Source organism: Thermobia domestica, chromosome 15, assembly GCF_964235325.1.
Source record: "Thermobia domestica chromosome 15, izTheDome1.hap1.1, whole genome shotgun sequence".
Lineage (NCBI taxonomy): Eukaryota > Metazoa > Arthropoda > Insecta > Zygentoma > Lepismatidae > Thermobia > Thermobia domestica.
The window spans coordinates 40046825-40118913 of record NC_137468.1 but is presented as its reverse complement, the minus strand read 5'-3'; the positions used below and the strand labels follow the sequence as shown (position 1 = coordinate 40118913).

At 36.2% G+C, this 72089-nt stretch overlaps 1 long non-coding RNA gene across 1 annotated transcript; it reads left to right on the top strand.

Moving 5' to 3' along the window:
* The first annotated feature begins 34408 nt into the window (after positions 1 to 34408).
* Positions 34409 to 50212, top strand: LOC145670986 (uncharacterized). Its single transcript, XR_014128425.1, has 3 exons — positions 34409 to 34836; positions 43210 to 43309; positions 47861 to 50212. It is a non-coding gene; the product is annotated as an uncharacterized LOC145670986 (long non-coding RNA).
* The last annotated feature ends 21877 nt before the right edge of the window (positions 50213 to 72089 follow it).

The window sequence follows — 72089 nt, the reverse complement described above, 5'->3', positions numbered from 1 at the left end:
TCGTACTCTCAATTTATCTCCTATGTCGATGTTATTCAGCCAACACAAATCAACCTGTGAGGAAATTCGAAAGAGATTTTCTCAGGCTAATGCGCTTTCAAAATTTTACATTAATACTATTGTAAGTTTGTTAAAATTAATATGCTAATAGATGGAATTGAACATCTATACTGGCGGCTCTTGAAGGAAAGTAAATTGATAAATACAAATTAAGGGAAGAAAGCTTAATTAATGTATTAATTCTTGAATACGAAAGTTAGTACAGTCAGCGACAAAAGTTCTTAAGGTTTGATGAAATTAATATCGTAAATAATTTCGGAATGGAAGGACAATTTGACTACAGTTTCCAGTAAATTAAAAATATTATAATTTTTTGTACGTTCTAGCCATATCACCGTTATTCCAAAAATAAATTTTACCAAACGGAAATAACTTTTGTCGCTGACTGTACATTGGGTCAGCTTCCTTCCCTTAGATTGTAGTGGCAGAATTTAGATTTTTAACGATGCAACATCCCTCAAGAGCCGCCAAAACATATTTCTTTAGTGTAATTGACCATTTTATCGACATTTAGACAGATATATTTAAGGTGGATCACCACCCGGAAGTAATTACATATTTTAGCTCATTGCCTTAACTACTGCGCAATGAAACGTTACATATTATAAATATTGTACTATAAGATAGAGTAATGTTTCAACTACAGCACAAGACACTGATTCATTTGATTGTGTCCCCTGATATTGAAAAATGTAACAAATAAAAGAAAATATTTGATTCGTTTTACAATGAGCACACAAGATGGCACTTGCTGTAAGGTCTTACAAGAAGTGCTCAGTTTTACGAAATGTTTATTTGTATGTGTAAAGTATTTTAAAGTAACGATCTTATTGCGAAATAGATATATTGTTTGACCGTTTTCGTGTTAAGTTTCATATTTTATTTAAATGTTAATTTGCATTTAAGGAAATAGATTTTGAGAAGAAACTTGCGCAGAACGCGATAATGCATTGTTGCCAAATTTGTACGTTTATTGTAGTTGTCACAGTAAGAAAATTCCTGGATTCTAGCGTTGCAGTTCGAGAAGAGGAATTGCGGTGAGGGTCGAAAACTAATTTCTCTAGTAAGTATCCAAGCAGAGTTCCATGATTACTTCCTTTATTCTCTGGCATCAGTAAACACTCGACACTATCTGACAACGCCATATTATTTAAGCAGCGTTTAGCATAGCACTGGGAACACCTAATGATCCACCTTAAAGAAATGTCAATTTTTTACGACTAAACGAATAGAGAAGTTAAGGTTGTGTGCTTTGAACTTTTTATACCGTATTGTTTTAAATAGTTTCAAAAATACTGGATAATTTAAAAGATTTTCATATAATTTTACAATATATTTACAAACAGTAAAATATAACATTAACATTTTAACAACGTAACTGCGGACCATGCTAGATTTAGTGAAAATTTATACCCTGCATGAACAACATTAAAGTAAACAATGAAAAATAATTTTGAAAATCTTCAATGTAACTACAAATAATGAAATGTATCATATTTCTTATCCTGACTTAAACAATGAAAAATTCCATATTGAAATTTGACAAGTGCAATTTTTTTTTTTTTTTTTTTTTTTTTTTTTTTTTTTTTTGTAAATTTAGAACGTGGCTACACACAATATAAGATAACACCGAAGTTCTACAATGTAACTACTAATAATAAAAGGATATATATTAATATTTTACAATGTGATTATAAAAATTAAAATATTTATTTATTTGTTATCAACACAACAGGCATAAGCCCAATTATAGTGTTGGTATGTTACAAAATAAATTTACAATAGTTTTTCTAAACATAGAGGTTGTATTACATATATCAATTTCGTTGTGTTCGATACATATTTTGTTATAAGAAGAGCAGATTCTCCAGATTGGTGATCTCAATAATACGTTGGTCCTTTTTTTTTTTTTTTTTTAATAGAACATTCCAGATTTATCAGCACGAGTTTTGTGTCAGGATGTGAAAATTAATGTCGATATGAGATCCTCACAATTCAATTCGTTTTGTACTATTTTATGGAGAAAAATTATATCTATCACGTTTCGCCTTTGTTCAGTGAAGGGATACAGAAGTTGTCTGTTAATGTTGGATAGTTTTCATAAGATGGATATATTCCAGTTCTCTTATATGCCGAGTATTTGATAAATTTAGATTGGATTTTTTCCAGTTGCTGTCGATATTGCTTTTGCAATGAGTTCTTGATTACAGCAGCATATTCCAGTTCTGATCGGACATAGTAATAATACATTTGTGCAGTGGCGTCGCCTTGTACAGTTCGCAAGAGCACGTGAACCGCCAAATATCGTGGGCTGTTTGTTGCTAATTAAGATATTTAATAATATTTAGAATATTATCATATTGTTCTTTCGTTTCAATTCTTCGCTTGCTTTACCCCTTGCGTATACGCATTCCATCATCACACCACGTTCACAACAGAGCAGCGAGCGTGATAGGCTGTTCTGTGTGTAGTACGCAAGGGAAACGCGGGCAGCTGAGGGGAGGAACTGAGGTCTTCTGATGTTCAAATCAAGATTTGCACGAGCAGCGTGGCGCTTTAAACAGAATCAAAGAATGAACTTCTGCGTTGACAGCTGTTGTTGACCAATTTCCAGTAACGTGGCGCTTTAAACAGAATCAAACAATGAACTGCAACTTAAAATATATAAAAGAATATAGTAGTACTATATACCTTCTTTCAATCAGTTATCTACATTTCTTTTTATCTCAATTTCTCATAATGAAAATTAGAGATGCAAAAAAGCCGGCTTTTTTGAATCGATGGTTTTTTTCACATAAAAAGCCGGCTTTTTTGGAAAAAAAACGAGAATTTTGGAAATTTTGGCTTTTTTCAACTTCATGATTTTTCTATCTAAATACCTTTCTTATAGTATATTCTATAGTTAGATAAAAATTCCATGACCTGAATGTGATATTTCGCTCTGAAATTCACCATCAAGATGGATGGAGCACATGTTTTACGAATTAAAGCTAACATGAAGAATGTAGTATTTGAGGGTAATTTTAGAGGCTATTTAACTTTATTTTAACTTTTGAGTTATCGACATCTTTTTTCTTCTCTAGTTTGTCATCCGTGTTTCATTTCTAAGAGCTTTTAGTACTCTAGCTTCTAGCGCAAAAGTTAAACTTGCCCGTTTTTCTATTTATCCGTCAAAGCGTACGTTTTTCAATATATCCGTCAAACCGTACTTCCACATTTCTGTTATACTGTAGCTGTGAAGTGATTTAGCAATAATTTCCGGACACAACCTTGAATACCAATTTATACAAATAATCAGTAGCGGATTTAGAAAAGTACTTTAGGAGGGTTTTTTCTGATTGTTTCGTTTCCTAAAAAGTCCTAATTTTATTTGGGAAGTGCTTGAAGTTTATGAGTACAGGCATAACTAATATTTCGTTTCGTTTATATGTTTAGCAAAAATCTTCCGGATACAACTTTAAAAATCATTTTATACTGAGAATCAGTGGCGGATTTAGAAAAGTATTTTGGGAAGGGTTTCTTACTAATGTTTAGTTTTTTTAAACATTCGTAATTTTTATTTGACAGGAGCTTAAAGTTTATGAGTAAAGGCATAAATAATAGATATTTCGTTTGTTGCAGACATTCCGTAACTTTGGGGAACGGGCTTCAGTCCGAAAGACCGCCCCCCTAACCTTCGCAAAACCGTCACTGCTGGTAATTAGTAATAATAACGATTTAAAAGCAATAAAAAAGGAAGTCGCCCAACTCACAGTACACGCACTATTTCTACATTCACAGATGGAATGAAGAAAAGCTTTGTCAGAATGGTCGAATGCTGGTTGAATCCCGGACTTCCCGATAGAAGCGCAAAAGCTAATCACTCAGTCATGTTTGTTGTGCAGTTGTATTTAGCTTAACTTAAATATATTCCGTAGTCTTTTTTTGGGGGGGGGGGGAGTTCCGTAATGATATGTTGAATCCCTCTTGTTAAAAATTCAGAAAACTTGAGGATTGGGTAAACTGTGATGGTGGTTCTATAAAACTTAACTGTAGAATTTCAAGAATATACAGAACCAAAAGCTCTAGATGTGCAGCCTTTAAGTGTATCATATAAACCTAAGTATTTCCCTAAGTATAATAGTTTTATTTCCCTTTCACCTTTTAATCAAGGTGTCCCATGTTCAATTCTCGGTCGAACCACAATCCTTCTTTCATGCGTAACCCAAGTAGCGGTTCGGATGTCAGTTTAAGCGAAAGTCTTCTCCTTGATAACCTTGGTATTTCGTAAGGATGTTAAGCCTAAATATATGAAACAAACCAAATTGTATATTTCTACATGCCTAAATGCGTGTTGTTTTATAAAGAAGCCAATATTGCTTAAATATATTGATAGAAATTGGCAAAATTTATCGATTGCCTACGTAGCTTCCAACATTAGCTTGGATTGGACTTTCAATGATATCTACGTACCGGTACTAAATTTGTAATTTAATACCTCAGTTTTAGCGTACTGATTATGGTACGTTGACCTTTAAATTTTACTTGCAAAGCAATAACAGGATTTTCCCGTTATTGTCTTACATTTCAAGTAATGACGGGATTTTCCCAATGGCTAGGGCGGGAGATTCTCAACTTAAGAAATTTACTGACCGCACTTCTTTAAGCCTATGGGAGTTCTTCCGGCATAACCCCGCTGTTGCATAATAACATCAAGGCGAAACAAACTTATGCTATTTCTGTGAATATGTAATATAAATACATAAAGCAAAAAATCTAAGTCAAAAAAGCCTGGTTTAAACCAAAAAAGCCTGGTTTAAACATCCCCCAAAAAACGGGTTTTTGGCATTTTCAAAAACAACCACGGTTCTTGCCAACTCTGCTTACTTTTGTATATAGGAGGTTAAAAAATTCTTATTATATACATTGGTTAATCCTGTGGAATTCATAATGTAAATATGTTGAAGAAAAATTGTTTGAAATATTTTTTCGAAATTCATAGTTTATTTTCGATGTTTTATATTATTATCAGCATCAACCACTAATTAAATGATTTTTTGTGTTATAGAGAAGCGATACAAAGTCTGTTTTATCAATTTAAAGCAGTATTTTGAAAAAAGCCCAAAATCTCCGAAGCAAAAAAGCAAAGCAGAAAAAACAGAGTTTTTTTTCCAAAAAAGCCGGTTTTTTTCCGAGCCCTTGCATCTCTAATGAAAATACACTAATGGAACAAACAAAATCACGGCTTTCCGAGGTCGCACCAAGGGGAATGGGAAGTTTAAAACCCTTCTCCAGAGATTTTTAAGTTAATGCAGAATAAAATAAAATTTTAATTTATTTTCAAGACTTTTTTTTTTAAAAATATGTACAACCTCTGATTTTTCTTTAGGCTACGGTGTTTTCTCCCTAAATAAATTAAATGTTTGTAAGAAAAGCGAATAGCTTATCAAAACATGCGGTAATATTGCTACAATGGTAAAATCTTACCTTCGGCATTGTTGGAACCTGAAGGAAATTTTGGAATTGAATTTTTTCAACGTTCATCTTTAACACATACAAAATAGAAAAAGACGAGTATTGAGATTTGCAGTAACGTACGTTCAGCTGTAACCGGAAAGGTTTTTTCTTTGGAGGGAGGCGGAACAGTAATGAAGTGTCTTGAGAAACAATGCAAAAGTACACGGACAAAGCGTTCCTAATTAAAGGTGCCTCTAAAACTATCATAATAATTTGATACATTGCATGTTTCGTGTATACTGTTAACAGTTCACTAAAGAACATACATGGCAATTCAAATATATGAGTTGATTTGATTTTGAGTTTAACGTCCCTTTCAGCAGCGAGGCTATATGAGACGAGACCTACTGATTAATGTGGAATCCGAATCACATGAGCTCCCTCCGGGAATCGAATCCAGGTCTCCCATGCCAAAGACACTTACGCTAACCGCTTAGTCACGAAGGAGCTCTTCAAATATACGAGATAGCAGGCGTTTGCAGTCTTGATACTAATGGAAATTACATTTAGTATATTGTGAAATTGATGGTGAGTCTGTAGAAAGAGAATGGCATACAACAAAATTCGTGAAAATCATAATAATCCGAAGTTGATTTCAGAAACTGAAAGTTGTGTTACCATATTAAAGAATATGAAAGTATTTAAAAGAGTACCGTAGCTCAAAATAGTCTCAGTACATTAGCTATAGTATCAACAGAGAAAAATTTAAAAAAAACTAAACTTCAGAACAGTTATTGACAAGTTGATTGCCCAGAGGAACATGAAAAGTAATTTCATATACGAATGAAATTGAGAATTTGTTTATAAAATGTACTTTTCATTATCTGTAAATATATATATATATATATATATATATATATATATATATATATATATATATATATATGGTTACTTTCATTGAGTTTTTCTTATTTAGAATACTGAAGTAATTCTAGAATACAATTTTCTAACTACTGTGAACTACCAAAAAATTATGTCGCGAGACGCCACTGCATTTGTGTTAGTGTGTTAATATTGTTAATCTCCTTTCCAGTTCTAATTACGAACCTTAACATCTTGAGAGATTCATTAACTTTGTTCGCTATATGGTATTTAAATGTCAACTTCGTATCAAACTCCAAGATCTTTGAATTTAATCTATTTATAAGATCTGATTCATTGAATAATTAACATCTATTTGATTTTTGTTTCTAGTAAACGATAAAATGTTACATTGATTTGTGTTTACACTGTTTGTTAAGAGAACACAAGTTAGCAATATTTTCCATGTTCTGTTGTAAATTGAGACAGTCATGGATGGTCTTTATCCTACCGTTTATTTTGAGATCATCCGCAGAAAGCAATTTGTCACTTAATAATATATGATCAGGGAGATCGTTAATGACTAAAAGGAACAATAACAGACCTTGGTTGAAGCCCAGTGGAATTCCAGAATATGCACAGTTGATTTATACTCTTTGTAGGTAACAGTTTGTTTACAATTACTTAAATATGATGAGAAGAACTTGATCAAGGGAGAAAAGAAATTATATTTACCTAGCTTATGCAATAATACTTTGTGATTGACCCTGTCAAATGCCTTTTCAAAATCTATATAAATATTACATCAATTTGACATCCTACATCTAACGAATTTGCTATAAAGTCTGTGATAAGTGCAAGGTTTGTTGTTGATTTGTGGGGAATAAAGCCATGTTGATATGGTGAGATTATGGGTTGTATATAGTCAATTATCCGTCGGTATAGAATTTATTCAAATATCTTTGTGAAACTTGGTAAACTTGATACAGGCCGATAGTTATTTTACAGTGTAACCTCCAACACAGCAATCTTCATTACATATTGCTTGACATGTCTATTTTACGTACATTATATGCTTATGTGTAAGGTGTTTTTATAAAATCTTATTTCCGGGTGTGTTGGTAAAGATTTATGCCCGTTTGGCCTAAACCTGTTTCGCTTTATGCCCTCAAAACATATTTTGACAGACAACCGATAAGAATGTTATCTTAAGGCGGAAGGGAAATCCCGTTTGGCCTTTTTCCGTGTCACCTTATAACATACAAGGGAATTTTCACTCTATATCTATAACAAAGAGGGATTTATTTTATTCTCAACTGCAACCTCTTTTCTAGTTCAGAAAATATAAACTCAAATATCTTACAAGCCCCCGTTCAGAACAAGCCGCGATCTGCGATGTGATCGCAGAAAATTTGCCGGAGGAACAAAAATAGCCACTAGAAAAGTATAAAAACATGCCTACTATGTGTAATGTCTTAAATGCACGGACGACTCGCATGAATAATCTTATAGTTTGAACTGTTTCTTATGTCGCGTAAAGCTTATTTTAACAATCACAAGTGCTTCTTCAGCAGACATTTTTTGCAGAATTCCTGCAGAAAATTTTTGTCTTACAAAAGCTCATCGCAGAAAGACAAAGAAAGTTCTGCCATCGGGCTTACAAGAACATAAAATTTATTATCACACCCAAATATCAAGTTTCTATGTGGATATAATATGAAACAGCATTAATATATGAAATTACATAAATTTCACTGTTCTTAAGTCTAAAATAAGCAAGTATTAAGCATCCGGTGCTTCAGGTCCCTGGTTCGATCCCAACTCGCGCCATGTGGACTTTGTGGTGGATAAACACCGTGCTCGTGGGTTTTCTCGGGGTTGTCCCGTTTCCTCCCACTTTCTTCATTCCACCATTTCATTGATTTCTCATCATCACCGTCTCCTTTAGCCTAACCGGTATAACCGTGGGACGTAAAATTCAAAGATTTCATTCCATTTTTTCAAATATAATCCTCATCAGCATCGACAACCTTCTGTCAACGTTCTGGAAGGCTATGGATTCAATCGCGGTAGAACTTGATGAAGCGAAGAAGGTATCAAGTGCATTTTGCAACTCTACTAGGGATTTCAACTGGCGTCCTCTAATGTGATTGTCCAAGGAATGGAACAGATGATAATCGGACGGTGAAATGTCCGGGGAGTATGGCGGATGCAATAGTGTTTCCCATCCAGGGCATAGAATGGTGTCCCAGATCATCCTAGCCACGTAGGACTTAGCGTTGTCTTGTAACAGGAGGACTCCTTTGCGATTCAAAGTGCTGGCTCCGGAGTTTTGAGTTTTTCTTGGGCTCAACTGCTGACAGTACACATTTCAATTGATACTTTGACCAGCTGGTAGCAGTTCCCGATGCACGATGCCGCGAGCAGTCCACCAAACACACAGGAGGACCTTCATCTGGTGCTCTGCTAGTTTCGGCTATCTTGCAACCGGTTCATGGGATGCTAACCAATGATGACGGCGCCGTGGAGCTTCTTACAGGGCCCACTTCTCATCACATGTCAACACTCTGTCCAGAAATGATTACTTCCTCAGACAAGACAGTAAAGAAGCATAGGTGTCTGCTCGCGTTGCCTTCTGGCCCGGAGTCAAATCATGTGGGACACATCGACCCAGCTTGTAGTGTTTCCCGAGTTAATGGAGGTGCTGCCGAATGGTTTCCACTCACACTGAATTGTAATCCCAGTTCCTCACATGTCTGGCCACTGTTCGCTTCAATTGCTGCGTGAAGATCTTCATTTTGTACATGTATTGGTCTTCCGGCACGTGGTACGTCTTCGAGTGTTTCGTCACAGTCCTTAAATGTGGTAAACAACCGCTGCACTATCCGCGTAACCACAACACCCTTACCGAAGGCTTGGCATATCTTCCGGCCCGCTGCAGCGGCGTTTGGCCCCAGTTTGAACTCGTACAGCATACACCCCCTGATAACGCTCTGTGGAGGTTCCATTGTTCACTCTGTCCTTACGCAAGTTCAAGGTGTAACTGAACTGCCACAACGAGGTAGTATGTTGGATATATCCACACCAACAACTGACCTTCACCTTAACGCTATTCGCATTCAACGCACAGTGTGAGGGCCAATTGAACACAGACCTTCACAAAAAAGCGACAGAACTTTCTTGGTTACCTTTATACATGGCTGCAAGAGCAATTGTTTCAATGTGTAATATACAGCACGTTTATAGAAGACGCAGATAGTCCGTCGAAACAGTAATAGAATAATTATAGAGGATATTTATTCTTATATTTATTTCTGTGCATTTGTTCAGCTAACATTTTATTGAAAGTCTTTGCTAAACTATTGGCCAACATAGTCATAGCATAACCATACCTCTCACTCGCTTTGAATTAAGGTTTACTTAAACTTCTTTTAAACAGTGACGCAAATAATACATTACTCTGAATACTTACTTTGATTATACGATGTTTTATTCGTTCAAACGTGAATATTACTACCCTTACAAATGTTTTGCAAAATGACACTAAATTTCCTTATCAGAATCTGAAAATTTCCTTCTCTGGTGTAAGGCCAAACGGGAATTCCCGTTTCACCTTACAATCAAATTAACATACACTATCTTAGCATCATAGCCTGAAGTAACGAAAACTGGCATAAGGCAAAATGGGAAAAGGCCAAACGGGAAGACGCCGTTGCTAAAGCTTTTAGTAACTTAAATACAACTAAACTTTTTGTTACGTTGTTTGATAGTAAAGATTTTTTATAACGTGAATTAAACCATGATAAATTTAGGTCTGAATAAAACGGTATAGGCTGTAATGTGTAATTAATTTAATGATTTTGGTTATTTGTTGTGTAAGGCTTTTGTAAAACATGTATGTGTTGTGCATGCATGGCAGTTGACAGATTTTAATTAAGCACGTATTTGGTTATTTTTTATTGATGTGAATCTTTTTATAACTTGGTTACTTAGAGCATAATTTTAGCACAAGTATTTTATGTCATATTTTAGTTAAAGTCTACAAATACGGCTGCTGTTTGAAATTAATTGTTACTTTTCCAAATTTTATAACATATTTCTATATAAAGTCAAGTTATTGACGAAGATGTTTCAAATTTAAATTTTGTCTCAGAGAGACATAGAGACAATGTGAAATATGAAATTTAGTTATACACTATCTTATTTTCGAAGTATTTTAAGGTTTTATACTATTATTTCTGTTGAGGTTGTTATCTAAAGTGGTCGTGGTTATGACGTACAGCAACGTGCTCAAAAGACAGACTTAGAAAATTTATGTTTATGTACAAAATTGGCTGAGACTCAGACTATCTTCACGTAACAATTTCAAAGTGATGGACTGGCAGAAAAGAACCTGTATGCTAGGCAGCACGTTGACATGATTTTATGCACATGACCTTTCAGGGGCGGATCCAGGACGGACTTCTGGGGGGACAGTGGGTTGCAATACTGCTACTTAGAGCTTTCTTTTAAGAGCTCCAAACTCTGGGATGGGTTTTATTTGTATATAAAATAAGAAAGTTTCTTCTTCTGAGGGGGCGATCGCTCCGATCGCCTCTACCTGGATCCGCTCCTGTGACCTTTTGACTGTTTGTAAAGTGCGTTCATCTAACCAACTATCTAACATTTGCGATCTGCCAGAGTATATTGCAGATATCAGATTGCCTATAACCAATTTCAACATGGTAATTGTTACTATACAGTCTTTCGCCAAGCCCACCCATTAAAAAAATACAAGTGTATAAATAATTAAGGACTTGAATTGTAAAACATTCCAAATCCACTTTTTCGCATTTTCCCTTTCTTAAAAAATATTATTCGTCTGCATCTATGATGCAAGGGTCATTCACTTGAGCAATATTACATCTTACGTCTAAGTCAGTCAAAACTTCTTTTTAAAGGTCTTCAGTACAGCGAAATTAAACTACCGCTAATTTTAGATTTTTTTCTGTAATACCTTCAAAACAAATAAAAATCTTCGAAAAGCAGAAACGTAGTGAACTACACAATTCGATTTTGCATTTGGTACCTTTACCTCAATTCACCTGTCTGCTTTTGGTATGACGCTATTTACAGAACTCGCAAAAAATGCTGAATCTATCTACAGTTCCAAATCGAAAGCAGATAAAAACCGAAAAACATGTTTTTGTGCCCACCACTAGTTACGACAAATGAGGCACCCGCTAAATCCAACGTAGATTATGTCAACTTCAATGCATGAGAGCAAGGCGGACTCAATTGTACAAAGGCAGAGCTAAAAGCGTGGAAATGCTATGTCACGACCTCTTGAAAGTAAGGAAGATCATCTTCATGCAGCTGCTAGATCCTGATGTGACATTAGTGCTTAGTTATGAGTCACGTTACTCTATGAGTTGTCGCTGCTTTAGATGAGTGGCGGCGGCGTTTTACCCACACAACATCAGCGTAAACAAGAACGAGGCGGATGCACATGGTGTTGCTACATGTATGTGTTAAGAGAGAAGAAGTAGAATATACTAAGAAAAAACAACAATCGGGTAACGGCTTTTGCTGCAAAGAAGGGACGTCATCTTCCAGTTCAGGGCTATTGCGATATATTTAACTTTTGGTTGAACTGAAAATCATATTTTGTTTATGATATATGATTATGATATATGTTTATCATATATGATTCGAGACAGATGAATTATGTGGAGCGGGCAAAATTAGTCTGACAATTAGTACACGAGGCTATTATGGCCATATTGAAGGCTCTTTTAACGTCCAAAAAAGCCATCGTTTTCAATTTTACTGTGACTAGTTCCAAAATCCTCATTAGATGTACAGTTGTCCTATAACCAGCGGAAAACCCTATCTTGTGGGGAAGTTAAAATATGTACGCATCAATACACTGTTAGAGGAAATAAAGTATTTTTTCAATAGCGTTGCTGACATATTAAAGGATACTTATGGGATGGTAATCTTTCGGCGAGAAGGGAAATAACCAATGTTGAATGTAGCATTTAAAAGGTTGGTGAACATGATAGTAAATTGGGCGCCGATTTCTCTGTAAATTTGGGGGGGGGCATTCAGATCTAGAAGGTATATATATATATATATATATATATATATATATATATATATATATATATATATATATATATATATATATATAAGAAGATTTTAAGACAAATTGCACTCAGACTATGAAAAATATTGTGTACTCATAAATACAATAGAGGGGCCCACATGAGCTTTGGGGGGGCCCGGGCCCCCCAGGATCGGCACCCTTGGCTGGAACATTCTTAAGCAGTTTCATGACGCATATTACTTATTAGATTATGTAGAGATTTAGAGATTTAGAGAAAATAGAAAGACTTAGAGATTTGGTTTATTCTCAATATACAGTTTTAGAAATTTAATTTATCATTTGTATACGAGGGTTGTCCTAGACATAGAAGATCTGTCATTTTTCCACATAGTTCCCCTCACTGTAATGCACTTCTCCCACTTATGTTCTTGAGCACAAATATCGGTTTCAAAAAAAAAAAAAAAATCTTGATGGCTATACTAGAAGCAATTCTTCGACAGCCTGCATAATATGCTCATGGTTAGCAAACTTCGTCCCTCGCAGGTGCTGCTTAAACTTGAAGAACAAGTGAAAATCACTTGGGCCAAGATTGGAGAGTAAGGAGGGTGCTCAAGTATTTCAAACCCGGCATCAGCAATAACAGCGGCGGTAAGGTGATTTCTGTGAGCAGGAGCATTGCCCTGCAGCAGCAGCACTTTCCTGTGTAGCATCCTTCTGCATTTCTCCTTGATTGTCTCCCTAACTTTTGGAGTCAATTGTGAATAATAATCACCTGTAATTGTCTTTTGGCTCTGGAGATAATCAATAAACAGTACTCCCTTACTATCCCAAAAATCGGGACCATAAGCTTGCTAGCTGATGGCGTTGTCTTGAATTTCTTGGGGACCGGAGAACCATGATGCCCCTACTGCATACTCTGTTGCTTGGACTCTGGATCGTAATAATGTAATAAGATTCCATCTACGGTCACACATCTATCTGAAAGTTACTCGAGTGTATCTTAAACAAGGCTAAATTTGTCTCTGAACAACGGGCTCTTTCACGCTTTTAATCAATGGTTCACATCCGTGGTACCCATCGGGTTGATACCTTGTGCACCTCCAAGTGTTGGTTCTATTGAACCGAGTAACAAACTAGTAACCTCAGCTAAGCTCCACATGGTAAGTTCCTCTGTCATCCATTATCAGGTAGTGAACCATGTTAATGTTTTCTGGTGTGAACACTTGTGGGTGGCCCTATACCTGATACATGTTCACAGCTCTCCATGCCACACCGGAAGTCGCGTAACTAGTTCTTCATGATTTGTTATATAGGGGCGCCACCCTTTAATACATTCACCATGTCTATATGAATCTCTTTGGGTGTTAATCCGTTTCTCTGGAGGTACTCAATGATGGCTCTTTGTTCAGATGTGTCCATCTTCTCAATTATCGCTTACTTTGACCTGAAAAATAAAGTAGAACATTAACATTATACACCCGACATGCCTGAAACTTTGTCTAAACATTCAAAAAAAACATTATGTTGAATGTACAATTTCATCTATTTCGAATAATGCCTTATATATCAAAGACAATGACTGCTGAACACTTCTCCTAGAAGTTAACTTCATACTCAACAAAATGACTTAGGGAATAAACGATTGCTGGAAACAACACTTAGATCCTTTCAGCTCTTTATTGAATTGCATATTTCATATAGAAATGTTTACACTACAACTAGCCAAGTTTAGCCAGGAGGGAGCTCAGCAGACGTCTCGAGTCTAATGCAGATGCCATTGATGTATCATCGTGAAATTGATGAAGGATATAGAATTTTCCAGCACACAAATAACTCGTGAAAATCATAGTGAATATTGGTATGTCCATTTCAGAAACTTACAGTTACTTTATTATATTAAAGAATATAAAAGCATTTTACAAAAGGCCATAATTCAGAATCATCTCACCATCAGTGCATTAGCTATAGTATCAAAGAGAAAAATAGTAAAAACTAGAGTTATTGACGAGTTGGCTGTCCCGAGGAACAGTAGAATTGATTTAATATACAATTGAAATGGACCATTTGTTATGAATGGGTACTTTTTATTATGTTTAAGTATATTAGGTGACCTTAATTAAGTCTATCGTTTTGATTATTTAGAATACAGAAAGAATTATAGGATTAGCATTTTCTAACGGGTGTGAACTACCGAAAAATTATGTCACGAGACGCCACTGATGAACACCTAAATTTATCATTCGTAAATGGTATTTTGGGAGATAACACTAGTCGGCAAAATGAAACTTTTTTTCGCTCCCACGAACGAAAATAGGTGATTCCTATAGGTTTCGAGCTCCTGAGTTCTAATCCGCAACCCGTTTTTCTCCAGGACGTACCACTTTTCAGGGAGGAGGGGGGTGTTTCAATATCCGCCTAAAGATGCTATTCTGCACCCATAATAATTTGCACGTTATAATTTAAATATCAATATAAATTACCTCCGCGTACTTTCACAGGATGGTTGAAAGGTACACATAAATCGATGCCGTTCGCCGTACCTATGGTTTGGCACGAGCCCCGTGAACATGTTTCAGACTGTTACTTCTGCCTGACTAATATAAAAGGTTTCTCAAAAAACATGAAGCATAAAATACAGTATCCTAACTTGGATTCCGCGCGAAGACCTGTGAAACATGATGTTTGTCTGCCTGTACCCGTACCACCAGACTCGTACCCCCTGTGCAGGGTTTCATCCGATGAAGAACCTACTGCTTATGAGGATGTTGCACAATCTTCGAGTACACAGTCAGATCCCAATTACGCTCCAGTGCCTGACACTAATGAACCACATGTGATAAGTCAGGAAGAGCTGAATGATCTGATCAGAGACTTAAACCTTCCCAAGTCTAAGGCCCTGTTGCTTGCATCACGACTTCAACAATGGAATCTACTAAACTAAGATGTGAATATATCGATGTATAGGAAAAGAGAGGTGAGCCTAGTTCCTAATTTTACAAAGGATGGTGATTTTATGTATTGCAGTGACATTCCATCGCTTATGGGACAACTGAAGCTGAACTACAGCACTGAAGATTGGAGGCTATTCGTAGATTCCTCTAGGACAAGTCTCAAAGCAGTGTTAATACACAATGGCATTGAAAAGCCAACCATCCGTATTGCTCATGCTGCACATATGAAAGAAACATACGAGAACATGCGAAACCTATTGCAAAAAATAAAGTAAACAGATCCAGTGGTCTGTATGCGCTGACCTTAAGGTTATAGCCATCCTCACTGGTTTACAAGGAAGATACACAAAGCACTGCTGCTTCTTGTGTCATGGGATAGTCGAGCCAAATATCAGTACACTATCACCAAATGGCCCCCAAGGATGCAACTGGTCCCAGGGGAGATGAACGTGGCTAATGAACGTCTTGTGGATCCGGAAAAAACATTCTTGCCACCCCTTCATATCAAATTAGGGCTCATGAAAGTCTTCGTGAAGGCCCTGAACTGGGATGGTGAAGCATTTAATCATTTCAGAAAACTATTCCCAAAACTCAGCGAGGCCAAGGTGAAAGAAGGTGTTTTTACGGGACTTTAAATCAGAGACGTTTTTAAGGATACTACATTTTCTCCTAACCTTAATGAAGTAGAAAGTGAGGCTAGGGAGGCCTTTCGAAAAGTGTGCAGTAACTTTCTAGGGAATCATAAGTCACCTGATTACAAAGACATTGTGGGCAAGCTAATTACTTCATTTCGTAACATGGGATGTAATATGTCCCGAAAGTTACACTTCCTGCATTGCCACCTGGACTTCTTCCCTGAAATGTACAGCTTGGGGGAGATCTCTGACGAACACGGGGAAAGGTTTCACCAGCAAATAGCTACCATGGAGAGGCGATACAGTGGTAAATAGAGTGTGAATATGTTGGCAGACTTCTGTTGGAATGTGACACGTGAGACACCCTGTACTAATTACAAGAGGAGTAGGAAAACCAAGTGACAAGTAAGTGTTTAACTTTTTATGCAATTTTATCTGCATAATTTATATTGATATTTAAATTATAACGTACAAATTATTATGGGTGCAGAATAGCATCTTTAGGCGGATATTGAAACACCTCCCTCCTCCCTGAAAAGTGGTACGTCCTGGAGAAAAACGGGTTGCGGATTAGAACTCAGGAGCTCGAAACCTATAGGAATCACCTATTTTCGTTCGTGGGAGCGAAAAAAAGTTTCATTTTGCCGACTAGTGTTATCTCCCAAATTACCATTTACGAATGATAAATTTAGGTGTTCATCAGTGGCGCCTCGTGATATATTTTTTCGGTAGTTCACACCCGTTAGAAAATGCTAATCCTATAATTCTTTCTGTATTTTAAATAATCAAAACGATAGACTTAATTAAGGTAACCAAATGTACTTAAACATAATAAAAAGTACCCATTCATAACAAATGGTCCATTTCAATTGTATATTAAATCAATTCTACTGTTCCTCGGGACAGCCGATTCGTCAATAACTATAGTTTTTACTATTTTTCTCTTTGGTACTATAGCTAATGCACTGATGGTGAGATGATTCTGAATTATGGCCTTTTGTAAAATGCTTTTATATTCTTTAATATAATAAAGTATCTTTAAGTTTCTGAAATGGACATATCAATATTCACTATGATTTTCACGAGTTTTTTGTGTGCTGGAAAATTCTATGCCCTTCATCAATTTCACGATGATACATCAATGGCATCTGCATTAGACTCGAGACGTCTGCTGAGCTCCCTCCTGGCTAAACAGTTAGTGTTCGCGCATTTGGCGTGGGATACCCTGGTTCGATTCCCGGCAGGAGCTCATGGGGTTTGGATCTCACGTTAAGCTGTAGTTCCAAAGGAGCTGTATACCCTTGCTCCTGAAAGAGACGCTAAACTAAAAATTAAATCAAGACGTCTTCTGTCTCGTATACTTGAATTGTCAGGCACCAAATTATTATTACAGTTGCAGAGGTCAACTTAATTACGAACCTTTCGTCCATATGTTCTTGGATTGTTGTCTCAAAACATTTTACAACTGTTTATTTTGTATTTAATTTCTGTATCAGAAGTTAGGCTATAAAAGACGAGATTTACATTTTAAGAATGAGATTACTGTAATGTCTTTGATCCTGTCCCACCGCCAATTGAACCCGGGATTTGTGCAGCAATTTGACAAATAAAGAAGGCAGGGCATTTCATGAAGTCAACCGAACTACGGACAACATCAAAGTTATCAGAAACTTCGGGCTTGTAATGAAGACATGCAGCATGTTCAAACACACCCAAAATTTGATGTAATCAATCAAAAGTGAGCGAATGTGACTACTTTTTCCTCAAGATTATTATGAGTCTTACTCGTAAATATGATCATGCGAATGAGTTCTGATAGAATAGTTAGCGTGCTTAGCAGGCGCGCACCCACAAAATTTGTTGGGATGAGAACAAAGTTTGAAACACCAGGGTTGTACTGGCACTGTTGTGAACGTAGTGTAATGCTGGAATGCATAAACGCAAGGGGGAAGCAAGCGGCTGGAGTTACAGGAAAGAAAATAAAATAAAGAAACGACACGATAAAATAATATTCTGGATATTATTAGATATATTAAGGAACAATGAACAACAAATAATATTAGGTGATTCACGTGCTCTTATGAACTGCATAAAGCGACGCCGCTGGTGCCCATTTACTGTTCATCCCATTTGCATAACAGAACACCCATGAGAAAATACAGGGGGGCGCGGTAGCTCAGTGGCAGAGCGTTCACCTCCGGTGCTTGGGGTCCCTGGTTCGATCCCAGCTCGCTCCGTGTGGTTTTCTTGGGATTCTCCCGTTTCCTCCTACTTTCTTCATTCCACCATTTCATTCATTTCTCTTCATCTCCGTCTCCTTTAGCCTAACCGGCATAACCGTGGGACATAACCCTGAAAGATTTCATGAAAAAATACAGTCTAAATACGAACAAATAAATGGTAATCCCCTTTGAAAACAATATCTCCCACACGAGTATAAAGACCCTAATGATGGCTGCTTAAATTTGTTGTCGCATTTTAGATTTTATAAGGACAACAAAATGTGCTCACATATACTAAACAGGATAAATCTTATATGGAAGAGCCAACTACCCAGAATCTTTATAAACCAACATTGTAGGAGTTAAGTAAATAAACCACCCTTGGAAATGGAGGAAACTGTAACGTCAAAAATTTATGCTATAATAATAAAGGAAATCTTTGAACTTAAGATCATTGCCGAATTTCAAAAGCGAAGATTTTCTGAGACATCTATATATCAGAAAATATACAATAAATATTGACAACTGATATTCTTCAGTTACATAATATCTAAACGTTATGAGATAATTTCTGTGTTCTTAGGTTTTGCATAATTGTACATGGTAGAGCAAACGACAGGAGAAAACGAGATGAACGTAAAACATAAAAATCACATTGTAAAATTTACTTAGTGATAGAGCCTCTCTTTTGCAGGAATGTCATAGGGCTAATTTAAGACTCAATTAGGTTTACTAAAATAACTTCTATTATACACACCTTTAAAAAAATCTTGTACAATTCTCCAATTCACTGATGAATAGAACACTATAGCAACATCACCTGTTCTGCTACGTTGAACACTAGAATACGTATAGTTCAGGGACGTACGAAGGGGGGTCCTGGGGGTCCGGACCCCCCCGAAATTTCGACTTTTTTTAAAATTTAGCCTAATTTTAGTGGCAATTTTAGGAATTTTAATATAAAATACCTTCATATTTAGTTTGGACCCCCCCCGAAATAAATTCCTGGGTACGCTACTGGTATAGTTCATGTATTTCAACTCATTAACTGACAAACATATCACTTCCTTCTTCCTATAACGTCCAGTACAACAGAAAAGGGGACACCACGAAACTGAAATGAAGCACCACATTTTCAGGAGAACCAGATCCTAATTGTAGAAATTTCTCGAGATTTCATATTGATCTAAAATCTTCCTTGAGACAAAACTTAAATATTCCAAAAGAGTACCAATTTTTCTTCCCGAACTTAGCTTTCGATTATCTCGATGATTTCCATGCAGACTTTCGATTAGGTCCAAAATATAGCTCAATCGACCAAAAACAACTTATATCAGCCACTTCAACATGACGCTGAGTAATACATAAGGCGATGATGCAGAATTAAGCCTGCCATACGTCCGGTAAAAAACGGGACAGTCCCGATTTTGGATTCGAGTGTCCCGCTTCTTCATAAATTTAGTCGGGACAAGCCAATGTCCCGTATTTTAGTTCCATCCTATTTCTGTTGTCAATATCAGCTTATCGACTGGAAATCCTGTTATTAGTAAGTGAACAATAAGTTGTAACATGAAACAGCTTGGAGCAGATTATCACTACACCACTCTAACCGATTTCATAGCGAGCAAACCAATACACTAGACTCACAGCTAGTGATGTGAGGTGGAAAATTTTCCGCTATATTTTTCCGGAAAATTTTCCGTTCTACAAAAATATTAGTAATCAAGTAACTTTTCCTCGGCAATCATAAAATTGGTTGAATTCATGTATAGAAATGTTAAAAAGTGAAAGATCGTTAAAAGAATCTGAAAATTTTCATGGCGCATTCAATTTTCAGTACTATGTAGGAACAAATGAAACAATTTTTCATGAATCGAAATATTTTGTTTTATATGGAAAAATTGAAAAACGTTGGAAAATTTTCATCATTTTGAAGCAAAAAGTAAAACAACTTTTTGTGAATCGGAAAGTTTTATTGCTCTGTAGAAACAAGTGAAAGGAATTTCAATAGATCGGAAAATTTTCAACACGATGTAGAAACAAGTGAAAAAACTTTTCATAATTCGGAGAATTTTGGATATTATGTATAGTGATGTTAGGTGGAAAATTTTCCACTATATTTAACTGCACATAGAACTACAAAATTGAATTTCTGTAGAGGAAAGTTAGTCAGCAACAAATTATAGTTTTCAAATTAGCTTTCGGAAACCGGAAAATTTTCTAATATTTCAAGTTGGGAAGTAACATTTTACACAGTGTTTGTCTCTCTCTCTTCCTCTGTGAGCTCCTTCGTTGCTTAGCGGTTAGCATACGCGCCTATGGCATGTAAGACCCCAGCGGGAGCTCATGTAGTTCGGATTCCACGTTAATTACTTGGTACCGTCTTATATAGTCTCGTTGCTGAAAGGGACGTTAAAATCAACTCAATTCAACTCTCTCTCTCTCTCTGTGTGTGTGTGTGTGTGTGTGTGTGTATGCAAAGTGCAGAGAACATACATCGAGTTCGTAGAGTACAAATATCCCATTCTATTATTTAACATTTCAATTTATTAAAAGTCATGAATATTTTCCAATTCATAAAAACATACTCCATTTATTCCTACATCGTTGTTTAGCCGTAAAATTTATTGGTAATAAATATTGTCTTAGAAAGTTTCAAGAAGTAAAAATCTAACGATTCTTCATTTCAAGAATGTTTCAAAAATTTCAATGCGCTCTTCCCTCAGAATCCACCTTTGATCTTACAATATTACATTTCGTCAGTTTAATACGCATAAGACGGTTTTCTCATAGCTTTACTACTTTTATAGATTTACACACTGCATCATTTACAAATAAGTAGATATAATATAAAGTGCCTGCTGTAAATTTTTGACTACCCAAAATTTGAGTTTAAGTAACTCATGAAAGCAAATACTGACCATTTTCTGGAAATAAACATTTATTTATTCATATATTCATTCAGAAGAGAAAGTGAAATATAACTAATAAGGAAGCTGATTTGTCTAGTTGTTCTTTCAATAAAATAATAAAAGAAACATAAAAAGCTGCACTATCAGTGCTGCGTTCTAAAAGCAAAAAGTAATTTCATTTTAATTTACAAAATAAAAAAATCCATTTCTTTTATATATATATATATATATATATATATAATGTACTTGTTCTATCTATATGCATGTATATGTACTACTTTTTATACACCATAATAGTAGTTTTACAATACAAATACCTGCTCTAAGATGTTGATTATACAAAATTCCAATATTGAAATTATGATTTACGAGTTTTAAACACAATAAAATCATTTTTTTTTCTTATTTTCTGTTACAAAAGTCATCTTCATAAGGAACTTTTATGTAGTTATTTCATTATATAGGCAGGCCTACATGTGAAGAAATAGTGGAATTTTCTATTTCTGAAATTGATAAATTCACAAAGGTTTCTTTTCAATTTCTTGTTACATTTTAAATATTGTAATGGGATATTTGTTTTCTACGAACTCGATGTATGTTCCCTGAACTTTACACACACACACAGAGAGAGAGAGAGGGATAGAGAGAGATAAACACTGTATATTTTTACTTCCCAACTTGAAATAGAAAATTTTCTGGTTTCCGAAAGTAATTGGAAAATGATAATTTGTTGCTGTCTAACTTTCCTCTACAGGAATTGAATTTTATAGCTGAATGTGCTGTTAAATATAGTGGAATATTTTCCACCAAACATCACTATACATAATATCCAAAATTCTCCGGATTATGAAAAGATTTTTTCACTTGTTTCTACATCGTGATCAAAATTTTCCGATTCATGAAAATTCCTTTCACTTGTTTCTACAGAGCAACAAAACTTTCCGATTCACAAAAAGTTGTTTTACTTTTTGCTTCAAAATGATGAAAATTTTCCGACTCATAAAAAGTTCTTCAATTTTTCCAAACAAGACAGAAAATATTTCGATTCTTGAAAAATTGTTTCACTTGTTCCTACATAGTACGGAAAACTGTCTGAGCCATGAAATTTTTCAGATTCTTTTAACGATCTTTCACTTTTTAACATTTCTATACATGATTTCAACCAATTTTTTGAATACTGAGGAACTGTTACTTGATGGAATATTTAAGAACGGAAAATTTTCCGGAAAAATATAGAAGAAAATTTTCCACCTCACATCACGGCTAAACAACGATGTAGGAATAAGTGGAGTATGATTTTATGAATCGGAAAATTTTAATTTTCAAAATTTTCCGGAAAATTTTCATCACTGTACAGGATAGACAATTTTTCGATTCATGAAAAATTTTCACTGGTTCCTACATAGTATGGAAAGTTGAGCTATGAAAATTTTCAGATTCTTTAAACGAACATTTCTATAGATGAGTTCAATCAATTTTATGAATACTGAGGAATTGGTACTTGATCACTGATATTTAAGAACGGAAAATTTTCCGGAAAAATACAGAAGAAAATTTTCCACCTCATATCACGGCTAAACAACGATGGAGAAATAAGTGGAGTATGTTTTTATAAATCGGAAAATTTTCCGTTTCAAAATTTTCATCACTGTACAGAATAGACAATTTTTCGATTCATAATAAATTGTTTCACTTGTTCCTACATAGTACGGAAAATTGTCTGAACCATGAAAAGTTTTAGATTCTTTAAACGATCTTTCACTTTTTAACATTTCTATACATGAATTCAATCAATTTTATGAATACTGAGGAATTGTTACTTGATCACTGATATTTAAGAACGGAAAATTTTCAGGAAAAATACAGAAGAAAATTTTCCACCTCACATCACGGCTAAACAACGATGTAGGAATAAGTGGAGTATGTTTTTATGAATCGGAAAATTTTCCGTTTCAAAATTTTCCGGAAAATTTTCATCACTGCTCACAACGCAGAGTGTTGCAGTTGTTTGTTGGCAGTCAAGGGGATCTGAAATCTTTGTTTAAGTGCACGAGCTGAGCTGTTTTAGATAATACATCACAAGTGAAGTGTTCCAACTTTGCATCAACAAGAATGTCTAAAATGAAGGGAATTTTTCTTCCAATTTGAAGCTTATTCACAAGAAAACTTTCCCACGTAAATGCAAAACGCTCATAAGAATTCCCCAGAAGCATAATGTTTCCTAAGAACAGTTTGAACTGCAGATTGTCCGTTACTTTTTGTGTCCATTTCAGATAATGCTGTGAAAATGTTTCCCAAAAATTTACTGTGTTGGAATGTTTGTGGGGTCAGGGGAGGAAATCGAAGGTGTTCCGTATTCTCATGAAAAAAATACGGCAGGCTTAGCAGAATATAGTCAAATTTCTACTGTACCACTGAACTAGAATAACAAAATTCTAGCATATGTCGCTGTTGATACATTTACAGTCCTAATCCAACAATTTCCATTGTTGCAGACATATTCAAAATTATATTCTGTTCAAAATTCGCTGAACACCTAAAATGTAGGTAATAATCCTAAAACAACTTCTCACTAAGTGCGCCAGAAGCTGATGTGAATTCTCGAACCCAGATTGCTTTACCGAGGAATGTGGTTTAAACAGTTACACGCATACACAAGTTGCCCAGATCAATTTAGATTTTCATACGAAACCGAATGAGATTATAGAAACAAATTTGGATACCCAATGAAAATTCTATAACATGGATTGCACATTTAGCGGATAATTCCGAAAGTTGGAGGTGGTAAAACTAGCTGAAACACCTTTTAGGAGAGTTTGAAGTATTAGACAGTAAAATTATTATAAAAATATACTTCTTTATTCGAAAAAAACGAGCAAGAGCAAAAATATTTTGAAACTTATGAAATGTAAGACTTGTCTATGAACAAAACGAAGGGGAATTTTCTCGGTTATCTTTTGAAACAAGAAACAATGAAATAGTTTTGAACTGAGCCAAAAATTTCTTTAAGAAGCAAAATATGTGCTGATTAATTTTTTTAAAGTCATATTTGTCTCAAAATAATAGAAAATACTTTCTAATGACATAAAGAAATGTACTAACTTGAAATGACTAAGGTACATCCCCATTCATTAGAAAAGAAACGAATGTTCTACCTCTACATTCGGAAAACCTACGCCTCTTAGTCATCTGATAGATTTCATGGACTTCGAGACAAATGTTCTGTAACGGCCTTCAATATAAACTGAAAACAGGCAAGAAACAATTCAAAAAGTCGGTAAATTCCCATATTTTATGATTGGACCAATGTTTATTTATTTCTTTGTCACCAAAGATTATTTCGAAAGCTGCTAGATCCATATTTGGGCGATTCTCAGCGTTACGCACGGGACATTTGTACACAAAAACTGCTTTTTAAACCAAAAATGTATTTTCAAATAAAATAAAAAGTATGTCAAAATTAGGGAGGGGGGAATTATTAGTGCATACTTAAATAAAATGAAACACTCGAAACAATAGCAAATTTGAGTTATAAGCCAAAATTAAGCGTTACGCACTGGACTCAGACAAAATGCTCATTTCACAACTTCAATGTCATTGGGTATTCTCTGTGATTTATGGCAGCATTTTAATTTTATATACCATCACCAGTGGCGTATTTAGGGGGGCTTCCGGGCTTAAGCCCTCCCCGAAATCTGACTTACTATAGTCAAGTATATGAAATATCTTGCAGAATTTTCACATTTTCAGGCAAAGCCCCCCCGAAAGTTAGCAAAGCCCCTCCCGAAACAAAATCGTAAATACGCCACTGGCCATCACTTATGTTCTACATTCATTCTCCTTACTGTGTATTATAATTTTTAAACAGATCCATATTTGTTAAATCTAATGTTATTTAATTTAATCTCTACAAATGTTATGATTATTTTTGTTGCTGTCGGAAATTTTAAACTTGAAAAATCACAGTACATATCAGGGTTGCCAATTTTTCTTAAGAAAAAATCGGGACGGGACAATCGGTGTTGAAGTCCCCCACCCCCCGGAGAAGACTACACGTACGGTAAGTCGTTAAAACAATGTATATAATCAGCTTAATAATGACCTGAATGAATGCGGCATCTTATTCCTTTATTTTCCCACCCACTTCTCATCACTAGGTATAAGCAATATATGCAACAAATTCAAACCAAAACAACTGTAATTTATTTAATATAAATGAAGTTTAGAGAGAAAACTATATAGATTTTATTATCACAAATGAATGCGTAGCATTGTTAAGGAACTACTGACAAAAAGTATTATTAAAATCAAAATCTTATACTTTGGCTCTCATCATACAACAAATTCAAACCAAAGAACTTGAATTTATCTAATATAAACAAAACAAAAATGTGTTAAATTGATTCTATACATAAAACTGTGAGTGTAAAAGAATAATTATTCCTTTGTAGAAATGGTAGAGTAAAATATTAACTTTGAAAATTGATAAATCGGAACAATATGCGTGCGTCCCGACGAGTGTTCGGTCGGGACGCCGGAAAATGTCAGAAATCGGTACAGTCCCGACAGAATCGGGACGGTTGGCAACCGTGGTACATATACAGCTACGGTTTTCTTCTTGCTAGCGATACAGATTTACTGGTGTTGAAGGCCATATGATACAATGACATTTCCATAATAATCGAATGGCCATATCTAATGGAGAAACTCGTTTACGGTACATCAAAGGAACACAAAAACTGTTATAGCGGTAACCAAAATATTTATTTACTAAAGAAAGGCAGGAAAAATCTATTTATTTATCATTTTAGAGGGGAATTTGATTCTTTATGTTCTAAACTAGTTTCTCTATATTCCGTAGTACACTGGATGTTCCAACACGGATGATATTTTCCAAAATGGAGATAAATTATCCAGGGAATATTTTTAATTCATTTTAAAATTATGTAAGAAGTATATTTTCAGGTCAGGCGGGCCGAATGAAAGGGTTCAGTGGGCCAGGACTGGGCCGGGGGCTGGTTAATGCACATGGCTGGATTTGAGTATACTTGCGTATGATTTTCATCTTAATTAACATTTTCTTGTGTAGAATTAACATTTCTAGGTGTACCGAAAAAATAAACTGCGATTTTCTCAAAAACTACGCATGATCTTTTAGACTGATACGTATCATGTTGTTCAGCTTGATGAGATTTATCAAAAAGAATGTCTCGTCTTTGGACTTTTTTTTTTCGCTAATAGCTAATAATTTGCAACTATAAAGCATAAAAAGCACTGAAATCATAATGGAATTTTTCACCTATGGTTGGTACCATATTTTTGATTTTGACCACTTTATATATCCAAATTTGCTAATTTTATAAGCATAATTTACGGAAATAAAGCATAATGCTTAATGCTTTTTTATTCCAGAACCCTGCGTATGTGTGCAATAAAGAAAAATATGTTAATATATTCAAGGTGACCAGACGTCCCATTTTAGCCGGGACAATCCCTTATTTTTAACCGTTGTCCCGTTTTTTCTGGTTCTCAAACGGGACGCCTAAATGGCCCGTTTTTAAGCAACCATGACTCAGGTGTCCCGTAATTATTATCCAAAATATAAATGGTCAATGCTAATTCTACACTCTTCCGTACCAACACGCAATGGGAAGGTTCAGCCGTGCCTAGAACTTCTGAATATTCTTATGAACGTTGAGTGTTCTGTGGTTCAAGTGGGAATTGAGTGGGAATTCTGAGTGTTAAAGTAGTTAAAAAGTATTTTTGGGTAGTACTTAAGTTAGAAACACTGTATTATCATTCTTACTTGTGTATTTTGTAAATTGAAAACACTGCTGAATTCCAAAATGTAATGTGGAAGTTACCCCCCCCCCCCCCCCACGTCGCCGATTCGTATGCGTATCGTTTTTGAAAATAAAAGTTCTGGTCACCTTGAATATATTTTGCGCCAAAGGAAAAAATGATTAACAAAGGCTGTTATCAATGCCGCAAACAATGAAAATCAACTGCCAATTGCCTTTAAGCGTAACAATGGAAAGTTCGAATTCCTCCTCTCTCCGCATCTCCCGCTCAGAAGGATTTTTTTTCTTCACTCTAAAAGGCAGGCAAGATTGACTGTGCTTATTCCAAGACTCCAAAATCAAGAGTATATGCAATCTCAGGGAGTAAGAGAACTCCCAACTGATCATTTCAAAATAAAAGGTGGTAATCTATTTTGTACTCTTTGTTCTGAATTCATTAAATATGAGAAGTCTGCTGTGCAGCTAAATGTTTCTTCTTCGAAACAGCGCTTAAGCAAAACTGCACAAAATGTGGTAGTATGCTGTATTGATGCAATTTTTACTGGGAAAATGAAGTTTTATTAATGCATGTGTCATAAAAACGAGTAAAATAGACAAATATGTAATAGAAATGGGTCAAAATGAGTTAAAATTCAAAGAACATTATTAAGACATAATTTTGGCAAAAGCATAATGTAAGGAAAAATAAAGAATAATATACAGCTTATAAAGCATAAAGTTGGTTGTCCTCCTAATAATATTGTACATTTAATTAACACTGGCGTCAATGATCCACTTCCCTGGGCTAAAATAAGAAAATAGGTTATTTTCAATTATTTTTATATAATCTCTCTCCCTCCCCCTTCCCAGGGACGTACGGAGGAATTTATTTCGGGAGGGGTCCAAAGCTTTTCGGGGGGGGTCCAAACACAATTTCAGTCTAAATTATATTAAAAATTGTAAAATTGACCCTAAGTTTAGACTACATTTACAAAAAAGTCCGGATTTCAGCGGGGGGAGTCGGACCCTCAGAACCCACCCCCTGTGTACGTACCTGCCCCTTCCCCATGTTGCGGAGCTGAATTTAGATTTAAATGGCATCGAAAGTGTCACTGTTCATCTCTACGACCTCGGAAACTATGGATTCGACCTTAATATCGGTCATTTTCGATCATTTTTTATATATCTCCCTCTCTCCTAAGTTGCACCGTCAAAGTGAAATTTAAAAACCATCCCAGGCTCGAACCTCATCTATGTTGAAAATTTGATAGAGATCGGTCGGGTGGTTCAAGACTTATTAAGTCACAAACATAGTCACTTTCAATTTTTTTCTATAGATAGATACACTGAAATTTCCAACGAATTTTAACTTTTGATCATACAGTGTCTTTGTATAATATTTTCCAAGTATCCAATCATTAGAACTCACAACATCGGTGCACGTGCTCCCGGCTTCATTTCCCGGTTCGATACTGTTTGAAGTGTTATCAAGCGTTGAATTAACCTAAGGAACGTCTTGAATTAAGATATCGCGAGATCCGGTCTAGATAACCAGAAGTACTAGCAATGGTAGCCGGTGTAGTTATTCCACATGATCCGAATAGAAGTCGTTTGCTGGTTATTCCAGTAATGGCACAAGTCAACGGGTCACCCTGGTACATACAAAGGGGCTGGATCAGTCTGACCCAGACAGATTCGGTGGCCCGCACAGACCCAGAAGTATATCAGCTCTATACAGCATTAATATATAATTTTTTAGTCGGTTGATTATATCCAATGTTCCAGCTCAAATATTCAAGTATTTCTTTAATCGCGATACATTTTGCGTAGTTGTTTCGGAGTTGATTATCTTGCAGAACTGATTTCATTAAGATGAGAACTTGCAGCTTAATGTAGCATACTGTGGTGAAGGCGACAATATAGGTAAACTAAGAAAAGAGAGAGAGAAGAGAAAATGATAGATATGTTGAGAAAGAGAGAAGATGAGGAGATAAGGGGAGAAAGTGATAAATATAGTGAGAAAAGAGGGGTAAAGAAAATTATAATGCGGAATAAAAGAGAAAAGGAAATGTGCTTGTTAGAATTACGCTCTCCGTGTGTGTGACTAAGTTTTCTATAATTTTCGTTTCTGTGTGTGCTATGTGTGTGTGTTACGGATCATTTCATCACTGAACCCACTTTTCGTGGTACTCGTTCAACCGACTTGGATCATGGCGTTTCGAGTTCAACAGTATCAATCTTCCCCACCGCTACCCTCCTCGGCGACAGCAGCGCCAAAACAACGCTTTTCTTCTAGTTACAAATTCAAAGAAAAATCAGTAAGAACACAATAATTGTGGTACAAATTCTACCCCTGTATGTCACACTAAGATCCGCTTTATACGCATGCGTGTACTAGTGATAACGTAAGTGAAAAACCACGGTTACAAGTTCTTCCGTTGCTGACCAATGAGAACTGGCTAGATTCGCACGTGATTGAGGAATCTACCAGGGTTTCTTACTCATTGCGCGAAGGCAGTGCCTGTGAGGCGTCTCAGTGCTACTTAATTTGTTTCTTTTCTTTGCTTTCTTTTTTCTTACTTTCTTTTTTTTTATAAATTTTAGTGGAATGATTTAATAGCGTATTTGTAGTAGTGAGATGGAGATAATCGTATTACGAAAATTATAATACAAGAATTAATAATAGAATAAAGAAATAATAATGATTTTTAGGGTTTAATGTGAAACTTAAATTTACCTACCCGCTAGTCTAGTGTATAGCATGCTTCCATTTTCTTGCACGGGATTTCGGGTTATATTCCCGATGGGCAACTCTTGAAATTCAAACTTATTACGATGGTTCAGATTCCTTCTCAAACAGAAGATCCACGTGCCATAGAGCCTCGATTCTGAAAAGGGACTCTTAAATTTCAATCCAAGCAACTAGCCAATCAAAGCTAAGGGACTGTGGGAACTTATATTCACGTTTTCTTACTTCCTTTTTTCGTTGTATCTTTGATGATTTCTTTCTTTCTATGCAGCACTGAGGCTATGAGATGTACGTTTTTGAACTTAATGTGCAACCGCAGTCCAAACGAAAGTGCTTACCACGTAGCTACAAGTAGGATGACCTACAATTAGAGGTAAAAGTGAGAGGGAACGCGGAAAACACCGTTCTCCCATTTAATATATATATATATATATATATATATATATATATATATGGCGACCCCCCACTTCCAAAAATAATTCAATGGGCTAAGATAGCCACGGGAAAAAGCGTGACGTCATGCGTCCCCTTAGCTTTTCAGAACCACTTTTACCCCTGCCTACAATACGTTAGTTAAGGCTGTCTTGCCCCGACAAGATGACATGTTCTCGTCTCGGAAAGTATATATGTATTTATTGGAAACTGTCTATCTCAACATTGAAACTTCATCTAGTCTTGTCTCGTCTCCTGAGCCACAAGGGAGTTCAACTAGTTGATGACATACCGAATCCTTTACAAGAGATTGCACTTTTAATAATGATGTGAAAATTTACAATAAGGCGCTGTCAAATTTTTTGTCATCTGATAACTGTTAAATTATCAGAAATCAAAATGAGAATTTGTTTGTTACCTAAATTAACAGATGGTTGATCACAACTATATTCATTTTGTTAGAGGTTCAGTGCTACTTAAAATTTATATAATGCCTGAACATTTCCAAGTCTTGTAACATAATAAGTTGGATTAAATTTTAACGTCCCTTTCAGTACCGATGCTATATGCAAAGTAGATCTACAGCTTAACGTGAAATCCGAACCACACGAGCTACCACCGGGAATTGAACCCGGATCTCCCTCGCCACAGGCGAGTATTCTAACCACTTGGCTACAAGGGAGCTCTATTGAAGCCTAGTGGAGGAGCGTATTGGAACCTAATAAGGACTGCTTTGGATATTATAATAATATTACTAATGATAAAAAGGAAAACTGCATATTTATGATTTTAAACAAAATAAATACGATTATTGGCATGTCTTCAGTAACGGAGCGGTTCTAAAAGGTAAAAGCTGAGGGATTAGCCAGAGCCCAAACTATGATAGGTAGGGATGCACGCGAGACGAGACGAGACGAGAAATGCAAAAGTCTTGTCTCGTCTCGCACCCTCAAAAGTTGGTCTCGTCTCGCGTCTCGTCTCGTCTCGCAAATGTGAAGTCTCGTCTCGCGTCTCGCATAAAATTTTGAGTCCCATCTCGCGTCTCGCGCGAGACTTTCTCGCATGGTCTCGCAATCTCGCATATATTCTGGGTCAAAATTTTGCAATGTATTATTCTATGGCTGTTAATGAATGACGATGTGATATTCTGTCCGAAGGCAGATATTTGACCTAAAAGTCTCGTGGCAAGGTGAATCCATGGTGGTTTGCCATTGCTTTTCAGGGAATGAATGTTCATAACATCCTAAGGAGACGGAACCTAGAGTTCAACATGGTATCCACACATGTGTCCCCTCCGCTCCAAATTAAAAGAAAAGGTGTGCTGGAATTTGATTGCTGGACCATTAATTTTCGTCAAATTAATAGCATAATTTACAGCAAAACCAGCATAAATTGTTACTGGATCCAACATTGTTTTCTAGCTTACAGGTCTTCAGCAATATTTTCCAGTATGCCATGCGAGCACATTTTTGCCCCCCCCCCCCAAAAAAAAGTCGCCAATGTGATTAGGACATAAAGAATCTAACGTTTCCCTATATGTTTTTCTGAACTCATTGAACCAAACCCGGATCCTTTTACTATATCTATATGTAAATTGCTTCGTCTTTATTCAACCGGATTTCAACCTTGTCTTTGCCTCCTTCTAGTCCGAGGAATGCTCTAACGTCACAATATCCAAAATTGCCACGGATTGTTCCCTTAGAATAGGTTTGAACTTTCTTTTCAGAAAGTTTAAACTCTCTAGCATTAAATTTGTGGAAGAAGCAGAGAAAATATAAAAATACGTTACTTGTGTAGGAGAACAGTGCTGCCATCTATTGTTGCCTATCTCCCTTTACACCAACCACCAAGGAATAACATTACTTGTGTCAACGGACTTGTGGATAACGCAATGTGTTAACAATTGCGAGAAACCAAATATCCAGCAAACTATACTTGATACAAAAAAAGCTTTCTGGATCAATTTCCAGATCATACAGTTGAACTAACTGCAGTGTTGCCAGAATTCGCATTTTATCAACTTTCGCTTTCAACTTATATAATGTTGCCAGATCTATAAAATAAAATTACTGACAGATATAGGGCCATTTCTACCATCTCCCACCAAACCTATAGGGCCATCCTACCAAACCAGTGTTTGAATTAAACTTCCGAACTAGAGGGTGATGTTTTTGATAAATATATGGAAAGAATATGGAATAAATATACTTATTCCATGTTATTTCTGCGAGCCGGGCCGGGGATAACCTTTGACGAGAGGAGATTTCCCCGCCATCCCCCAACATTAATCGCTAGTAGTAATGTGAAAAAGACAGAAACAACAGAAATATCACATTTCGAATCAATAGGTGTTATTCGCTTCTCAGGCCAAAAACAGAAGTTCATGTATTTGTGCGCGCCCGAGTGTATGTGTTTGTGTCGCAAAATAAAGTCCTAAATCGATGCTGTAATAAATTTCCAATTTACAAAGTTTTTCTTTTTTAATGATTTTAAACAAAAGAAGGCTTTAATTCTGAAAATCAACATTGAATAATAATAAATCTCATAAAATGTCTATTGCCCAAATCACTTTTTTGTTCCTGGAGGCATTAACGCTCAACTTAGAAAACTCAATAAATGTAAAATCACTAAATATACAATTAAATGTAATTCATAAATGTTGCGAGGCTGCGAGAAGTCTCGCGAGACTTCTCGTGCGAGACTTAACCGAGTCTCGTCTAGCGTCTCGTCTCGCATGGTTTAGTCTCGTCTCACGTCTCGCATAAAATTTTCAGTCTCGTCTCGCATCTCGCGTGCATCCCTAATGATAGGTATATTATGAGTTTACTATAAACTTTCAAAAATATATAAATTATGCCTTAAATAATTGTAGATACCAAAAAATCTGGGGGAGGGGCTTTGCCCCTACCCCTGGCCCAAGGCTAGAACCGCCACTGCGTGTCTTCTTTGTAAAATTGCAATAGGATAAAATTTAAGTAGTCGTTACGATTGCAACATATTGTGTTACGACCCATAATAGGCCATGAGTGGTTGTTATTTATGCATGTGTTCAAGGAATTTTCTACCTGTTTCAAAACTCAATTGTTTTTGTTTAAAGAATTCAGATCAGTGGCGGATCTACCCCACGACAGAGGGACCGTAGCTTCCCCAGTTTTTTGAGTGATTAAAATAATTTAAGCTATTATTTATATATATATTTTGAAAATTTATAATAAACTCATGATATACCTCTCATACTCTAGGTTCTGGCTGCCCTCCCTAGTTTTTACTTTCTACATCCGCCACTGATACAGATGAGACACCAATCGTTAATACTATGTAATGTTATGATTTCAATTTGCGTTTGAGTGTATCCGAGTGGTTAGGTCGTAGTTCCGAGTTTGATTCCCAATATGAGCTCAGAATTTTCAGTGTTAGCCTCAGCATTCGAAGTAATTACAAACCTACTTAAATTAAAAAGAGAACGTACTGCAAGCAATCTACGAAGCAAGAAATACAAGTAACGGTGATAACGGTTAATATATTGACTAGACGTTCTCAATTAGAAGTTGCCTGGTTTGCCATAGTCAATGGTTGTAACGCGTGAGAGGGTAGTCTTTGAAGACAGAGTTATTGCACAAGCATACCAGTAATGATTACATGGAAGCTCCTTCGTGGCAAAGCGGTTAATGTACGTGCCTTCGGCGCGGGGGACCCGGGTTCGATTAACGATGGAGCTCATGTGGTTCGGATTCCACGTTAATCAGTAGATCTACGTCTCATATAGCCTCACTGCTGAAGGGGACATTAAACTTAAAAGCAACGCAACGCAAATAGGATTACATGGGATTTTCCGTAATTGTGGATTTTAAAATTATCCCTTATTGGTCTAACGGGGCAACACCAATCTTCCTTTTCATCCGTTCTGTCAACTAGGATGAAGTTAGAGAAGTTAAGTTTACGGTATAGTAGAAATTATACATAGATCAAGTCAAATCTCAAATACCGTTTACGTTTTTTATATTATGATATTGAAAAAGTTGGCAACCTTAGTAGTATATGTTTTCAGAATTTAAGGGCGGAGTTCTATTAGGGTTCACTCTTCAGTCCCCATCGTGTGGTAACGTTGTTAACACTTCTGGTTGTAACATTTGTCCTACGTACTTGAGCTAGGAGCATGTGCAATAATAAAATAGAATAATTTCTTATGATTTTTTCAAATGAAAAGAAATCCAACCCTGTATGAGATTTGAGGAAAAAGCTGCTAAGGTACGAAAATTCTGTCATTTAGTTGTTGGTGCTTGGAGCGGTAGGTCGTGTTTTCTCCTAAGCTTAGCAGTTAGTTGCTGGTGCGTGAGGCAGTCGGTTGCGTTTTATTTCATCCGGGATCGAAGCTTACCTGAGATTTAGGTTGTGTTATTTGAGACCACTGGAACAATGTCACCCAATTTCATTCGCGTGATAGATGAATTTCATCCTTACATCACCATGCACATATTCAGTGTAGATGGAATTACGATTTCTTTGAAAACAAAATCTAATATGACGCTGCAGAAGCTGAAGGAGTTCTACGCAACCAGGAAGAATTTACCCGTAAATAATGTGCGTTTCCGTCAGTACGGCGAAATGCTTGAAGACAACGTCACTCTGGAGTCTCTTGGACTCGTTGTGGGTGACGAAATCGATATCTTAGTGCTACCTTAGGGTGCTATACACATGCCGGAGAAAAATGTAAGTACATGTTGCTTAAAATATTTCTTAAATAATATTGCTTAATATACTACGTATATTTTTTTTAAATACGTTACTACTTGACGATGATTTCCTAGTGATAGAGGAGAAGCCGTTTACACAGTTGAATTTTAGTATATTCCCGTTTGTAACCATTCCATTTTGCGACCAATTCAGTTATTGTTCATTTTGCGATCAACTATAATTGACAAGTAGTAGCGTTCCAGTTTGCGACCGCATGATGACCTGATTCTTTGAACGAGACTTTTGGCAAGCAGAAATCATTGAATGGGATGTCAGGTTCAATGATGTTTAACTGTTAATGGCAATAAACTAAGCATCGTGCTAAATATAGGTAAACACAAATTTTATATTTTAAAAATATTATTATTATTATTTTAGTTATGAGCAATTGAATGACATTTAGAGGCTAGTAAAGTTCTTGGTCGTTCTTTTCAGTGTTAGTTATAATTACACACAACAATGCAAAAGAAAACAGAATTCCCACAACTGATCCACTGATACTCTTTTCCAAAAGTTTCTTTCAAATGAACTGGCTGTAACTGGTAGATAACAGACCGAATTTTCTCTTCTTTTTACATAGCTCATAACTGTTATCATCCTGTCAATCAAAGTTAGTCACTATACGAGTTATAATGGCAAAATGGAATGATCGAAAGACGTATTTTATTCCTCCAAAAACTTGGACAGGATTTACGAGGGAGAATCAAAACCTAAGGTTACAAAGTCTGGTGTTTCTTCTCTTGTAAAGGAATGAGAAGTGTGCGTTAACTTTAATACGTGGAGTTTCAGCCACCCACCTACGGCATTAGTTGTAGGTACACAGAAACGGCGACTCATTTGGAAAACTAGTCTTGCGAAGAAGTCTGCTCAGTTATTCGATTTCTGTGGGCGAAACGTATAACAGCTGCTGAAATTCACCGGCAGCTAGTAGAGGTTTATGGGAGAGTATGTAATGTCTCGTCAGGATGTCGCAGAATGGTGTCGACTGGTAGAGAAAACGTCACCGACGAGGGAGCACAATGGCCGACTCTGCACGACATCAAGAGATTTGACACACAGCTCGCGTGGAGGAGCTGATTTAGGATAACAGGAGGATCACGTTACAGCATCTAATGTCAGAATTGGAAATATCGTTCGGAAGCGTTCGTCATCGGGACAGCTTTAAAGGGCTCTTTCCCCAACCACTGCTTCTTTTGACCCCCACAACCCTCGGTTAGTCCTCGCGAGCGTGTAAGCTGTCACTGCTCTCCGTGTTGCCGTACCTCCGATTCACTTGTGTAGTTAAAAGTCCGGCAAAATAAGGAGAAAGCTTTCCTTCCTATTTTCAGTTAACAACAACAATTTAAAAAAATATTTCAACTATGAAAAAGGAAAGAAGGAAAAGAAATCAAGGCAACATTGGTTTTTAGCCAGAAGGGATCATAAATCTCTACCACGTGTCGCGAAGACTAATAGGGGAAGGTCCAGAGGAGTGAACAGAATTTTTAGAATTCCTGGAAAAAGAGCCCTCTCTTTCTGTCCCAATGTATACCGGAAAGTTTGTCCTGATAGGTTCCACGCAAGGACAGGATTTTTACCAAGAGGGAATCTTCAAACTCATCTCACGATGCGATAAGTGTCTCAATCGACATGGAGACTATGTCGAAAAATAAGCTAATGTATGTACTATCTGTTGGCTGTATTGGTTGTATGAAAAAATATATAGCCTACACGTCTCACTGCAGGTTTTGTAACCTTACTTTCTGATCACCCCTCGTAGAACGTTACATTCTCTCTGGCCAGCAATGTGTAAGTATCTGAAGATTTGAAATAATTATTCAGCGACCAGGTTGGACCCGAAACAAGTAAGAAATCCAAGAGCTACAACTCTTCCAGGTTTTTTTTTAAAGATAGATTTTAACACGGGAAGGCTACCAGAGTTAAAAAAGAATTGAGATCAGTTTTTTTAAAGTAAGGTTCAGTATGCATTACTCTTGTGTGCACCTGATCTTTTTTCTGTTTGCTGAAGCTTAAAGTCACTTCTCAGAAGAGGTTTGCCACCAATTTCAGGTGAATACCTATTAAAATTTTGGTACCGCTATAAATGTCCCATTTCTATTTTTTTTAAACATTTTTAGTCTTTATTGGTTAGTAGTTTACGTTTTAGTAGTTCGACACTAGTTTCGGATGCACTCCCATAAAATTTTTGGTGAGGGCACCTGAAGTATTGACATTGGATACATAATTTTGGTAGTGACTGGTAAACATATAGAGAGGGACAAAGAGACAGAAATAGGCGAAGAGAGAAACTGACAGTCAGAAAGAGAGAGAGAGAGAGGGAAAGAAAGGCGAAGCAAGACACTGACAAAGGCAGAAAAAGAAAGAAAGAGGCGAAGAGAGACACTGCCAAAGGCAGAAAAAGAAAGAGATAGAGAGAGGCGAAGAGAGACGCTGACAAAAGCAGAAAAAGCAAGAGAGAGAGAGAGGCGAAGAGAGACACTGAACAAAGGCAGAATAAGAGAGAGAGACGAAGAGAGAGTTAGACAGAGGCAGAAGAAAGAGAGAGAGAGGCGAAGAGAGAGATAGACAGAGGCATAAGAAAGAGAGAGAGACGAAGAGAGACACTGACAAAGGCAGAAAAAGAAAGAGATAGAGAGAGGCGAAGAGAGACGCTGACAAAAGCAGAAAAAGCAAGAGAGAGAGGCGAAGAGAGACACTGAACAAAGGCAGAAAGAGAAAGAGAGACGAAGAGAGAGTTAGACAGAGGCAGAAGAAAGAGAGAGAGAGGCGAAGAGAGAGATAGACAGAGGCATAAGAAAGAGAGAGAGACGAAGAGAGACACTGACAAAGGCAGAAAAAGAGAGAGAGAGAGAAACGAAGAGAGATACTGACAAAGGCAGAAAAAAGAGAGAGAGGCGAAGAGAGACACTGACAAAGGCAAAAAAGAAAGAGGGAAAGAGAGAGGCGAAGGGAGACACTGACAAAGGCAGAGAAAGAAAATAGGAGAGAGAAAGACAGACAGAGGCAGAAAATGAAAGAGAGAGGGGGAATATAGAGAGAGGGGAGGGGAGGGACAGACAGAGGTAGAAAAAGAAAGAGAGGAGATAGAGAGAAAGGCGAAGAGAGAGACAGAGGCAGACAAAGAGAGAGGAGAGGAAGAGAGAGGGATAGAGAGATACATAGAAAGAGGGAGATAAAAAGAGAGAAAGGAAAAGAGAGGGAGAGAAACAGAGAAAGAGATAAAGCGAAAGGGACAGAAAAGGATGGAGATAGAGAAAAAAGATAGACAGGAAGAGAGAAGGATAGAGAAAGAAAAACAAAAAAAGAGGGAGAAAGGCAGATAGAGAGAGGGGAGACTGAGAGAGAGAAAGAGAGACAGACAGACACAAACACACACAGAGGGTGAGACAGAGAAATCGAAAGAGATAGAAAGAGAGGAATAGAGGGAAATATGGAAACAAACAGTAGCCGTGGAGTTATCGATAGGGCATTCATGTACGAACTAGAAGGCCTTACTTGTGAGTTTGATTTCAGCTACGATAACATGTTATTTTTGATCATACCCTTCAACCGCGAGATTCGTTGCCACAGAAACAAAACATGCTATTGAATCCTATGCAATGCAAAGCTAACCCAGTAGGAATTGCTGCATTCTACTTCACTAGTAAGGGTTTCCAGTTTTTGCTTCCTCTATAATTATCTCGACACCAGTAGCGGCTCTTGAGGAAAGGCACATCAGTAAAAATTGAAAATTTGTCGCAACAAGCTAGAGTCAGAAAGCTTACGTAATTTTTGTATAAAACTTTCTTTCCTTAGCTTGTAACAATATTTTGTTTTTAAATTATGATTTCCCTCAAGATGCTACTCCCCGACAGAAACTGTTTTTGCACCGAGCTGAGCAATACGTGCATTCTCCGCCAAAAATTTAACTCCCTGTTACGAAGCCCAAAAGACTTTAGGTAACCAATCAAATGTTTCTTTATACGGGATGAATTGCCAGCACATCACTTGTTCCACAACCATTGTAGCTGGTCAGGGGCGGACCGACTTCTGGGTTGGCGGTGGGTTTTCATAATGCAACTTTTAAGGGCTCCAAACTCTGGGATGGATTTTATTTATATATATAAAGTATCGACCCCCCTGGATCCGCCCCTGTAGCTGGTTTCGTTGAACGGAGTCCGCTTTCAGTAGTTCATTCTTTTAGGTAGATCCCCAAATCGTCTTTACGATTCTAGGTGAGTAGATGGAGTTGAATTGATTTTAACGTCCCGTTCAGCAGCGAGGCTATATAAGACGTGGACCTACTGATTAACGTGGAATCCGAACCGCATGAGCTCCTGCCGAGAATCGAACCCGGGTCTCCCACGCCAAACGTGCGTACGATTCTAGGTGAATGCCGCATGTTAACACCATCTGGCGTTTCTGAATGGCCACTACCCTAAGTTCTGACCAGGCTCCGCACTGCTTGAGTTTGATTATTGCACTGAAACTAGCGATTGATTACTATCAGATGGGCGTTAGCTCTGGATTTGGATTAGGATTATAATTACGAATTATACAGGGTGTTTCCAAACAACACCGACAACGTTTGGGAGGTGATTCCTGATACCAAGATAAGACAAAAAGTATAGACCAACCTGGGTGCACAAATGTTTCCTTTCTGTGTTATAGGCTGCCGAAAACATAAAAAAATCAACTTTAAAGATCCATGGCTCCCAAATTATGAGACCTACCGTAGTCGGGTCAAGACTTAACTTAGGAACTAATATGTGCCCTATCCAAATATCCATATTTCGGAATCCTGCGGTACATCCGCAACAATTTTTATAGAGGTAGTTGGTGAGTACTTCAAATTATTTGCACGTATCCAAACCCCGTCTATAAAAAATGTTGCGTGAATACCTTAGTATTCTGAAACATGAATTTTTGGATAGGGCACATATTAGTTCCTAAGTGAAATCTTGATCCGACTATGGTAGGTCCCATGGTTTTGGAGCTACGGACCTTTAAAGTTTATTTTTTCATGTTTTTGGCAACCTATAACTCCGAAAGGAAGCATTTGTGCACCCAGGTTGGTCTATACTTTTCGTCTTATCTTGGTGTCAGGAATCGCCTCCCAAACGTTGTCAGTGTTGTTTTGAAACACCCTGTATTTGTGAGCATTACAGTGTCTATGGCATTTTAAGCCCGTCACGTATGAGAGACGACGTCCATCGGCGATCACATTACCGAGTTAAGTAAGAAAGCAAGAAAGGAATTGGATATGAAGGAAGCGACCTCGGACCTTTATGTTAGGTACCAATCCGGCATTTGCCTGATGTAATTGAGGAAAATATAGGAGAAACCTCACTCAGAATACCTGGTTTATACAGGTTTTTACAGCCTTTTCGAATAATCGGGAATCGAACCCAGGACCACTCGCATCAAATACGAGAATGTTAGCGATTACTCTATGTGGGCTTTGCTATCATTCTACTCTTAATTCTTTCACTTAATCCTTATTTACTGTGTTACAATTCCATTTAAGTATAATGGCAACAGATTCTTTTCATATGGATACAACTTCCTAAGAATAGATGTTTTAAAGAATTATAAGCTGCCGAAAACATGAAAAAATTAAATTTAAAGGTCCATAATTCCAAACCTTTGGGACCTACCGTAGTCGGGTCAAGACTTCACTTTGGAACTAGTATATGCCCAAAAATATATGTTTCAGAATCGTGAGTTAATCACGCAACAATTTTTATAGAGAAATATTATTTGACTATTGGCATATCATTTGAAGTACTCACCAACTGCCTCTATAAAAATTGTTGCAGAAGTACCACAGAATTCTGAAACATGGATATTTGAATAGGGCATACACTAGTTCCTAAGTGAAGTCTTGACGCGACTACGGCAGGTCCCATAGAATTGGAGCTATGGACCTTTAAAGTTCATCTTTTCATGTTTTCGGCAGCCGAAAAGGAAGAATTTGTGCAACCAAGTTGGTCTATACTTTTTGTCTTATCTTGGTGTCAGGAATCACTTTCCAAACGTTGTCGGTATTGTTTTGAAACACCATGTATACACCTGAGGTGGTCAACATGTCGACCGCGCTCTATTTACTATTCGACTGGTAAGTTGTGAGAGGTAATTCGCGGTGCTATACTTATCATTGTTATTGAAATGAAGGAAATGAAATTCCTACTGTAATGCCCCATCCCATGATTATGAGCTTTAGGATAAGAAACATGAATGTTTAATGTAAGTAAATGATTGTGGACACGGGCGTCTCTGGCGGAGGAGACGAGGGGGACGCGTTCCCCCAATATTTTGAAGTACAAAATATTCAATATTTAATTCTAATTTAATTTATTTACTAACGACAGAATATCATATAAATAATAATATATATATTTATTTGTAATATAATATTCAGACTGTGAAACGATTGTAGTCGAGTTCTTGATATACCTTAGGTCAGTGATTCTCAAACTGTGGGTCGCGGACCGTTTTTTGGTGGGTCGCGAGAAACTTTTCCTTTTAATTATGAACATGTTATTGTGATGCATAAACCTACGTTGTAAAGTAAGTACAAATTAGGAAATGAAAATGAGGTGAATGAGATTTGTTAATGAGGTGAAAAGGAAGTGATTACCGTACTCAGAGCCCTGCCCTGTTGTATGGTCAAAAGAGATGCTGCGTTAGGATGAAAAGAAAATGGGTGAGTCAAAATCTTTCACGAGGTAGGGCATTGCGTTGGGAATAATGTTAGTTCTGTGTTACCTTTCAATGGAAAAGTTAGAAATATGATTTACAGAACTTAATTGATTTGAAATATTCTACACCACCATTTCGTAGAATGACAATGTGTATTTGAAGAAAAGTATGTGGATCACAAAGTACTTTTTAATATTAAATGTGGGTCGCGGTAGCAACAAGTTTGAGAATCACTGTCTTAGGGGGTCCGGTGAAGGTAAGCAGAAAGGTAACAAATGGAATCGAAGTTAATAAATAGGTTGGTCTAGGTAGTGCCATTTAAATAACTTTCTTTGATGTCCCCCATCCCCAAATTTAACATGCCAGAGACACCAGTGATTGTGGAAGAATTTGTGGAAGTGAGAATGAGGGAGGAAGCACAAGAACTTCGAGAAAAATTCACAGACACGAAGTTATGCAGCACAAACGTACATGGTCTGTTTTTTTTTTTTTTTTTTTTTTTGTTTTTTGTTTTTTGTTTTAAGGCCTCCACATTCCCCTGCCGTTGCCAATTACTTTTGGACTTATTATAAGGCAGTCGCAACTTTGCCTCTGCCTTTATTTTCTCTCTTTACTTTTATTTTCGTGTATCTCTCTCTCTTTTTCGGCTATTATTCCTCAGCAGGTTGAGGTGAGGCATATTTTTCTAGCATGGCATCTAATACTTTAAACCATGCCCTTTAATGTACCTTTTTATTTTTTATTATTTTCATTTCTATTATTTTCTTTTTTTTTCTTTTTTTTCTTTTTTCTTTTTTTTTTTTAAAAAACGGACAAACCTGTAAAAGAATATTACAAATATATATAAGATAATTTTTTTTTCTTTTTTTATCATTTGTCATTCATTAAAATTTTCATTGCACTATTTTGGGCTGCTTCCTCTACCGCCACCTGAAAGTAAATTAAAAAGAATATACATTAATAACAATATAACAAGAGACACAGTGCGAAACAAATATTGGTTTGTACACATTTCTTCTGAGTTTTTCCTGTCTTTTATTACTTCTTTTTATGTTATTATTGTTTATTTCTTGAGATCGCACCAAACATTCACATTTAACACACACAATTAACAATATGACACTAGCACTGACACTAAACACTAAACACAAAACAAGAGTAGCGTCTTCCTATTCCGGTTTTCATTCCAGGAATTTTATAAAATTTATTTATTATTTGTAAACAGAATACTGTATGTTATATTTTTCTCTAAAACTAGTTTGTGTGCCGTTCTCTTCTTCTTCTGTTTTCAATTCTTCTATTGCACATGTTTCCCACTACGTGTTTTGTCAATTCTTGGAATTTCTGTAGCTTTGTTTGATCCTGTCTGATGTTTTCCCTGGTATCGAACTGGTAACATCAACAGATGAGTTGATCGCCTATGATTTCTGAAACGACAGGTATCTCAATCCTATAAAGGTTGGCCATCCCTGATATACACGCTAATACTATATGTTAGTCTATAGTATACTTTATTTTATTTTTATTTATTTATTTATTTTTATTTTTATTTTATTTATTTATTTATTTATTTATTTATTTATTTATTTATTTATTTATTTATTTATTTATTTATTTTGTAAAAGTTTCCAATATCGAAAAAAAATTATTTATATTTTCTGCTTTTAGGTGTGGTTTCAAGTAATTATGTGGAGGAAGTTATCTCAAAATGTAAAGAGAAAACATCTTAAATCATTCCACTGGAAAAAATATTCTTCAAAAAGCTCATGTAAGTCGAAAATTTAACATAATTAGTTATAATTAGAAATATAATAAGAAAGTTTATTAGCTCTCTGTACTGACTCTTGATTAGTACCTTCCAATCTATAATGCCTTTTTGCAAGGGCGCCGATCCTGGGGGGTGCGAGGGGTTCCCGGGGCCCCCCAAAGCTCATGCGGGCCCCCGCATTGTATTTATGAATATACAATATTTGGCATAATTTGAATTCAATTTGTCTTAAATTCCTCATATTTGTCTTAAAATCCTCATATAGCCCCTTCCCCCTAAGTTACTGAGAAATCGGTGTCCTTGCCTTTTTGTACCTTTCGTTAACTCATTGTATCAAAAAATCTACCAACTATTTAAGGTAGTTGTTCCGCTTTACCCTTTGATCCATTACATTATCAAACACAGACACATCAAAATACGTAGATGCATCTCCAAAGAATACATTAAACACAGTAAAACCTCAATTATCCGAGTCAAAACTATCGAGTTCCGGGTTAATCGAGACGATGTTAAAAAGAAGAAGAAGAAAATAAAACATGCTGGTGCGAATAGCTCGCGTTTTATAGTAGTACTTAGCAATGTGCGAGTAGCAGCCGAGGCGATGTGGCAGTTGGTAGAAATTATCAAAAAGAAAAGGAAAGAATTTGGAAGAAATCGAGAAGGTATCGAATCTCACTGGCGTACTCCGAAAATCTACTCGTTTCTCTAGCTTCTTCACACTGTCGCACGTATTTGTGGAACAGCTCCACAACTATGTGTACTGCTTTCAATAATCATTTTCGAAATTTCAGTCTATTTGTGATATAATTTTGAAAAAGAAACTGTACTGCGAGTTTTTTTTTGTTTTTTTTTTTTACTTTTTTAAAAATTTATGTTTCATTCTTTTACCTTTCAACTTACACTAGAAAGATTGAACGTGATGTACAGTAATTACCTGTAATATAAACTTATTTAATTTCACTGTATCTCATGCCTTTACTTCTATACATACAGTCAGTGGTGTATTTAAGTGAGGCCTCCGGCTTAAGCCTCCTCCCCGCAATTGTATTTACTATTTTAAAGTAATTTAAATATCCTGCAGAATTTTCACATTTCCAGGAATAAAGTTAATAAACGCCCCTCCCCCCGAAACAAAATCGTAAATACGCCACTGTCTATAGTACTGCCCTTTATTTTGCAAAAATGTCTGTGTTACCTTAGTCCCAGTAATTCTAGGTAATCAAGTTCACATAAACTCGGATAATCGAAGTTCTACTGTATTATTTTTTGTCTGCATTCATTTACAAAATGAAAGTGGTTCTAGTACCTGAACCATACTTATACCAAATACATACAGTTAGTTTATAAGGTTGCTAAACAAGATGTTACACAAGTATTAATGCTGAAATCTAATATAGTTACAGTCTCTTTTTTTTTTCGTGTTTTAAAATAATAAAAATTGAAATACTTGAAATTTGAAACCTGTTAATTTGCAATGAAACTGTCATAAAAAAATTAAATTGGTAAAATTCCTGCAAACTAGCGACATGTATCAGCGTCAGATAGCATAGTGATATGGTAATGAAAATCTCCAATTTCTCGCTAAAAAGGAAGAAAGAAAAAGAAACTACTTTCGTTAGTTTCTACAATACACTGCACCAATAATTATTCACTAATTTTCCTCACATGCACTACCTCTTCTCCACTCCTTAAAAAAAAAAAAAAAACTCAAGACAAAGTTTATAGGAATGTTTGGTATATTGGTCAGAGTATATAAATTGGTTGCAATTCACTAATGACAATCGTAAGCTGTTTCCATCACTAATGACAGTCATTTTACCAATTACTTGATGTATGGCGTCAGGAATACATGCAGGAATTTATTTTGGGGGATATCCAATTCCATGTGGGGATAAATTAAGTTAAAAATTGTAAAATTACCCCTGAAATTAAAATAAATTTACAGAAAAGTCGGGATTTCGGGAATCCGGGCCCCATGATCTATCCCCTACGTATGCCCATGTATGGCATACAAGTAAATTGTAACGGTCAATGAGACGACAGGAGAACAGATAAAAAGGAGACGTGGATACGATGTTTGACAGCCTACGAGAAATGACTGAAGCGGTATTTTGGCAACAAACCCATCGCCTAACCGACTCATTTATGAACTGAAAAGTCTGTGACGTCACAGTTTGTTTCTCTCGCCTTCTAAGTAAACCACACGGAGAGGAGAAGGAACTTACAAATAACCTAATGTTGATAGAAGACAGTGGTGATAGGCTACATAAACAAGAACATTGATAGTATACTCGACCGACGGTTTTGCAGATATATTCAAAGTGTGATTCATGGCTACACTTGTTTAATTTCATTCTTCTTCATTATGCTCCCCTCCTTTCCTCGTTGAGTTTCTGTATGCTTTTCTCAGACTGTGAAAGGGATGTTCCTACGTCATATATTGGCCGGTGGGAAATTATTGGTCCACGCTATAGATATTGTAGTTTGCCTGTCTGCACCGTCTTCATATCAGCGCCACGTCTACAGCTCACAGATGACGAGAAGAACCCTACCAGAAGTAGTGTGACGTAGGTATGGGCTCTCCCACTTTTCGCACGGGGGTTTCAAATGACACCACGGAATAGCACACAGATAACTACCCGGAGTAGCAGACGACATCTAAGTATAGACCACACCTCAGAAACCGAAAATGGACTTGACCGTGTCGTTGACCTTTCCCCGCTACCCCTGTTTTAGGGTTCTTCTCGTCATCTGTGAGCTGTACTTGTCTAAAGAAAAGAATCTTGTCCAAGGATGAGGCATATACCAATCCATAGACTTCGTACAGAAAGAATTTCGTCCAAGGATGAGACATATACCAATTCATAGATTTCGTACAGAAAGAATTTCGTCCAAGGATGAGAAATATACTAATCCATAAATTTCGTACAGGAAGAATTCCGTCCAAGGATGAGACATATACCAATCCATAAATTTCGTACAGGAAGAATTTTCTCCGAGGATGAGACATACCAATCCATAGACTTCGAACATGAAGAACTTCGTCCAAGGATGAGACATATACCAATCCATATATTTCGTACAGGAAGAATTTCGTCCAAGGATGAGACATACCAATCCATATATTTCGTACAGGAAGAATTTTGTTCAAGGATGAGACATATACCAATCTATAAATTTCGTACAGCTGAAAAAATGATAAGGATGAGTGTATATCCTCATGTGTTGTTTTCGAGCATATCAAGAAAAAACCTTTTTGTGTTACTTCAGTGGTTTTACAGTGAGTTCTAGTACTACAATTAAGCAGGGATTCCGCCGGGATTTTTAGTTTGAGAGGTGTAAAATCAAAATTGGAGGGTGTAAGTAGTTTGCACGGTTTGTATCGAATTTCGACTCTAAAAAATTTAAAGTTGGGGTTATTTCAAGAATATGGGGTCAATCCCCACCCACAGGGGAGGAGGAGCTACTGAAAATCCTCTAATAAGACATTAATATCGTAAAATGTCATAAACAGGTTGTGTTCTTTATGAGACACCTTTTTACTAACAAGATGATAGCATAATACCCTATCGTTAATGAGACAACTTACTGCCCAAAATTATTATTAACTTTTTAAAAATAATATTTTTCCAAAGATGAGAGACATGAGTCTATGTACGTCGAGCAGAGCTCAATAAAATGACGTGCCTAAGGGTAAATTCTGATGAAATGTTTTCGAAAATATCGAGAAATAATGAGTGTTTATGCTGTTCATTCGTAATCTGATGCAGGTCATAGTTTTTTTCCTACTAAATGTATAATAGTTTACTTATTTATTACTCTTTTATGAACTGTGTATCGAAAACATATCTTAAGTAGAACATCGTATAAATTGTTGCTTGGTTTCTCCTAACAATAGCTTACATACTCCAAACAATGAATTCAAAGGCATACATTGCGAACATTTAAATTTTCAACAATACATATCTTGTTTAAAGTACCCCAAAATGGCTTCCTTTAGTAATCGTTATTTTACAGTTGCTACTAGCCCAGAGTTACCTATGTACGATCATATTGAAGTCTCTGTCTCACTTTGGTACTACCTATTATTAAAATGTAAAGTATAGAAGAATTCAGTGGCGGATCCAGCCAGGGGACCTAGGCTCCCCCATTTTTTTTTGAATGACAAAAATAAATGCAGCTATTATTTGTATATTGCCTTTTTATTCTTAATTGATTTTTTTTTAATTAGATATAGTTTCAGTTGCAGTGTTTCTGTTATGAAATGTGTAAAACAATATTTGAGGTCCATGGTGTCAACGTCCAACTAAGGCATAATATCTATCGTGAGAGGGTTAAGTAGGAAACTTCTACAGAACTCATGAAAAATTGTGAACTTATGGTATACCTATCATAGTCTGGGTTCTTGGTAGCCCCCACTTTTTACCTTCTAGATCCGCTACTAGGAGAATTGTATAGTTTTCATTTCTTTTGACTGTTTTTTGTGTTCAAAATGCACCAGTAATAAATAATTTTAATCTATCATTTTGATTATGTTTTGTTTTATTTCAGTTTTTGCCTCGCAGATTAGAACTTGGAAAGATGACGCCCAACTTTACCAATTGTGCTGATATTACCATGTTTCTACTCCAGGGGCAAAAAGACAGTGCAGTGCCATGGAAAATCATCGCCCGGGGGCGAGAGTATACGACAGCGCCCCCTTTCTCTTCTTTCCTCTCTCTTTTTTTCTTTCCTTCTTTCCGTTTTCCTCCGAATTTTGCGCCCCCTTTACTTCGGCGCCCGGGGCCGTCGCTCCGCTTCACCCCCTCACCCACGGCACGGTACTGGGCAAAGAGACTTAACAGAAAATAGTGAACTTCTGAAGCTAAATTATTTGAAACTATACTTAAAGAACATGAACACATTACTTAGCGTATTACTAATAGTAAGAAAGAAAAAAAAATCTCCCCATTTTTTTTTAAATGTTAATTTCATCATTGTTCGTTTTATCAGGGCCGCCCACAGGGGGGATGTATGGCGCAAGCTGCGCCATTGAGAAAAATTTTGGGGGGGATTTTACTCTACTTTCGAACTAGCAATTTTACTGTCGGAATAGCATTAAAACACGATTTTGAGAAGCTAATTTTCAAAAATTTTCCGGGATGAACCGCCGTACCCCCTGCTTCGATACTCGATGAATGAAGTACCACGCAAGTAGCCGTATGAAAGGAAAGATTGGTTCGTTTTAAGAGAGAAGGCCGCCCACAGGAGGGATGAATGGCGCAAGTTGTGCCATCGAGAAAAAAATTGGGGAGAATAAAAAAAAAATGGGGAAGAATTTTACTCTAATGTCGAATAAGTAATTTTGCTGTCGTCAGTATAACATTGGAACACCATGCGATTTTTTTTTTCAAATCTCAAGAATGAATCCCCCTACTCCCTACTTAGAAACTTTATGAATGAAGTACCGCGCAAGTTGCTATATGAAAGGATGGCGCCAAGTTCTGGTGAACAACAGTTACAAACACTCACTCAAGGAATCACTTTCAAATTTAGATTTGAAACTTGCCTATGTTGTCTGTTGAAAATTATAAAGTAGTTTGACATAATTGTGAGCTAGTGGTAACCATACAGACAACAGCCAAGTTTCAAATCTAAATTTGAAGTGAGCCAGTGAGTGTTTGTAACTGTTGTCCACCAGAACTTGGAGCCCATTTTTGTGCTTTCAATTCTTTTTAAGGCCACCCGTACTTGGCTCTTTTACAGGAATGTTTTTTGTTGAATATCACTTCTTTTTGTAGGCTAATTTCGAGGATAACATTTTCTTTTGGTATCAAACTCAATAACTTGTAACTTGCGTCTTACTTTTCATGTACAAGGGAATTATATCAATATTTTGAAAAGAAAAAATAATACTACTAATTGTAAAAAAAAGAATATCTGTGCCATACACAGTGTGTAGAAGTTTTTATACCCTTCAATATCCTTATAGAATATATTTAGTATTGTACACTACCAAGACTACTAATAAAAGTAATGCCATTTTTATAATTACTACTGCCCCTACTACTACTACAAGCATTCTATAATACTACTACAGGAAATAAAAACAACAACAAAAATAACAATTACTAGTACTATAAAAACTACTGCTACACTGGGCAATTGTTTTTAGAGAACTTGAGTTTTGAGGAGGGAAGAGATTATTAGTTTTGGGGGGGAGTGCGCCATCGGCTTTGGGGGGGATGGGCACCCCTGCGTTTTATTAACGACGAATGGATGTTATGTTTGATATAGAATTCAGGGGGGAATAGAAAAAAAGTTATATGTCTAGTTTTATGCAGAGTAAGTGTTCAAAATTGTGATAGGTGCCTACTGTGATATATATTTTTTGTACTGGAATATGTGATACTATCCAGTTATATAATTGGATACTTTTATAAGATGCTGTATAATCTGTATTTCACATAATTTAGATATTTCTGTTACTTTAGATGCACTTTACAACATACATGTTTGTAATAACTATCAAAATTTTAATATAATTGGCATTTTTTAACTGTGGTTACTTATTATTTTTTAATGGTTCTACACATATAGAGAATGGTTTATATGTCTAGTCTTATGCAAAGTAAGTGTTCAAAATTGTGATATGTGGATACTGTGATATATATTTTTTGTACTGGAATATTGTGATACTATCCAATTATATAATTGGATACTTTTGTAAGGTGCTATATAATCTGTATTTCATGGTATTTTTGTGTTCCTTTAAAAAGAAAAAATTGTTACTGTTGTATTGTATTTTAGATGCACTTTATAACATACATGTTTGTAATTACTATCAAAATTTTAATCTAATTGGCTATTTTAGATGCACTTTATAACATACATGTTTGTAATAACTATCAAAATTTTAATACAATTGGCAAATTTCTTAACTGTGGTTACTTATTATTTTTTAATAGTCCTACAGGTATAGAGCATGATTTATTAAACTGCACTGGTGCATGTTTAACGATATTTCAATTACGCGCCATTTTTGGTGATAAATGACAAATTATTAATTAGAAAAGTGATAACCAAGTGCTGGCCTGCGAATATGTTTCATCCGGGCTGCTACACTGTTAAAAATAATTTCTTAAAATTGAGAAAACGTTTCTTATCTGTGCACCGAGATAATATTTTCTTAGAAATGAGATTTAGCAATTCTCATTCATAAGGAAAGTAACAGTATATTTTCTCGTTTTATTTTATACAACCTTATCTACTTTTCTCCATTTCTCATTAAGGTGGATCACTAGGTGTTCTCAGTGGTATGCTAAACGCTGCTAAAATAGCGTGGCGTTGCCAGATAGTGTCGAGTGTTTACTGATGCCAGAGAATAAAGGAAGTATTCATGGAATTCTGCTTGGATACTTACTAGAGAAATTAGTTTTCGACCCTTACCGCAATTCCTCTTCTCGAATTGCAACGCTAGAATCCAGGAATTTTCTTACTGTGACTACTACAATAAACGGACAAATTTGGCAACAATGCATTATGGCGTTTTGCGCAAGTTTCTTCTCAAAATCTATTTCCTTAAATGTAAATTAATATTCAAATAAAATATGAAACATAACACGAAAAACGGTCAAACAATATATCTATTTCGTAATAAGATCGTTACTTTTAAAGTACTTTACACATACAAATAAACATTTCGTAAAACTGAGCACTTCTTGCAAGCTCTTACAGCAAGTGCCATCTTGTGTGCTCATTCTAAAACGAATCAAATATTTTCGTTTATTTGTTACATTTTTCGATATCAGGGGACACAACCAAATGAATCAGTGTCTTGTGCTGTAGCTGAAACATTATCTTATAGTGCAATATTTATAATATGTAACGTTTCATTGCGCAGTACTTAAGGCAATGAGCTAAAATATGTACTTACTTCCGGGTGGTGATCCACCTTAATGAGAGTTTCAAACTCTTGTTTCTAAGAAAATATATTCTCGGTGCACAGATAAGAAACGGTTTCTCAAACTTAAGAAATTATTTTTAACAGTGTAACCGAAACGAAAAACATATGATTTGTTCTTTTGGAAGTGTGTAGGTGGCCTTCATTTTTAACTGACAGAATGTTTTCTTTAAACTTTTGGTTAGCTGGCTTATTCTGCAAGGTAAGGCCGTTGATACCGGGACGACACAACGTTCAGAAAAAATCTAATTTTCCATAGTTACTTTCAAATGTTCGTAGCTCCGGATTTAATTGACCGAGACATATAAAACAACTGCATACATTCAGTAAACTCTAGTCTCAAACGAAGATGAGAAAAGGGAAGAAAATTTGAAAATGGCCCCTAGATTTGCTTATTATGTTCTGATCCGCAGTGAGTTAGAAATTGGCCATAATTTACTTAAATGATAAATTATCATAATTGTATTCGTTAACATCAAATACGTCTTGGTTGAAAATATCATCAACGTTTGTCTAACACACATGGTATTCACTGTTTACAATCTATTACGCGAGATACGTTTTTCTCACTTTTTTTTTTTTTTTCATTTCCTTGAAAGGTTGTAAAACATACATATTTGCGTATCGTTAATGAAATAAACAGAACTGAATGCAACTTCATTACCGTATGCATTCACGATACCGATACGAACATTGGTGAACCTAGGGACATTACTTTTAGATAGCAAATGTGAAACACAAGGCAAATTTCATTACTAGCATCAATATTATTACATGTGGAATATAAACCGAACATTTCTTTCAAGCACTGGAAGTAAAGCTCACTATAAGTAAGACGACTTTATTTACTTACATATATTTTATAGTTTTCAGTAATAATTTGCTTTACTGTAACAAACAAAGAGATTCTGAAATATTTTTTGATATATTAATTATAGTATATTCTTAACATCTAGCGAGCAATAGACAAACTATTTTGCGGAAGGTAAATGCAGTTGGTATTATGCTCGATGCTCGTGCTAAGCAAATGTACTGCATTCGGTTATGTTTGTTTGGATTACATTAAATTACGTTAGATTACGTTATATTAGGCGTACAGTATTACTATACTCATCCATAGTATAAGTAGTAGTAGTAGTAGTAGTAGGAACGGGTTAGAAGCCCCGCAAGGAGTTGGTGGGGCTCTGTTCTCGACATGAAATGGGCAAATTAAAGATTTGCCCAAATTCTTCTCTACATTTTACGACCCATATAGTAAAACAAGTGTAGGCCTACCTCTCCGCGAAGTAATCCATCCGCCTCCGCCCTAGTGCTGCTTACATAAAAAACAACCAACAAATACAACCACTTTCTTAACTTTTATTATTCCCCTGAACTGACTTTCACTCATTCTTCCTCACAAACTTAAATAAATTCTCGAATTGACCCAGCAAATTTTCTAAAATTGGTCCGGCAATATAGCACTTAACCCAATTTTTTCATTACAAATAGACATAAGTGGTCAACTAAGCAGCTAATCTATCATACTGCAAATCTAGTTTTATAGCAGATATGAGGGCAAGCCTTTCATTTTGTAAAAACAATAAATACTTCAGAGTAAATGCATAAAGCAGGGATGCAAACAACCACTCGCCCACTCGCCTGTGGGCCCTTTGAAGAAAAATGTTCTATTAAAGCATTTTTTTTTTTTGGCTCAAACATTAGCCCAAATATGAAGAAACCAATGAAAATGCTTCTTATGGTCCTCTTGATTTTTGTACAGTCACATATGTTGGAGATAACCCCAATGGTAAATTCAGGTCATTGATGTTATTGTTGATTTGAAGTTTGACGTCCCTTTCAGGAGCGAGGGTATATGAGACGGAACAAACTAATTAACGTGGAATTCGAACCATATGAGCTCCCGCCGGGAATCGAACCCGGGTCTTACATAAAATCAGGTCATGTAAAATTTTTCAGAGAATGCCTAAAAGATAACGAAAGAGGTAAGAGAAATCTACAAATCTACATTCTTCTTCTTCTTCTTCTTCTTCTTCTTCTTATTATTATTATTATTATTATTATTATTATTATTATTATTATTATTATTATTATTATTATTATTATTATTATTAATAATAATAATAATAATAATAATAATAGACATCTAAACTGTCATGTATAAGTGTCGGAAGTGTTACAGAAAATCTATATCCGGGTCCGAACTTCTCCAAAACTTCCTAACTCAACATACATTTGTACATTTTCCCAATAAAACTATACTAGTTTAGCATGGAAATGATTGATGTAGCATAAAAATTTCATCTTACACTTCATCTGTACTCTTTTTCTTATAGAAACAATCTAGTTCAGAAAATAAAAGTGGAAGTATTTTACAATTAATTATCGTCCTTTCGGGTGCAGAATAATAATACCTGTTTAATGCTACATGGACGCAATGGCTTGTAGTGTTGGACCCTCTCCTACAACGCTTGGACCCCTCCGAAGGAAAAATTCTGTTTGCGCGCCTGGACAGGTATCACAACAAGAACGCTACAAGATTACAGGGAAGCGTCTTTTTTTTTTTTTAATCCACTCAGCGTTCCAAGAAAAGGTTCTCTGCTCCGTTAACCCTCGAATCCAGCGTTTCCCAACCTTTTTCAACTTGCGGCATACTACTGGTGTTACCTGGATTCTCGCCGCACACTTATAGATATTATTATTTGTAAATATAAAACACAGTGGTATTTTTGTGATTATTGATCTCCTCACAGAGAAGAAAGCTCTTTCACTGTTTTTTTTTTCCTTAATAAATCATTATGCTTATTTTTCATTCTAATTTAAAAATAGAAAACAATTGCAATGAAATATTTGGCCTCAGGTTTCTAAAAAATACGCTTTCTGTTTAAAAACTGTATCCAACCTTTTACTAAGAAGGAAAATCACTAAATAATGAACAAATAAACAAATCTCTTTTACTTTTAAAACACAAATGTAGGTAATTTGTCGAAAGGAGTGAATGATATTTTAAATTTTCAAGTTACGAAATAGTCTGCAACAACAGAGAAGCAATAAAGGTCATAACAATTATAACAAATAGTTTTTTCAACATTAGAAATGTACAGAACAGTAACCCGGTATGAAACTTAAAATTGTAATTCATACTAGAGGTTCATAGTAATGTGAAATACAAAATATACATTTTTCCTTACGTTTTGCAGTTCGATTGCTATAAAATTAATAATTTTGTTTCGATTCCTCGCGGAACATCAGTGTGCCGCGGCACACCGGTTGGGAAGCGCTGCTCTAATCAAACAGGGAGTGGTAGGAATCAATCATTCCCGATTGCAATGCTAGTCCCAGTAGAACAGAAACTATAATAAATCATAACAAATCTGTCTTTTGCAATCGATTCAGCGTCTCGAGAGAACATAATGTAATCACCCCAGCAACAGTCTACGGAAAGCGTAAAGTGGTTAAAATGTACTAATATATCTCATTTGATTTATCTGTGCGTGCACCAAAATTGTGAACCAATTAATTTCTCTATTTACAGGTGACGTTGACCACATAACAGGGTTGGCAGAGATACTGGTTTTTACTTGAAATTTCTTTCATGTGCAGTTTTTCAAGAAAATCAAGAGAATATCCCGAACCGAATCAAATTTAACGGAATCAGTTATGTGCATACTGTAAGTTGTGCGCTAAATACGTAAAACTATTTAGCATAGCATAAAGTACTAAAGCATGTAGATGATTGCAAATTTAAATTTCCCATATAAAAGTAAAACTTAAACAGTATCACATATCATAAAATAAGATTATCAAATAATATCAAAATGCATTAATTTAATACGTCAACAGTAGTGGCGGAGACAAAAATCTAACTGCCATGTCAAAGAAGCGCAAACAAGCATATCTATACGTTCGCCATATGGCTAGACAGACTTTCATATCCACGCCACGTTAAGTACATAGAAGTGAGCCAAATGGCAGGGCAGACAATTCTCAATCCTTTTAGTTTTGTTTATGGTCATACAGGTTTGAAATACTGATGAAATTAGTTAACAGATAAAAAGAAGTACTCAACTCACTGCTGCTACAATCCATGAAGAACTATGCCTTAGCCAGATGTAGCACATTCAATGTGGTGATACGTAGCCAGGGCATCAGTTCCCACGTGTCATTATTTCTGACGTTCTGAACCTGAGTTCGCTGCTTCTTAATTCACGTAGTTCTCCAATTGTCTCATGATGCGAAGAAATGAAATAAAATCTTTCGGTTTTACGAATCATGATTATGCCATGGAGGCTAAAGAACGTTATGATAATAAAGGAAATCGTGGAATGAAGAAAATATGAAGAAACGGAGTAACACGTGAAAATCCACACAATGGTGGTTATCCACCACAAGACACCCTTGGAACGATCTGGTGTCAAACCAGAGACCCCACACACCAGAGGAGCGCTCCACCACTCAACTACCATGGCCTTTCATGATGATGAGTCAACACCAGAAAATGTTAGTGTTGTGTAACCATGGACTATACACACTACAAAGTTACTTGTGGTATCAATTAAGTTAAGCAGGTCAATAATTAAAAAAAAAATGAGCAACCGTTTTTGAATTTAGATTAAATTTATTTGAAAGGCGCACAAGGAAGGAAAAAAAGTGTGAGGATTTGCTAGCCACCAGTGTTGCCACAGTCCTGGCTCTGGAGTGGGCTGAAAAATAGTACCAAATTCAAACAAAAAGGGCTGAATTCATTATTTTATACCAGAGTAATACATGGCTCTATAACATGAAACTAAAAGAGGCTCTATAACATGTTCTAAAACCCTCCCCCCGTCTTCTGAGTCCAAATCAAGAAAATGCTCTTTTAAAAATTACTTTTTAAAAACATCCAAATAGGAGGACCCAGAACAACCATGGAAGTAGATGAAACTTTTCTCGCACGAAGGGAGTATAACAGAGGCCGCAAATTAAGAGTCTTCATCCCGGCGAAATTAAAATACCGCTAATTTTACAGTAATTATGTGATATCTTCAAATAGATAAAATATAATTGAAATATGGAACAAGAGCGCCCTAGACAATATTATTTTGCGTAAGGTATCGTTATCACGTCACCTAGTGGCTTTATGTTTTCAGCTGTTTAGAAACGCGAAAATAAATGCCGATTTTCAAAATGGCTCGAAATCGAAAGCAGATAAGTGAGTCGTGATAACAGTTGCTCATGTAAAATAATATTGTCTAGGGCGCTCTTGTTCCACATTTCGATTATCTTCTATCTATTTGAAGATATCACATAATTAATGTAAAATTAGCGGTATTTTAATCTCGCTGGGATGAAGACTCTTAAAAGGGAAAACAGTTATCGGTATGTATTGTAAGGAAACCAAATGCGCGTCTATTTCAAATTGACCAATAAATCAAAATGGGATTATGGCCATATATGAAAATATATATATAAAACTAGCAGAACCTGCGCTCTTTACACAGCGCATCATTCATATATGAGCATGAATCTCTTTGTTATTCCTCACATCTGTACATGTCCCTTTGCATACACAAGTGAAAGAAGTCTTGGTAAAAAGCGGCAAGAGATACCGTAAAGGGGAGATTTTTTTCGATTACTTTTTCAATATCTCGTACAGTTTGCAAGATTTGAGCCTACTTCCGGTTGCAGTTTTTAATTCATGTATGATCTGGGTTTTCTTTCTTCTTGCATGTAGTATGTATAAACTAGGTAACTCTATGGCATATGGAACCCGGAGGTTCAATGCCGCGTTCACAAAAGTTCTCCACTGACTTCTATCCTTAGCCAATTGGATCTAGTTTCTACTTTGTATTCCTATCTCTGCGAGATCCATCTTAATATTGTCCTCCCTTGTGCGCCTACGTCTTCCTAATGGTCGTTTTCCAGCTGGTCTTCCAGTTTAAGATTTTGAAAGCGTTCTTACTTTCTTCCATCCTGGCTACATGACCTGTCCACCTGAGCCTCCTAGATTTGATGACCCTAACAATGTTGGATAAACCGTATAAATTATATAGTTTCTCGTTATGAAGATTCCGTCATTCCCTATTCCCGTTTCTCTTGGGTCCGAATATTCGTCTCAGAATCTTGTTCTCAAATACTTTCGATCTATATTCCGAGTAAGAGACCATATTTCGCAACCATACAGAACAACAGGCATGATTATCGGTTTATACATTTTAAAATAAGCTAATACATTACACATACAATCAATTATAATGTCAGAGATATATGGTGTTCATTGGGCAAAACACTCAAAAAAATAAAGATTCAACTTAGACTGCAGAAATGGTTATCCTTCGTTTTTCATTATAATTTTGCCATGAAACACCTGAGAGATATGCAGCTCCTATATACAATTATATGGTGTTGGAATGTATAATAGGTAGGATATGATGCTTTAGTTTTTTTTCTTTCTTTTTAAATTTCACCACTTCCAGTGTACTCGTAAAAATGTAATAAATAAATAAATAAGAGCCATGTTTTTTTTAAATATTGAGTTAGAACTGGACAATCTACGCAAATTTTCAATCGATCAGTGAAAACGTCATCTTTCTAGAGCCTGTAGTTTCCGAGATCTCACTGTCGAAAGGATTTGCCATAAACATATAAACGTCCACAAAAGTATAGTTTAAAAAACTCCAAAGATGGAAGCACAATTCATTTGCATTTATTTCGGAGAAGACTTATTAAAATGTAAAGGCTTTGAACAATAATTTTAAAGGATAAACTTTGTGAAAAAGATTTATTTCAGTAATTTATTTAAACTACACGTTTTTTAAAAACATTTGTCTTTGTTATTACTTGACCAGGATAGCAGTGCGGTTTCGGGAGGATGGCGCTGCTGTTGTGTTTACATCAGTTCATAGGCAAGCGCGGTGAGACAGGGGAGCGGAGAGTTTCACTCTGCAGTGTTTCCAACGGTTTTTAAAAGTTGCAGTTCAGATGTTATGCATATCCTGATCTCTTTCCGCTTAATAAAGAACGCTGTAAGTTATGTGATTGTAATGAACCATTCCTGCAATAATGCAGATGTATTGTGAATAGTGATATATGAATGGAAACTACAAATTTAAAAACAACACAGCACAATTGACAATTCAGTGAGCTTCTACCGTGTATTAAAAAAGTGTATAAAAATTGATTACGTTTTATTCGGTCATTATAAAACAGGAGCAACCTGTAAAACGCTGCTCTCGTTAGTTTGTTCGCAAGATAATATGGAGTTATATTTTTTGTTGTTGATGTTTTTTGTTTGTTACTTAAGGTGTTCTGCAAATAACTTCAATAACTTTTGAAACTGTTTGTCTTAACTTGAGTCAAGGACGGATACAGGCTGAATGTTTGGGGGTGGTCGTTCGAAGTCAAATCAAGGTAAGAGTGTATTGCAAAAGAAAAAAAAATAGAAAATTAGAAGTAGCTATTGTCTGCAATTTCTAGAACAGAAATGGCCACCTACGATTTCGAAGATGGGCATTTTTTGAGCAAGAACGCCAATGTAAGTAATTTCTTGCAATTTATTATTTGACTTCTGCAACGTAAAACAAAAAAAGTAAGGGCTACCTATTTTAGGTTTTATTTTACATTTTTAATACAAAGGTGAAAATTCTTAGGTTTTATTTTTAAAATAAAAAAAATCCTATTCTGGGGGGCAATCTCCCCGATCGCCCCCCCCCCCCTTCTGGATCTGCCCCTGACTTGAGCATATGCGTGAAGTGGTTTATTACGAATAGGACAAAAATAATTGTAATAGATTGATTACAAGTAATCCGGTTAGAAACACTGCTTCTTGCATTTTAGTTCCAAAACCGACCGACCGCACTCGTTCGCTGGTCAGGTAATATAAACGTGAAATCACAAATAACCGTAAATCAAATGTTTGAAAGCTAAAGTTATAGGTTAGAGGTCAGTCACTCTTAATTGCTATTGTAGCATTTTAATAGATAGATAAGGAACAAATCAATCATCTCCCAGTTCGTGAGTAAACAGTACGTTATAATAAAATATAAATTATTGCATTTTATTCTCGCTTATTTCAAGACCGAAGGAGGATAATAACTGTAAGAAGGATATTGTGCTACTTTTTGTTTTCAAGATTTCAAGCTAAAATTTCCACCACACTGCTTCCTCCTCGTCTCCTTCATGCACGGCGTGGATACGTCCATCTAGCGTAATTTGTTTCTTGACATAATTCGAATTACGACTTATTCACACAAAGTTCGTAGCGTTATGCAGTGTAATGCCACAGAATGAATGTTCAACAGGGTTTTCTTAAGAGTCCAAAACAAAGTATGAGTAACGTGAGATGTAAGAAAAGTCTTACTGACACTTTTAAAAGTATTTATTAAATGGGGCTGAATTGGGTAGAATTGTACCAACTTTTCCACAAACGGGGATGAAAATGCCAACGTGGTACCAACACAAAGGGCATGAATAAATGACAAAAAGAAATGAATGGCAAAAAGGGCTGAATTTGGTACAATTGTACCTAGTGTAGCAACACTGCTAGTCACTGAATACATAAGTATTGTTTGAAATTCAAAATTATAATTTTGTTGTTTAGTAACTACTACCAATATAAATGTGGATTAATTTTTCCAACTACCCATCTATTGCAGTCGCCTGTGAATAAGATTTTGTTTGTGTTGCTAAAACAGAATATTAAGCTTACATTGAAAATGCAATGAGATATTGTATAAATTTAGTTTTACATTAGTAGTTTATTTCTTTTAAAAACTTACTCTTTTTTCCTATATAGTTTTCGTTGCTCGTTATCTTCTGGCAAAGTCAGAGTTATCTATCTATACTTACACAGGTAATTGGAAAAAATGAAATGAAATCTTTGAGTTTTACGTCCCACATTTATGCCGGTTAGGCTAAAGGAGACAACAGGTAATTGGACTTGCGCGAACACAGAACTAGTAGTTTTTTCAGGATGTCACCTTCTCGAGAGATAACACTAGTTGCATTTCTGTGTAAATGATAGTAATTATTTTGTGTAATTTAGAATATTATTATTATTATTAGTAGTAGTAGTAGTTGTTGTTGTAGTAGTAGTAGTAGTAGTAGTAGTAGTAGTAGTAGTAGTAGTAGTAGTAGTAGTACACTGATAAAAATCCGTTATTCAGATAGCGGTATATTGTACAAATACACGGAATCCTCTTGCTTACCACAGAAAACAGTACGGAGCATACGTTATCCATTTGCTACATACGGTACTTAGATATTTACATCATATCGTTGCAGGATATCTAACATCTAACAGTCTTCCGTATATTACATACATTTAGACTACGTATGTTATATTTGTCAGCTACATGTTATATACGTCCATTTGTATGTAAGATCCTGACCGCTAATATTGTTTCATACGGGAAGTATGTATAGATGCAAGACTTATACGGAAAGTATTATAAAATATGCGTTTTCAGTTATATGTTTGTTGTACGTTAAGTCAAAAACTATAGGATTTATACATGTAACATGCGTTTTTATGTACGCCACATACGATATTTTCTGTGTAGTAATTGTAGTAATAGGATTGAACATATTTAAAAACATCATCATGTAGCAAAATAGCAAATTTTAAAATATATTTTCGTCTGAAATATTTAGCCATCAGCATGGGTGCCTCCAGCGGGGGGGCTAGGGAGGCAGATTGAGACAGATATGCATAAAAGACACGTGCTCAAAGTTGTTGTTGGGAGGAGTCAAAACTTTTGAGGGGGGATCCAATACTGCAAGGTACTGCGTATAAGTAATTGTAAAATACTTCAAATATATTTTCAGAAAAGTTTTTATAATAGAAAGGGTACAGATTAAGTGTAAGATAAAATTTTCATGCTTCATCAATCATTTCCCTCTTAAACATGTATAGTTTACTAATAGGCTATATATTGAGTAAGAAAATTTGGGGGGCTCCGGACCCGGTGGACTCCCTTGTGGGTGCACCGGACCCGGTGAGTCGTTTTTCTCATGCACAAGCAGACAAAAGTTGTTTTTTTGAGCGAACAAGAAAAGTACCGCCAGTGTTTCCTGCTTATATAAATAGTGTTTCATAAAGAAGGCAACTTTTGGGATGCCCGCCATTTCTGTTCCAGTAAGTTGGCAGCACTGAATGTTACACCATTTTCATCTGTTGTCAATGTGGATAGTAGTCACAGAGCACCGAATAAGGCATGATTGTCATCTATTTTCTGTACTGCTAGGAATGGAGGGTTTCACGACTGAACAGCGCGTTGTCATAGTAAAAACTTATTATGTTGTGCAGAGACTGTTCGCAAACTCCGTGGAATGTTTGGTCAGCGTAATGCACCGAATAAGTCGACTGTGATGAGATTGCTAAATTTGAGGAAACTGGTTCGGTTGAGGACATTATGCCGATGCCCTCAAGGTGTGGCTTGACACCTGGTCCTTCGTTCCAAGCGCTGCTATCGGCAGAAGGAATTCCACTCCCTTTCGTATCCGCTCTCTTGCTCAGCTACAGCTGAACCCTTATTGGCTCAACGCGTAGGTGTGTCGAGGGTGTGAGCTTTAGTTCGCATTTTTGCCACGCCTCAAGACATTTTGGCAGCACTATAGTCATTCTGTGCAATACATCGCCATAGTGAGTGAAGCGCTCCATTCCTACCTATATAGAAAGCAGATGATGATCATGCGCTATTTACCGCTCCATGACTACTAACCACAAAGACAACAGACGAAAATCGTCTATCGTTCATTGTTGTCAACTTACTAGAACAGAAATGGCGGGCATTTAAAAAGTTGCCTTCTTTATGAGACACCCTTTAAGTAAAACGCATCAGCAATCTTGAGTTCATAAAATCCCTTGGAAGGATTTGTATTTTTTTTTTTCGTAAAGGACATGAATACAATTTAGTATTAATTGTCGAAAAACTTAAGGGGTTGCTCAAAGAAGCTTAATGTCAAGCGACACTATTCTTTTTATCATATCAATGAGTATGATAAGTTTGAAGGAGGAGAAAGAGCCCAGGCTGATGAAGATTTTTTTTTATATGTTAACAAATGTAACTAATAATAATTATTATTTTAAATCATAACTATTGTTCTTACAATTATCCTGATAATTGGAGGATATGGTAGTAACGTCGAGGCACGTTATGTAATTTTCAGATTTGCTTTGAATGTATAGAAAATTGTTTCTAAAGAAAAAATAGTCCCTGGATTAAAGGTAATTCAAATCGAGGTTTCAAGTGAACTGAATGCCAATGTATAAACTGTATGCAATAGTAATTTTATTTTGTTTGGTTTGAAATAGTGACTGAGCGATTCTTTTCTAGAGTAGGTTAGGAATGAAAAATTCTTGAATGAGTATTCAATTTGAAACCGAAAATAACAAAAAATGTAATATATAAAATTTGATTACTTTAGGTTTCTGAAACAGCTTCGGAGAAATTATTTTTGTATCGTTACACTCAGAAAATTTACTAGTAGGATACCTATCGATAAACAACTGAAATACCGGTACTTAATGTTAAATCTTTAAGTTGTAGTATTTTGGGTTAAATTCAGATATAAGTAGATATTCTTTCCTTGGTTTTTGTAAGTTGCCGAATATCAAATGAAGATCTGCTATAGCGTAATCGATAAGGGCTCTGGCTTCGATCCCGGTGGAATGGGAAATTTTTCTCATCCTAATAAGGTTCAACCAGTCTTTGTGATTTTTAAAATTTGATTTGAGTTGAGTTTAGCGTCCTTTTCAGCAGCGAGGTTATATGAAACGTAGACTTACATCTTAACGTGGGGTCCGAGCTACATGAGCTCCCGCTGGGAATCGAATCCTCAATCTTTGTGAAATGAATATCTGGGAGAAACCTGCATAAGTAAATGCGACCGAAGTATGTTTCTGTGAACATCAGCCCCTGCTCTGTACCGAAATTAAGTTAATATGACAGCCTGTATCTTTACGCAGTCCGTTTACCCATTAGATCTGTCCCGTATGGGTCCACCCTTTACTTATTACATGTCAAGTGAAAAATGTTAAATGGTCAATCAAGGAAAAAATTGAACAATACAACACTGGCAGAGTTTCCAGATAATTTCTCAGGATAAAGCGGAATAGGTGTAATATGTGTTCCGTCTTGGAACATTTCCTCATGACAGTAAGATATAAACTCCAGAAGTGACTTGGATAGATATAAATTTTTACAAATTGATTGATTGATTGTCTTGGATTTGATTGATTTGATTTTAAGTTTAGCGCCCCGTTCAGCAGCGAGGCTATATGAGACGTGAAGTGTGCGTATCTCTTATATAATAAGAAGGCTTATCATCTATTCTTTCGTTCACAAGACACAAGAAATCATAGCCTATATAATAACTGAGAAAGTTAAATTAAAGTATATTTCAATTATTAAAAAAATATTTTTCATTATCATCTTTTGTAGAAAAAACATTATTGTATTTAGCTCCATTTTACCTTACAATACATTTTAGCCAGAAAAGGAAGTTTGAAAAACTAACTTCATTAAGTAAATATAATTGTAAAATGGAACGTCATGCAGTAAAATTATTATTAACCACTTCTTTCTGCATGTTGTGCAAACACGCTTTATGATTTAGCGTGCTTTTCTTTGGTTTCGATAATTAGCAACTCCTTTACACGAGATCGAACTGCCTTACACATGTTTCTGCTCTCGTTCAAGCCACCGGTCAAACAACGTTTAGCAACTCAAACAAACTAAACTGATCAAACATCTCAAATCTGGTAGTACCTGCACTAAATATTTATTAATCTACAACTGTTCAAATGTTTGTTAAGAAAATAGTCAACTGTAAGTTCCGAACAATGTGTTTAGCTAAGCAAACTTTCTATAAAACCTTTTCCATAGAAAGAACCGTTAAGTATTTCGACCGTTAAACATTTACCACGGAGTAATCTAAGATGTATTAATATTACGTGTATATTTTTATATTAGGTTTGGGACATGCTCTAACAAACAGTCCAGCTGCGATGGATAATCTTATCTGGTAAGATGACATAATGAGCATAACGGCATCTGTCTACTGTTTGAATAAGACACCATTGGGAAGAAACGGATGATTTTGCCGGTACTGAATTCGTAAGACATCCTCTGATTTCCAATCGGCAATCAGTCGTCTTCGAACCAATCAGTGGCTTCCAACTAGAAAATTCATTTTTAAGTTATAATCTAGAGTGTCTTTAGGTCATACTTCATCAAAACCTTTATCCAAGCAAAGCGTAGTACCTAATCCTAATGTACTTCCGCAACTAGTTTTATAGGGGTAGTTTGTGAGTACTTTAATTTATATGCCCGTAGGCAAACTCCCTCTATAAAAATTGTTGCGTGAGTACCTTAGGATTTTGAAACATGGATTTTTGGATAGGGCACATATTAGTTCCTAAGTAAAGTCTTGACTCGCCTACGGTAGGTCCCATAGTTTTGGAGCTATGGGCCTTTAAAGTTCTTTTTTTTTTTCATGTTTTCGCCAGCCTATAACTCTGAAAGGAAGCATTTGTGCACCCAGGTTGGTCTATACTTTTGTCTTATCTTGGTGTCAGGAATCACCTCTCAAACGTTGTCGGTGTTGTTTTGAACACCCTGTATAAGAATGTAGGAACGAATTTCATTTTCGAGCAGTGTTTTCATTTACTAACTAACTCTTAGAGAACAGCTGCAGCGTAGTTTGTAAGGACCGATTGGATGATCAGGGTTCAACCCCTGGTGGAGAAAGTTTTGTTTATGGAATTATTGGAAAGCAGCTTATGGGTTTGTCTGTGAAATGAGCACCTGAGGAAACTTAGGGACAAAGGTAGCTGAAGTATAGTGCTAAATACATAACTTCTAATGCTTGTCATTTTTTTTTTTAAATGGAACCCTTTTCCCGTATGGCCTGAGGGACATCGATATGTCCAAAATTTATCCGAAAACTGACGCACAAGAAAGCTGGTGTGGACCAAGCGTATGCGTCTCTTTTATGGACAAAAGAAGTGCAACAGTCCTTTAAGACACCCCCCATATTCTCCTGGTTTGTGCTCTGTGGACTTCGTGTTCTTTCCTAAGCTCAAATCTGCTTTCAAAGGGACGGAAGAGTGTTTTGAGGATGTTGCATTGATTCGAGCAGTACTGAACAATGGATGACTTCACTGGACGTTCCAGAGAATTTACGACTGGTCCCGCGAGAGTATTTCGCGGGAAGGGATATATGTGGAAAGCTAATGTGGTAACAATGTTTATTTTTGTATATTGTTGAGTATATTGTTTGGGGTTAGTTCCGGAACACAGAGTGTAGAAGTTCTGAAGCGACTTGCTTTTCTTTAACTTGGTACGCCGTGCCGTAGAAAATCAGCGTCCGAGCCGAGAGTGTACGACAGCGCCCTCGTACATATAAAAGATGCCCAGAGACTAGCCGCGAAGCGTCACCACGATTGGCGCGAAGCGTAAGAAAATTTTCAAAAATAAACCCTGCTTTTCCTTGGTTTTGAGCGCATTTTACTTTTTTCCTTCCATTTTATATACATCTTTTCCTTTCTCCTCTCGAATTTTGCGCCCACTTACTTCGGCGCCCGGGGCCGTCGCCCCACTCGCTCCTCTACGTCACGCGCTAGTACATTCTCTTGATTTACCACACGGGAAAGCCTAAGGTTATCTTTGCTTCAGCATCGGAATAATACCAGGGAAGCAAGAAAGTTCGTGCGCTTTTATACTATGGAAGAAAACTGTCAATTACAGGGTTTTAACGGTTTGTTTATTCGGCAAAATAGCCTCCATTTGCTTCTACAACCTTCTCCCAGCGCTCAACAAGCTTGTAAATGCCAGTTTTGTAGAATATTTGTTCCCGAGACTCGGAAAACTCAGCAACTGCATTTTTGACGTCTTGTTCAGTCTTGAACTGCCTGCCACGCATAAAGTTGTCTATGGCCAAGAATAAATGGTAATCCGAAGGGGCGACATCTGGAGAGTAGGGAGGATGAGATACAAGCTCCCAACCAAGTTCTGAGATTACTTCCAGCGCCTGTTTTGCGGTGTGAGGGCGCGCGTATCCTGGTTATAGAGCACACCTCTTTTGTTCACTAGTGCTGGCTGTTTCTGGGTCAGTTTGGTGGCCACCGTTCTCAGTTGTGATGAGTACACATCTTTGGTAATTGTCTTACCACGTTCCAAGAATTCATAGTGCACGATACCGTTTGTAGTCCACCAAACACAGAGCAAAACCTTGTGTTGATGAATGTTCGGTTTTGCAGTCAAAGGCTTCGGATCATTCGGCGATAGCCAATGGTATGACCGTTTTTTATTGTCATACATGACCCACTTCTCGTCACAAGTTATTATACGGTCCAAAATTGGACAAATTTTGTGTCTTGTCAACAAAAATGAACAGGTATTCAGTCTTAGAACTTGGCTCATAGCGGTCAGCTCGTGAGAGACCCAGTTTTCAGGTCTTCCCCAACTGATGCAGACTTACCCGAATAATTTTCTTGCTTACCTCGAATCGGTGAGCAAGTTCCTCACATGTTTGACTGGAATAATCTTCAATAGAGGCCTTCAGGTGGTCCATATCCACTGATTTAGGCCTCCCAGAGCGAGGCTTATCTTGAAAGGTCTCGTCACCAGTTGAAAAGGTCTGGAACCATTTTTGTGCTGTACATTTACTTATTACACCCTCTCCGAGCGCAACACATATTTTTCTAGCTGCTTCTGCACCATTTGTCCCCAATTTAAACTCGTAAAGCAAACAAGCTCTAAAAACTTCATTTGACACTGACATGATCACGAGCGATTTTTACACCCTACACTGACAAATGCGTTGTTATATTCACCGTGGCTGATGCGTCAATGAATAAGCTTTCCCAAACAGTCAAAACTTTCATGCTACGGGGACAGATGTCGCCGCAGCAGCCAAATGGAAGCGGGAGTGGTTCAAAAGCGCACGAACTTTCTTGCTTCCCTGGTATAAAGGAAACTTCTAGATATTAACTATAAAAACACTTGAAACTTCTGGATGATTACTGGATATTTATTCAATCCCAAATTATTTTTGTTTCAGAATTTCGTAATTCCTTCTAAACTTATTGATTCTATCCTCATTTAATATATTTTGAGGATTTTAGTAGTAGCACATGGACTGGTAGCAGGTCCTTATTGTAAAAGACGAAATAAATCCACAACAAATAATCCACAGACAAAAATTGATAAAAAAATAAATTGTTCCCATTTGGGAACAGTGGGATTAAATGGGTTGGGGACATCAATAACGGAACTATTTGTTATTTCACTAACAATAAATTTATTTCTGTAAGGAGTAAATTTCTCTTTTGTTTAGATTTTTATTATATTTTTAAAATCTCCCTGCTTTCAAGAATTGTCTTTCCATTTTATAATATAGCTGCTATAGTTCATAGTTTTTTACTAAAATATAGACTTCCCTCTGTAGTAAACGACCAAAGCATTATCGTGTCTAGTTAATGCATTCATTAATATATTCCACTAATATGTACGCAGGGCATAAATAACCCTGAATGCCTTCCGAAAAGAAACATAAAGTTACTAACGATACTTTTTCTTTCACTGAGTAACATAAATAATCAAATTTATCTACTAAATATGCTATTCCATAAATATGGTATACCAAAAGACAGCACGGGGCTTTGAACAAGATTTAAGCCATTTAAAAGAAAATCGCATGTAACTTACAAACGTAATGATTTAGAACACTGTATTTTAAACATACAATAGCTAGATATACAAGGAAAACATTAGTGCAAGTTAATTAGTAAACATTCAGTATGACCATAGTTATTGAAATATAAACTTTGGTGCAAAGCAACCCCATAGCTGGAGTTACTTTGCACAACATACAAAAAAGTAAGTTCAACATACGAACATAACAATTCTGTGCAATGTTTTCCCTTCAGTATTTATACATTTTATTTTCTACACAAAAGTGCATGCAGTCTACAAATATTGATATTATCTTTATCTTTCTTTAAGTTTTACGTCCCACGGTATGCTGATTAGGCTAAAGGAGACGGTGATGATGAGAGATGAGTGAAATGGTGGAATGAAGAAAGTGGGAGGAAACGGGAGTACCCCGAGAAAACCCACGAGCACGGTGTTTGTCCACCACAAAGTCCACACGGCGTGAGCTGGGATCGAACCAGGGACCCCAAGCACCGGAGGTGAACGCTCTACCACTGAGCCACCGCGCCCCCAAATATTGATATTAGAATGATGGTACCGATATCAGTACTTAGTTTGAATTATCGATATTTGTAAAGAAAATTATGCATTTTCTGGTACCGGCACAGGAGCCGCATTCTAATAGTTTAGCATATGTCCCACAAAAATGCCAACTCAAGGACAGAAAAGAAATCCCCGTGAACTGATTTGCCTTGGTTATTCCTTATGTCCAAGAATATCATCCCAACCGTAATTAGTGGGAGATTTACGGGATTTGGGACCTTCAGGCTGAAACCCACCCAAATTGCATGATTTCTTTTTTAAAAAAATCTAATAGTCATTCCTATGCGTATAAGCTGCAAGCCCTCTCCCCAATAAAAAGTCTAGTAATTTCTAAAGAAAAATACGAAGTCTTTGTGAGTGAAGTCTCTCTCAAACTACTTTTCTGGATCCGCCACTGTTCATAATTTATTTTCCAACAAGAAATTCATTTCGACCTTTTCCTAAATAGGAAATTTACCTAAATTTTGAATTCAGGAGGTTCCAGTAGTAATAATTTCCTATCTAAGCGGTATTTTGGACCGGTGCAAAGTAACCCCGAGTAGAGGCTGAAACCGCCTTCTCCCAGTTTTACTTCTTTTTATGACTTTAAAACGTTTCACATTTCAATTTCAACTATTGCATCCGAGTCCCATTATACACAGTAGTATTCTACGAAAACTGAATTAACTTGGACGGAAAATCTTGTACGTGATATCTTTCAAATTTTGGCGGCCTTTACAGTGACTGCTTTCCTTACTTCTACAGCAATGAATCCTCCCGGTAATTAGAACTGATGTTAACCGCCAACATTATAGCCAAAATACAGTTAGATGTTCTATCTTACGGTGCCAGTTGAAACTTCCTCTTTTCTGTTCATGGTTTTGCCGACAGAGGACTGTCAAACTCTTTTCATATTTTGTGCAAAGTAACCCCTGATGTGCAAAGTAACCCCAGGGGTACTTTGCACAAAATATATTAATATTACAGTATATTAACATAAATATATAATGATACTGTTATTTATTTATTTTCATTTTTATAGCGTTATTCTAAATCAATATGTTAAAAGAAATATAATTAGCTTAAACTATTTTAACCTTGCTGCAAGGATGATTAAAAATTGGTGTAAAAGTGTTTAAAATCCCCCTTGACATCTAGTAGTTGTAGTTGAACTTTGATTCAAGGATATACGCATATATGTAACATCACTGCACTACATGTACAGGTGCTGGGCATCCTAACTATATATAAAACTACATTAATTGCAGTAAAATAACGAGTAGTTCCGGTTCACGTGGAAAGTTGAAATTTGGCTTGATTGTAGCTTTTTGGAACTAACCCACAGAAAAATTGCCGAAATTGAATATTTTTAATTTTTAGGGGTTCTAAAGGGGGGGGATGAAGGAATTCCCCATGTTATTGAAATGGGTAATTTTTTTGACCTATAAGCTCATGTTTTAGACACAACTTGTAATAAACTCTTGAAATTCGGTATGCTTGTAGGTTCTCTATAAGATTATGTAACAAAATCACTAAAAATAAAATTTCCAAATTTAGTGTGTTTTAATGGGGAATTGAAAAATCTTTCCCATGTTATTTATATGGGACGTCTTCTACACCACAAAATGTTTAGGCACTTCAGGCAGGATTAAAATGATAAAATTGGGCATGATTGTAGCCTTCCGGAACTAACTCACAGGAAAATTGCCAACACTGAATATTTTTAATTTTAGAGAGTCTAAAGGCGTGGTGTAGAAATTTCCCATGTTATTTAAATGCAGTTTTTCTTGGGATACAAAATGTTATCTTTTAGATAGTTGAAATAGGAAAAGAAACTTTAAATTCGATAGAATTGTAGGTTTAAGAGGTGTGAGGCTGTAGGCCGAGCAAACATGGGTGTCTGGGGTAGTGCTCCAGTTGGCCAAAGGCTAGTTTAAAATATAAAGCCAATTCATCACATTGACCCTATATTAGCAAAATGTGTAGAGCAAGGAAAGTCAGTGCAATTATTAAGGATCGTTGCATCGTAACATGTCACATATGCTGGCTACGTACCCTCGAAATAGCAATCACAGGGAAGCCAGAAGGTCACAGTAGTGGCTGAGTATTATGTGTGATGTCAGTGTATCTAGTCAGTCTAACAAGATATCATAGTCAAATGAGGCAGCACATGTTCTCCTTCGATCACGGAGAAATTTTAACATATTGTGTATACGTAATGTATTGTTCTTCCATGACAGTGATGCTCATGTTAAACAGAATACAGTTATAGAGATAGGAATATGTAAATACTACACGACAACATTGAGAACTCCAACGACCGTGTCATACCATGAATCAAAAAACCACACGCAAGGTATGGCGGAGTAGAAGCAACACTATAAACATTGTTGCACGAATTCCGCGCAGATGTGCAATATCTTCACGAATAGTTCGATATCGTCTGTCGGAGTGAGGTATATTGACAAGTCGATAATTTCTTGGGTTTCCTTAGCACATCATATGCGTATGTGACCAAATAGTACACTATTCTTCTCAGACGAATTCCGCTTCAACCTACAGAATCTTGATGGCTGCATCCGTGTCTATGGTACTACTGTTGCAGTTAGTTGATCGAAGTTTGCGCCGCACATTACTACAACAGTTCGGCATTACGCGTTACACTACAGGGCGCCATTAGATTTCGTGTTCATCTGCGTCTAATATCCATCGACGACGACATTAGACTCTGTAGTGGTCCCTTTACTGTAATTACAAAGCAAATAGATCCATTTTGAAACAGTACTACTTGTGATGGTGTGTGACATGCCACATTGTACATTTCTTGGATAGACATAATCTCTTGTTGTCTGGTTTTGAATATGTCTGGTCCATCATCACAAGGTCTTGCACATAAGAGACCCCCCAGCAACACTCAACCCGAGTGTAATTGTAATAATTTCTTACTTTAGCTTAAACTATATGACAATCATATTTGTGGATGTTGTCTTATCGATTTGTAACATGATACACTCGAAAATTACTAAAGATAACAGTTTTCAGCTGCGGTCGCTAGGACTATCAAAATCCTTAAATATGTTGAAAACGGCTAAGATATCTAATTATCACTTCACGAAATCGAAAAAAGATTGAGGCAAATTGTGCGAAAGCATCTCCTACGGTCACAAAAGACTCCAGTATTTTATTTTTAAATGATAATCCTAATATTTTGTTAAAGCTCTTGGAAAAATAAATTCTTATTTCAGATTATAGCATATTGGATTGAAAAAAAAAAATAGTGCAATATCGCCCGTATAGATGGATCTATATTAGAACAACCATGATTGTTTGAAATTCTTTTTAGCGTCAACACTACTATTGCTTATTGTGTGGTTTATTATGTACTATTATTAAGGTATACATGATTTCCTATCATATAGTTCTAGTATAACAACAAAATTTAGTAATTTTAAAAGTAACAAAACCTTCCCACGTCTGCAGGTGCTTATTTCCTAATTAAGGAAAGTATAACTCGAGGCAACGAGGCCAATGAGGTACTGAAACCAAGTTGTGGGTTACGGAAGGTCACTATGCTATGCATTTGAGCTGAACAAGATCTGAGTTAAATTAAAAACCCTTT